This window comes from Mesocricetus auratus, unplaced genomic scaffold, assembly GCF_017639785.1.
Source record: "Mesocricetus auratus isolate SY011 unplaced genomic scaffold, BCM_Maur_2.0 Super-Scaffold_4256, whole genome shotgun sequence".
Taxonomy (NCBI): domain Eukaryota; kingdom Metazoa; phylum Chordata; class Mammalia; order Rodentia; family Cricetidae; genus Mesocricetus; species Mesocricetus auratus.
The window spans coordinates 47267089-47339177 of record NW_024429182.1 but is presented as its reverse complement, the minus strand read 5'-3'; the positions used below and the strand labels follow the sequence as shown (position 1 = coordinate 47339177).

General features: G+C 40.3%; 3 protein-coding genes, 1 long non-coding RNA gene and 1 pseudogene across 4 annotated transcripts; 1 reads left to right on the top strand and 4 right to left on the bottom strand.

The window, feature by feature from the left end:
- Positions 1 to 3774: 3774 nt before the first annotated feature.
- LOC101840075 (olfactory receptor 5AN1-like) lies at positions 3775 to 4866 on the top strand. Its single transcript, XM_005088368.3, has one exon. It carries the CDS (start codon positions 3782 to 3784, stop codon positions 4730 to 4732), a length of 951 nt encoding a protein of 316 aa, XP_005088425.2. The 5' UTR covers positions 3775 to 3781; the 3' UTR covers positions 4733 to 4866.
- Positions 4867 to 15725: 10859 nt separating this feature from the next.
- LOC101832060 lies at positions 15726 to 18280 on the bottom strand (annotated as a pseudogene).
- Positions 18281 to 29636: 11356 nt separating this feature from the next.
- LOC121140812 lies at positions 29637 to 32240 on the bottom strand. Its single transcript, XR_005877737.1, has 2 exons — positions 31847 to 32240; positions 29637 to 31387 (listed from the first exon to the last, which is right to left on the bottom strand). It is a non-coding gene; the product is annotated as an uncharacterized LOC121140812 (long non-coding RNA).
- Positions 32241 to 36023: 3783 nt separating this feature from the next.
- Positions 36024 to 53796, bottom strand: LOC101843254 (olfactory receptor 5A2). Its single transcript, XM_040747038.1, is given in 4 exon segments — positions 36024 to 37797; positions 37800 to 38753; positions 40535 to 40676; positions 53555 to 53796. Coding segments are annotated over 3 exon segments (1038 nt in total). The 5' UTR covers positions 40542 to 40676; positions 53555 to 53796; the 3' UTR covers positions 36024 to 37720.
- Positions 53797 to 57451: 3655 nt separating this feature from the next.
- On the bottom strand, positions 57452 to 58399 carry LOC101832317 (olfactory receptor 5AN1). The gene has a single exon (XM_005063805.3). It carries the CDS (start codon positions 58397 to 58399, stop codon positions 57452 to 57454), a length of 948 nt encoding a protein of 315 aa, XP_005063862.2.
- Between the last annotated feature and the right edge of the window lie 13690 nt (positions 58400 to 72089).

The window sequence follows — 72089 nt, the reverse complement described above, 5'->3', positions numbered from 1 at the left end:
ATCACTGTGGCCTTTGGAGACAAAATGCCTCCAAGGTCAGTAAAGTTACAATGTGGTGTCATAATAGATCACAGGGGAAGGTAAGATTTGATGCACATGGCAAACTGGGTCTGTAATTATTAGAAAAATCTCCATGACAACCATGATGCCAGAGAGCAAGTATCTGTAGTGTGCTCTATAATTGGCTTTTCCCCTCCACTCTGGCTCAACAACAGCATATTTAAGAGGATTCCCCAGTGTTGCTCTCTTACTAGTTACTAGTAGACCATCAGGTTAAAGGCCAAAAACATTCATTAGGAATATACTAGTGCCTCTCCTGGAAAAGTATTTGGAATATTGGCAGTGTCAACATTTGGCAAGAATTCTGTCTTCCTGTAGTCTTTGTGAAGGTCAGAGGGTAAGACTTGCAGTTAGAATCTGCTATCTTGAGATCCATCATTTTTCCAGGAGGACTCCACAGTCTAATGAGATTCATGGGATTAGACTTTCCTGTTTTCCTAGCCACTCTCTTCACTTCCTCATCCTGTATATTTTTCATTAGTTTCTTTTTGTACTTAGTCAAATTATAAGCTGTTCAGAGAAAAGAATATATCCCATGTTTAAAATATCAGGTATGTGTCTGGGTTGAGAGGTGGCTGTTTAATTATAAAGTATTTTCCTTAAAATCTGCAACTTTCCATTTTCTACCTATAACAATGGAGATAATGAGGGTGGTTAGGGCCAAATGAGATTATTTATAAAGATTAGCTTATTTTAAAAGCCAGAAACTGAGATCTAAATAAAAAAATAAGAATTGACTGAGTCTCAGATTCCCTAAGAACAAAGCATTCTTGTTCATGTATCTCAACTTTCCACCTTCCCTGGGACTCTTTTTGATGCCTTTTTGTTGATTGGGGTAATATCTTTGAGCTAATAGGAATCATATTCTATTTAGATGCATAGCTTTGGCTCATAACTTCTAGTTGTATGAGACAAACCAAGTATTATGACATGACAGAACACTCATGCACAATTTCACCAGACTTGTTCACAATCTTCAAAAACTCTGGGGTTCAGGAGATGCTAGCCTTAGCAGTGCAGACACAGGTAGTTTTGGTCTAAATGTCCATTTTACCATCTTTACTCACACTTTTCTCACTAGGCAACATGTATTTAACTTACTATTCCCAGAACATTTCATTAAACCAGCCATGTTCTTATCAGTTTCTATCCAGGAGAATCTCTAACAGCTTTTCCACTTTAAACTGTCTTGGGAGATGCTGAACACATACAGAACACTAACAAAAAGAGTGAGTATGATTGTTTTTCCTCAGTTACTGCACTTAAAAATTCATCTGGAAAAAATATTAAGAGAAAGAATAATGGTCCATAATTTTTCAGTCTTTACTGGAATAGTGGTTGTATAGAATATACCTAAGTGTGCCTACCTATATCACCAGAATGCAGTGAAATATTTTCAAACATTTCGATCACTTTTATAGAATTTACCAATTAAATAGATGTTTCAGAGTGTTATCCATGAGAGTTTATAATTTCAAAATGTTTTTATTAAACTTAACACAACTTGGATGAACTGAAAAACACCATTGTTTATTCTAAGGCTAAACAGAAATATAGTCAACCTTATAAAACCATTTTGGAAAATAAGCAACAGTTAAAATTTTGAATTTCAAATGCAAAGTTGAGTAGGACCAGTTGATAACACATTCAATCTATGCTTTTGGGTAGATACAAATGTCAGTGAACACAACACTAAGGAGAAAATCTCCTCCAGTCCTTCATGGACAGCACTGTCTTCTAGACCACACTTTGTGGAGGAAAACAAATGCAGCAATAAGAATCTGCAATCTGACTGAGTGGGAATTCCAAAAATAATATGAGTAGATATTCTAATAACTATTTCTCAAAACCATTATTGAAATCTGTCTCAGACAATTTTTGTAGGAACTATGTCCAAAGGTCCTTGATATATCATCTTTGTTCAGTCCTTGCATTTTACAGAAGGGGATGGCAGGAAGAACAATTGCTAACGGAGCTCTGTGTGTAGGCCGCTTATGTCATTCAGTATCAAGAACAGTGCTAGAGAATGGCCACTTTCATCATCTCCATTGATATATGAGACTACTGAGTCAGAACTGTGTTAACATGATAAAGGGATACGCAGCCAGTAGGTGAATGTCAGGTCCTCTCAACCTGTGTTATTATGTGTATATTCATAGGAATACTTATTTTTTTTCGAGACAGGGTTTCTCTGTGGCTTTCTACACCAATTTAAGTTACTAACTTTGTCATTTGAAAATTCTTATCAATCAATTTGTTTCAGAAATATCTATTTGGGTTTTTTTGGCACATATATGTCATTGTGAGAATAATGAGCCATAGATGTTAACAGTATTGTTGTACTCCTGTAAGTGTTGATTCATTTTCATGCTCATCTTTCCAAAATCTTTCATAGGTGTTATCACTGGCTGGCTCTCTCTCCTCAAGGACAACATTTTTTTATGGAATACAGATAATAAGTGCTATTCCTTATGAAACAGACCTCTAACTTTTCAGTTGTCAGTACAAAAATATTTCTAGAGTATTTCAGAAAGAAAATACCTGCTTTGAGGCTTTTCTGTGTCAAGGGTCAAGGACCTTCAATTTATATCTGTCCCTGGATCCCATGTCCTCAAATTCAAGCAAAGGCCGAAGAATACAGTTTTTCAGTTGATATCAATGTCCCTGGGTGGTTTGCTCTACAGGGATGCTTGTACTGAATCTACAGCTGCTTGGAGTCATTGTTTCTCACTGTCTACAGGGCTGAAGACATCTCAGCGATTTGGAGAACTGGCACGACTCTCCCAAGGTGTAGCTCTCAAGTCATGATTGTCTGCAATCAGAGATCATAGCAATCAGAATCTGATGAACAGTCTCTGAGCACCTGAGTGCAGGCTGAGCCTGTGCATGAATCACTGTAGCATCTCATTGACTTTCTAGTTAAGGACTTCTGGTGTCCTCTTTTTACAGTAAGTGCTCAAGGTCAATATGTTGAAGCCACTGGGAATGTTGAATATAGAACAATGGAATCAGGACTGAATTGACAAATCAATAACATCTTCCTGACTGTCCTGTTTTCTAGAGGAAGCATATAAATGAGACAGCACCACACACCTCCTTCTGCAGTCCTTCATAGGACACTTCCATAAGAAGACCAATTTTATACTTTACTGGGAATGTAAGCTTTTGTGCCACCAAAATCCATCAAAGTTGCATATCATGACATTATGATCCAGGCCAGTTTGGAGGTACTGTGTTAAACAAATTTGTGGAAATTATTATAAATAGGACAAATAATCTTAACATAAATAGAACTTTAAACTAATGTCAGGAAAGTAAACCTTAAAATTTACTTTGGAATTCTTCATATTACACCTTCATAGGAATACTGATTTCATAACTTCACTAGGAACATAGTTTATTGCTTCACAAAAATGTGTCAGAATTACAAATCATGACAGTATGATCCTAGTCTCTCTCTCTCTCTCTCTCTCTCTCTCTCTCTCTCTCTCTCTGTGTGTGTGTGTGAACTCACCCATGTGTATACATGGGTTTGAGTATATACTTATTTGTTTATGTGTGTACATGTTCGGTTTATGTGATTACATCATTGCTTAGGCATTATTTTAAGAAGTTGTGATTCAAGTTTAAAATTTCTCTACAACAATGCTGCAATGTCTTTTGACTCTGCAATTCATTGTTGTATTTTCTTTATTATTTTAGGGACAGGAGCAACAAGGTAATGATTGTGGGAAGAAATATTACCGAGATCACCCAGTTCATCCTCCTGGGTTTCTCAGATTTCCCCCAAGTCATAGCACTGCTCTTTGTAATGTTCCTCACACTTTACATTACAACGCTGACCTGGAACCTGTCCCTTCTTGTTTTAATACGGATGGATTCCCACCTCCACACACCCATGTATTTCTTCCTCAGCAATCTGTCCTTTGTAGACCTCTGTTATATCTCCTCTACAGTCCCAAAGATGCTTTCCAACTTCTTCCAGGAAAAGCAAACTATCAGCTTTGTGGGCTGCATAGTTCAATACTTTGTCTTTTCCACTATGGGGCTGAGTGAATCTTGCATCATGACAGCCATGGCCTACGACAGGTATGCTGCCATTTGTAACCCACTGCTCTATTCATCAATCATGTCACCCACCCTCTGTGTTTGCATGGTGATGGGAAGCTACACAGCAGGACTCATAAGTTCATTATCTCAGATATGTGTCTTGCTGCAGCTCCACTTCTGTGGATCTAATGTCATCAGACATTTCTTCTGTGACATGCCCCAGCTGTTAAATCTATCCTGCACTGACACTTTCTTTGCCCAGGTTCTGCTTGTCATATTAACAATGTTTTTTGGGCTTACAAATGCTTTATCCATCGTGATATCCTATGGCTTTATCGTCTTGTCCATCATGAAGATCACTTCAGCTAAGGGCAGGTCTAAGGCATTTAACACCTGTGCTTCTCACCTGACAGCTGTTTCCCTCTTTTATATTTCTGGTATCTTTGTCTATTTGCGTTCCAGCTCTGGTGGCTCCTCCAGCTTTGACAGATTTGCATCTGTCTTCTACACTGTGGTGATTCCCATGTTGAATCCTTTGATATATAGTCTGAGAAACAAGGAAATCAAAGATTCTATGAAGAGGCTGCAGAAAAAGACCATCTGCAGCCAAGGTCTCAGATAAGATTTCAACACAATTACATGTCAGTTACTATTATCTGCAGTCATGTGCACATGACTGTAACACTACAAAGTCCATGGCACTTGGATAGAGATGTCTTTGAAACAGACATCATGCCAATTAAAACCAACAATTGATTTGATTCCATGGAACACATAATTTTTAGGACCAGTAGGGTCATAATTTCCTTGTTACAAATGGCCATATCATAATGAATTATTCTTTCTATAGGTATTTGGGAAATATGAAGTTGAGAAACATGTACAAGACTGAAAACTATTAAATTAAAAGGCTATCTCTCTTGACAAGAATTCTGATTTAGTCCCTGACCCTAGATTCTATCAGCCTTGTCTTATAAATATCATGATGTAGTGTAATAAAGACCAGGCCATGATCATTGATTATTCTGTGATACTGATCAGGTGAGAATGATCATGCTAAAATTTTTAGGATGACTCAGAAATAGCTTGATTTTGTTAAAGGAAATCACTAATAGCCACTTACTAAATTTTAGATCAAACTCAAAAGTCAGAGTTTGAATCATGAAGAAACCTGGTAAGAAAGGCAGGGTTTCATTAGTGCCTTTGTGTCACAATTTCTTGGTATTCTAATGCTTTGATTTCTGTTACTTTGAAAAGTCATGGCCTATAGTGGTATATTATGGTTCAATAGTAAGATATGAGATCTCAATTACTCTTTTATATTACATCCAGAAATTTGTCCTGGGTCAATACAGTCAATTAGATCATATATATATTCAGGAATCTGCTCAACTTTGGTGTCTAAGAAGACTTGTGTGAATTTACTCTAATATAGTCACGGAACATTCAACATTGCTAAGACTAAGAACCCATGACACCCTGGCATGTTCTTTCTTATTGTCTATGTATGTTCAGCTTTTTGTGTCCTATCATGATGTGTTTTTAAGAGAGTGATGTAATGTTTGTAGAATAATAACTAAAAACTTAACCCAGTATTTCCCAGTGTTGAAGGAGAACTGTTTTCTCCAGGTGACCTTCACCATCATCAAGCAGAATTGCCTTACACAATACCTTGGTTCACGGTCACAGGAACTAAATATTTGTCATATTACAGTGGTAAACATGTTCATGGAAGTGAAAACAAGAGCCAAGAGTAGTGATTTACACCTATATTCCCAGCATTAATAAGACAAGGGGAACAAGAACACTGACCACAGAATGAACTGCGAAGGTTCTTAGAGGCTCGCAGAGACTGAAGTGACAATCAGGAAGCCTGTATGGGCCTGAGCTAGGTCCTCTGCATATGCTATGGTCATATAGGTTGGTGTTCTTGCGGGATTCCTAACAGCAGGAGTGATGCTTGTCTGACTTTTTGCCTGATTTTGGGACCGTTTCCTCCTATGGGTTCCGTCATCGGACTTGACGAAAGAGTGTGTGCTCAGATTTATGGGAATTTTTCACGCCATGTTTGGTTAATATCTCTTGGAGGCCTGCTCTCTTCTGAAGATAAATAGAGGAAGAATGGATATGGGGGAGAAGGGAGGCTGGGGGGGCATGGGATGAGTGAAGGGAGGGAAAACTGTGGTCAGGAGGTAATGCATGAGAGAAGAATAAATGGAAAGAAATAAGGAAGGAGGATTTCCAAAGGCTTAGGCCAACCTGGGCTACATGGTTCTATCCCAGTCCGGGCTAAAGAGTCAGAATATTACCAAAAACTTTACTAGTCTGGCTTCTAATGTTTTTGCTCAGGGTTCAAAATTAGGAACTACAAATAGGTGAAGGAATTAAAATCTGAGAAAAAAAGGAGTTGACTCACACTCATTGCTCCTCTGATTGTTCCTTTATTTTTATTCTTTTACCTCAAAAATTTTCAGCTTGTATATCTGTACAACCAGCTATCTCCCAGCGCTAGAGGCATCTAGGACTGAAATCCTTTTGTACCATAAAACACAGATAAGAATCTTCACAAAGGGGGAGTTAAGAGTGAGAGAGGCTAGTGAATGTTCCCTGAACTCCTTAAGGATAAAGAAGGTTAGTTAAGAAATGGAATCATCAGGGAATCCTAAAGGGGGGGGGCTAGGGTGCTATACTACAATTTTAAGTGATTAGATGATAAGCTTATATTCAGTAAAAATAGGCAAAGATTGTCTTTTTTACTGAGGAATATTTGTCTCCTAGCATGCATAGGGAGTGTTGGATAACCAGACAGCCTGGTCAACAACAGGGGAAAAGTAAACAATTAGCTTCTTATTTGTCATGCTTTTGCTATAATTTCCTGATAAGAGAGGCTTTTAGCATCAGTTACTTAGGGCTATCAGTCCAGGAAGGAATCTAATTTTAATTTGCACAAGAAATAGGACCTGGCTCCCTTCAGGCTCTGTGATAGCATGGGTCTCCAGGAAAGTTTACTTTTCCTTAAGGATGAACAAAATGGCTGATTACCTATGACTTTATCTTCTTGAGGGGGAAACACAATCAGTAAATCTCTGATCTAAAATCTTGAGTTAATAAAACAAGAAGTTTGAGAATCTTTTAGTGAAGGGTTAGTTTAGGCTATCTCCTCTCTATCTGCCAGTGTGGTAAAACCAGGGCATGCTTATTTTTTTCTATCCATCTAGGCAACTATGAATGAACAACTTTGGGCATGTAGTAATTCTATGTCCTTGGATATCTGGGAATGTCTTAGATGGAATGCTTTTGCCTTGGGCCCTAAACACTGACAAAATGTCTGTCAATAAGGATAATTGCAGGAAGCCAGAACTCTGCAATTACAATGGAACAAGGACCTGATAGGTCTCACACACAGCTAAAGAATGCAATCAGTAAACTAGGACCTCTTAACGGAGAACAGGCATTTACACATAGCTAGGGAGTGTAATCAGTAAATTCCAAATGTGTGGGAGAAATTGTTCCCAGTAAGTGATCAGATAGTGCTAAACTGTGGGAAGTAGATCCCAGGTTTGTTACAGGAAGCTACAGGAAGAATTTATAGCAAGAAACAGCCAATTCATTTGCAAGTTTATAAAATCAAGCACAGCTTTTGTATTGGTTTATCCATCAGAAGAATCCTTAATTCATCTGAATTATCTCTTGATATGATGGCTGTATAATTACTGTGTGATCTTACAGCTTGTAGCAGAATATCTCAGGAAAAGGTGAACAATCTAACAAACAAGAAACTGAAACAAAACCTGCAAGCAAACTTCTGTCTTGAAGCAAAGCATCACAAGAACAAGACCCTTACCTGAGATTGTGATTACCAGTCTCTTTTCCTCCAGTTTCATGCAACACCTCACATGGTTGGTTCTTTTTTCTTTCTTTCTTTCTGGAGTACATAGGGTGTGCATGGTTGATTGGAACTCCTCAGGAAGGAAGTTGCTTGTTAGTCCAATCTGCTGGAGAAGGAATCATTGTTGATGCTGCTGCTCAGGAGTTGCTCATGCTTTGGTAAGTCATTCTAATAAAGTCAGTGGTTCAGAAAGCGGGACTTGGATGAAATCATTTATTTGGTCTGTTGGTCTTTTTTTAAAATGAAATAAACATTTTATTATTTGTCTTCTTCTTTTGGAAATTGCTGTGCCCAATTAAGAAATCATGTAAAAGGCAATCTATACCTTAATTGTTCTTTTTTTCTTGAAATAATATTTCTAAATTTAAATTAGAAGAAAGCTTGCTTCACATGTCAATCCTAGCTTCCTCTCCCTCCCTTTCTCCCCTGACCCCCACCAATCCCCAAAATCCCACCCCATTCATGCTCTGTCCCCAAAGAGGGTGAGGCCCTCCTTGGGGGATCTCCAAAGTCTGTCATATCATCTGGGGCAGGGCCTAGGCCCTCCCCAATGTGACCAGGGTGAGAGAGCATCTCTCCATGTGGAATGGGCTCCCAAAGTCCATTTGTACACCAGAGATAAATACTGATTTACTACCCCAGGCCCCATAGACTACCTAAGCCTCCTCACTGACACCCACATTCAGGAGGTCTGGATCAGTCCCATGCTGGCCTCTCAGCCATCAGTCTTGGGTCCAAGAGCTCCCCCTTGTTCAGGTCAGCTGTTTCTGTGGGTTTTACCAGCCTGGCCTTGACACCTTTGCTCATCACTCCTCCCTCTCTGCAAGTGGGTCCCAGGAGCTCAGTACAGTGTTTAGCTGTGGGTGTCTGCCTCTGCTTCCATCAGTCAATAGATGAAGGGTCTAGGATGGCATGTAAGGTAGTCATCAATCTCATTATAAGGGGAGGGCATTTAAGGTAGTCTCCCCACTATTTCTTAGATTGCCAGTTGGTGTCATCCTTATAGGTCTCTGGACATCTCACTAGTGCCAGATCTCTCCTCAAACCTATAATGGCTCCTTCTATTATGACTCTCACTCTGCTGTCCTCTATTCTTCTCCAGACTCAACTTTCCTGCTCCCCCATGTCCTCCTCTCCCCTCCTCTTCTCCCCCTCTCTTTCTCCCAGCTCTCTCTCCCCTGCCCTCCTCCCCATGTTCTCAACCCCCTCAGGAGATTCTGTTCCATTCTCCTTCTCTGGAGTACCATGCACATCTCTCCTAGGTAACTCCCTGTTTCCCAGACTCTATGGTAGTTAGATTGTAGGCTTGCGATCCCTTGATTAATTTCTAAAATCCATACATGAGTGAGTACATACCATGTTTGTCTTTTTCTGACTGGTTACATCACTCAGGATGGTTTCTTCTAGTGTCATCCATTTACCTGCAAATTTCAAGATTCCATTTTTTTTCTGATCAGTAGTACTCCATTGTGTAAATGCACATTTTCTCTATCCACTCTTCAGTTGAGGGGCATCTAGGTTGCTTTCAGGTTCTGGCTATTACAAATACTACTGATATGAACATAGTTGAACAGATGTCCCTATAGTATGAATGTGCATCTTTTGGGTATATGCCTGAGAGTAGAATTGCTGAATCTTGTGGTAGACTGTTCCCATTTTCCTGAGGAATCTCCATACTGATTTCCAAAGTGGCTCTACAAGTTGGCATTCCCACCAGCAGTGTAGGAGTGTTCCCCTTTCTCTACATCCTCTCCAGCATAAACTGTCCTTGGTGTTTTTGATTTTAGTCATTCTAACAGGAGTGAGATGGTATCTCAGAGTTGTTTTGATTTGCATTTCCCTGATGGCTAAGGATGTTGAGCACTTTATTAAGTGTCTCTCAACCATTTTTGACTCCTCTATTGAGAATTCTCTATTTAGTTCTGTAGCCTACTTTTTAATTGGATTACTTGGTGTTTTGGAGACTAGCTTTCTGAGTTCTTTTTAATTTTGGAGATCATCCCTCTGTCAGATGTGGGGTTGGTGAATATCTTTTCCCATTCTGTGGGCTGCCTTTTTGTCTTGTTGACTGTGTCATTTGGCTTTCAGAAGCTTTTCAGTTTCAGGAGGTCCCATTTATTAATTGTCCATCTCAGTGTCTGTGCTACTGGAGTAATGCTCATGAAGTGATCTCCTATACCAATTTGTTCAAGGGTACCTCCCACTAACTCTTCTAAGAGGTTCAGTGTGGCTGGATTTATGTTGATGTCTTTGATCCATTTGGACTTAAGTTTTGTGCATGGCAATAGACATGGATCTATCTGCAGTCTTCTACATGCCAGAATCCAGTTATGCCAGCACCATTTGTTGAAGATGCTTTCTTTTTCCCCATTGTATAGTTTCAACTTGTTTGTCAAAGATCAGGTGTTCATAGGTGTATGGGTTAATGTCAGGGTCTTCAATTTGATTCCAGTGATCTACCTGTCTATTTTTGTGCCAATACCAAGCTGTTTTAATTACTATAGCTCTATAGAGGAGTTTGAAGTCAGGGATAGTGATGCCTCCTGAAGTTCCTTTATTGTACAGAGTTGTTTTTGCTATCCTGGGTCATTTGTTTTTCCATATAAAGTTGAGAATTGTCCTCTAAAGGTCTTTGAAGAATTGTGCTGGGATTTTGATAGGGATTGCATTGAATCTGTGGATTGCTTCTATCTGATATATTTGTTTGTATATTCTCAAGAGACTTCTTGAAATATTTAGGGAGCTTAAAGGACCAGGGGAGGATACAGGTAATTACACAAATTGAGTAGTCATTTCTGGCCAGTACTCTCACATCAGACCTAAGTTTGTGGTTCGTTGTCTCTGGCGTAAAACAAGATCACGATGTGTAAACAACAAAAGCGCTCATTTAACATCCTGCTTACATTTGGACAAAATGGTCAGTAACTGTCATTGCATTTTCTTGTTATCTTCAGAGACTCTTTAGATATTCTCTTTTTTAATTAAAAAATTGTATTTACTTAGAAGCATTCAAAATGTCAAAAATAGCTACAATTTACTTTGCAATTACAGAGTGGTATTCAGTTAACACAATAATTATCTTCATATAAGCTGTATCAGAGACAACTGAAGATAAAAAACAAAACCAAACAAAACAAAACCCAAAAAAACTACCGTCCCCATATATAACTAATTTGTACTGTGCACCAATAAGAGCCGGCTTTAAATTTTCATGCCAGTTTACATTGCCAGACTGTACCAGGCAAGGTTGGTGGCTACTGAAAATGCCACCAGGACAGGGCTATCTAAAGACACTTTCCGCAGTGTGTTAACTACACAAAAAAAGACACTGTACATTTTAAAAACAAATCTTTTCTTTTTTTCTTTTGTATTTAAATTAGAAACAAACTTGTTTCACATGTCAGTCCCAGCTCCCTCTCCCTCCCCTCCTCGCCCATCCCCCTCCCTAGCCTTCCCAGCTCCCCACCCAAACCCTACTCTATTCTCCATGGAGGGTGAGACTCTCCATGGGGGATCTCCAGAGTCTGTCATTTCGTTCAGGGCAGGGACTAGGCCCTCCCCCAAGTGTCCAGGTTGAGAGAGCATCCATCATTGTGGGATGGGCACACAAAGTCCATTTGTGTGCCAGGGATAAATACTGATCTACTACCCAAAGCCCCATAGATTGCCTAGGTCACCTTAATGACACCCACATTCAGGGGGTTTGGATCAGTCCAATGCTGGCCTCTCAGCCACCAGTCTTGGGTCTAAGAGCTCCCCCTTGTTCAGGTCAGCTGTTTCTCTGGGTTTCACCAGCCCAGTCTTGACCCCTTTGCTCATCACTCCTCCCTCTCTGTCACTGGGTTCCAGGAGTTCAATTCAGTGTTTAGCTGTGGGTGTCTGCCTCTGCTTCTGTCTGTCACTGGATAGAGGTTCTAGGATGGTTTATAAAATAGTCATCAAAATCATTATCTGGGAGGGGAATTTAAGGTAGTCTCTTCACTATTTCTTAGTTTGCCAGTTAGTGTCATCCTTGTACATCTCTGGAAATCTCACTAGTGCCAGATCTCCCCTCAAACATAAAATGACTCCCTCTATTATGGTATCTCTCATACTGCTCTCCTCTATTCTTCCCCTGACTCAACCTTCCTGCTCCCCCATGTCCTCCTAGACCCTCCTCTTTTCCCCTTCTCTTTTTCCTGGCTTCCTCTCCCCTCCCCTCCCCCATACTCCCATTCTACTCAGGATATCTTGCTGCTTTCCACCTTCTCTGGGGCACCATGCCTATCTCTCTTAGGGTCCTTCCTGTTTCCCAGACTCTCTGGTTGTGGGATTGTAGGCTGACACGTCCCTGATCCATGTCTAAAGAGTACATACCATGTTTCTCTTTTTGTGACTGGGTTACCTCACTCAAGATGGTTTCTTCTAGTGCCATCCATTTGCCAGAAAATTTAAAGATTCCATTGTTTTTTTTTCTGCTGAAAAAACTCCATTGTGTAAATGTACCACATTTTCTCTATCCACTCTTCTGCTGAGGGGCATCTAGGTTGCTTTCAGGTTGTGGCTGTTACAAATAGTGCTGCCATAAACATAGTGGAACAGATGTACTTGTTGTATGAATGCACATCTTTTGGGTATATGCCTAAGAGTGGAAATGCTGGGTCTTGTGGTAGACTGATTCACATTTCCCTGAGTATAAACTGTCATTGGTGTTTTTGATTTTAGCCATTCTGACAGGAATAAGATAATAATTCAGAGTTGTTTTGATTTGCATTTCCGTGATTGCTAGGGATGTTGAGCCCTTTCTTAAAGTGTCTCTCAGCCATTTTTAGACTCTACTATTGAGAATTCTCTATTTAGTTCTGTACTCCACTTTTTAACTAGATCCTTTGGTGCTTTGGAGACTTGCTTCTTGAGTTCTTTGCAAACTTTGGAGACCGTCCCTCTGTCAGACGTAGTGTTGGTGGATATCTTTTCCCATTCTGTGGGCTTCCTTTTTGTCTTCTTGACTGTGTCTTTTGCCTTACAGAAGCTTCTCAGTTCCAGGAGGTCCCATTTATTAATCGTCAATCTCAATGTCTGTGGTACTGGTGTTATGTTTAGGAAGCAGTCTCTTGTACTAGTCATTCAAGGGTACCACCCACTTTCTCTTCTAAGAGGTTCAGTGTGGCTGGATTTATGTTGAGGTCTTTGATCCATTTGGACTTAAGTTTTGTGCTTGGCGACAGACATGGATCTATCTGCATTCTTCTACATGCCAGCATCCAGTTATGCCAGCACCATTTGTTGAAGATGCTTTATTTTTTCCATTATATAGTTTTAGCTTCTTTGTCAAAGATCAGGTGTTCAAAGGTATGTGGGTTAATATCAGGGTCTTCAATTCAATTCCATTGGTCTACCTGCCTATTTTTGTGCTAATACCAAGCTGTTTTCAGGAGTATAGCTCTATAGAAGAGCTTTAAGTCAGGGATAGTTATGCCTCCTGAAGTTACTTTATTGTACAGGGTTGTTTTTACTATCCTGGTCTTTTTTTCCATATAAAGTAGAGAATTGTCCTTTTAATGTCTGTGAAAAATTGTGCTGGCATTTTGATAGGGATTGCATTGAATCTTTAGATTGCTTTTGGTAAGATTTCCATTCTTACTATGTTGATCCTGACTATCCAAGAGCATGGGACATCTTTCCATTTTGTACTATCTTCTTTAATTTCTTTCTTTAAATACTCAAAGTTCTTGTCATACAAGTCTTTCACCTGTTTGGTTACCATTACCCCCAAAACATTTTATGTCGTTTGTGGCTATTGTAAAGGCTGATGTTTCTCTGATTTCTTTCTTGGCCCCTTTATTGTCTCTATATAGTAAAGGTACTGATTTTTTCAAATTACATTTGTATCCTGCCACCTTGCTGAAGGTTTTTATTAATTGTAGGAGTTCCCTGGTAGAATTCTTTGGGTCACTTATGTAAACTATCACATTGTCTGCAAACAGTGAAAGACTGACTTCTTCCTTTCCAATTTGTATCCCCTTGAACTCCTTTTGTTGTTATTGCTCTCGCAAGAACTTCAAGTACAATATTGAACACATATGGAGATTGTGAACAGTCTTGTTTTGTTCCTGATTTTAGAGCAATGGACTTGAGTTTCTCTCCATTTAATTTGATGTTGGCTGTTGGCTTGGTGTATATTGCTTTTATTATGTTTAGGTATGTTCCTGTTATCACTGATGTCTCCAAGACCTTTATCAAGAAAGGATGTTGGGTTTTGTCAAAGGCTTTTTTCAGCATCTAGTGAGATGATAATATGGTCTTTCTCTTTCAGTTTGTTTATATGTGGATTAAATTGATGGGTTTTTATATGTTGAAGCATCCTTGCATCCTTGGGATGAAGCCTACTTGTTCATGGTGTAAGATTTTTCTGGTGTGTTCTTAGATTTGGTTTGCCAGTATTTTATTGAGTATTTTTGCATCAATGTTCATGAGCGAGTTTGGTCTCTAGTTCCATATCTTGGTTATGTCGTTTTGTGATTTGGATACTAAGGTAATTGTAGCCTCACAAAAAGAGTTTGGCAGTGATCCTTCTGCTTCTATTGTGGGGAACAATTTGAAGAGTATTGGTATTAGCTCTTCCTTAAATTTCTGGTAGAATTCTGCACTGAAATCATCTGGCCCTGGACTTTTATTATTGGAAGACATTTTATGGCTGTTTCAATTTCTTTAGGGGTTATAGATCTACTTAAATTGTTTATCTGTTCTTGATTTAATTTGGTAAGTAATATTTATGCAGAAATTAATCAATTTCCTTTAAAATTTCCAATTTTGTGGAGTACAGGTTTTTAAAGTATGATATGATGATTCTTTGGATTTCCCCATTGTCTGTTGTTATGTCTGCCTTTTCATTTCTGATTCTGTTAATTATCATGTTCTCTCTGTGTCTTTTTATTGAAAGTTAAAATTCATTAAGCTATATGCTAAGTACTCAGGTTCAAATTATTTTCAAAATATATACAGTCACAAAAAGAGAAACATGGCATGTACTCTCTCATATATGGAATTTAGACATAGATCTGGGGAGTGCCAGCCTACAATCCCATGGCCAGAGAGTCTGGGAAAAAGAACCTTCATTCAGTGGCTGATGGAAGCAGAGGCAGACTCCCACGGCTAAGCACTGAGCTGAACTCAAGAAAGCCAGTGACAGAGAGGGAGGACTGATGACCAAAGGGATTAAGACTGGGCTGCTTTAACCCCCAGAAACAGCTGACCTGACAAGGGTTAGCTCTTGAATCCTAGGCTGATGCCTGGGAATCCAGCATGGGACTGATCAAGAGCCCCTGAATGTGAGGGTCAGTGAGGAGGCCTAGGTAATCTATTGAGCCTTGGGTATTAGATCAGTACTTATCCCTGGCATACAAATGGACTCTCTCACCCAGGACTCTTGGGGCTGGGTCTAGGCCCTGCCCTGGATGAAATGATAGACTATGGACACCCCCATGGAGGGCCTCACCTTCCCTGGGGAAATGAGGGGATATTGGGGGGTTGGTGGGAGGGCACGGGAGGAGGGAAGGGAAAGGGAGAGGGACCTGGAATTGACATGTGAAGCAACCTTGTTTGTAATTTAAATTTAAAATAAAAAGCACTTGTTATTCAACAGTGCTCATAACCCTAATACATTTTTCATAAATTGAAATATTAACCAAATCCATTGTTTTCTACAAAATAAGTTAATTTTAAGCAAAATAACCTCAGTGACAAATACATTTCATTCTTTATTTAGATGTTGAAGCTCTTGCACTAAGTTTTTACAAGCTTGTGAACACTGACAAATTATTTCTCCACAGAACTATAATCATACATTCCTGGACAGTATAAATATATGGCTGAACTAGCATTAATACACTTCACCATTTTATCGATTACATAATAAAACAAATGATCAAGTATCCAATTATTAAGTTATATAGCTGAAAAGGCATATAAAATATGCGTGATCAGTTTGTCAGCAGATCCCACATCTTTTTTCTTCTTTTTTTTTTTTTGGCAGGCTGGTAAGAGAAGGGGAAAACCCTAATTAAAGCAGGTTAGAAAACAACTTCTGATAGGTACAGAAAAAAACCAAGAATTTCAGAAATTTTGATTAAAAATTGGTTAGCTACAATAATGTATCTCTACCTTTTAAAAATATTTACTAAATTAAAGAGCATATTCTACATGTTCTGCACAAGACATAGGCAACATTATACTAAAAATATTTAATAGCCTCCTCCCACTCTTTTATCAGGCCCTCCCTGTTAAGTTGCACCTTTGAGTGAAAACATTAAATTAACTATAAAGCTTTTAGTCTGGAGACATTATTGAAGATATGTGCTTCTGTAGTAAAGTCGAATTTCAAATGGAGGTTTCCCATAACAGCACAAAATACCATAGAGACATTAAATATTCCACACAAGACTTGCTAAAAAACAAAACAAAACAAAACAAAAAAAATGACAAAAAAAAAAGCCAAAAACCTGATGGCTAAGCAAACCTGATGTATACTGGCATGAGTGTGGGACATGTAAGCATAGAGTGAATGGGAGATAATGACAAAAGCCCTGCAGTGTTTGAAATGACTGAAGGATTAAACCATGGAAGGTCTAGATAGATCTTAGTTCTCGGAATTTTGGTTCTGTACGATGCTAAAAATATATAGGTATTGTGCTGGGTATTTTGGCACCTAATCATTCTAAATTCCTTATACACTAATACTCTGGCACAGGAGTACATTTGAGGACATAACTCAATACCATAGTTTAGGAATGGTCAATTGGTAAAAATAAAAGCACATTTTAAATGCTGTCCAGCAAAGATCTTTTGCTAAGTGTCCAAATGGGTTGATCATAACTCAAATATAAGGTTACAATTCTGTCAAGCTTCTGGCCTGGTAAAACAGATTTTTACATATTACTGTAGCAGCTTCAGTTGACTTATTCAGTAACTCGACATGTTGGCTAGCTAATTATGTATGAAAAATCAGGTCCCATCTGAGTTCCACTCCCAAGGCGATAGCATCAGGCACCCCAGTTTTATTGAATACAACAGTTGTTTCTATGACCACTGAAATCCTTCAAGTGCAGCCACATCTTAGGACAGTGCTTCTCCAGATACAAAAGTTGCTTGCTGTAAAAAGCTCCACACTGCTTTTGTCTTATGAATTGTATGGCATCTTCATATTTCATTTCACTTTCAGTTAATGCTAGAGCAATAAACACTGGAGCTCTGCCAAGGTCTGCAACACAATGGACAGCAATACAGCAGGTACTTCATGAAACTTAATCTTTACAAGACTTAACCAGTCATCTACAATCTGCTTGGATGGTGGTGCACCATCATCAAAAGGCCAGTCAAGAACACCAACACTTTCTTTCTCCAAAAGAGTAGTGTTGCAAGTTGCTTCAAATACTCTTAGTGTTGTGGTAACTCCATACTTCTTAAGTTCCTCTATGAGTTTGTTTAAGCTCATATTTGGATTGTGTGTAATAAGGAATCTCATGTTCTTGTATGTGGCTTCCACAGGAGCAGGGTGGTTCATTGGAGCCATGTCAAGTTAGTTTTTAAAAAACACCCAATAGGCTTATGATAGAATTTAAAAATTGAATACAGAAATGATGCAAAAAAATCAAAAACAAAAAAACAACCCGAAGTCTACTTCAATATTCAGTATGCTCAACTTGAAATTCTCAGTGCTTTGAGTATGAAATTTGGATAAATAGGCAATGAAATGAACCTTCTAACAAGAAGCAATGATTCTTCAATCCAGTAATACTGAGGCAATATAAAGTAAGTACACTGAGGTTTACCTCATCCAGGTCTGAGCTCTTGTAAAATGCTCTTGCAGATTTCAATTCAACACGTCTACGTCCAGGTTATTCACTATTATGGGGGCTTCTTGGTGGAGTAGTAATGAATTTCTGCAGTTCACTTGTCTGCATAGAGGTTGTCCTGTGCCTGGCAGTAATCTCCACAGCCCTTCAGAAACTCCATAAACATGTGACCAAGAACATCACAAAACTGAGGAATATGGCTCCTCAATTAGATTGTGGCCTAATCATACAGCCTGTTCCGAGGTGGCGCAGGCGATGGTGGCAGGGTACTTGGTGGGGGTGGGGGAGAAGGGGTGGGGCTGTCTCGGGGCAGCAGTAGCAATGTAGGCAGTGGGGACAACCATGCAGTGAGCTGCCCAAGGAGCATCGCCAAGTCGGCCACAGCCCAGAGCCAATGCGCGTGCCCAGGCCATCTCTTTGTCTTTGTTTATCTATCTTGTTGCTTTTCTCAAAGAACCAACTCTTTGTTTCATTGATACTTTGTATTGTTTTCTTTGTTTTGACTTTATTGATTTCAACTCTCAATGTGATTATTTCCTGGTGTCTACTCTCCTGGGTAAGTTTGCTTCTTTTTGTTCTAGAGCTTTCAGGTGTTCCGTTAATTTTCTAGTGTGGCTATTTTCCAGTTTCTTTATGTGGGCACTTAGTGCTTTGAACTTTCCTCTAAGAACTGCTTTCAGAGTGTCCCATAGGTTTGGGCGTGTAGTGCCTTCATTTTCATTGAATTCTAGGAAGTCTGATTTCTTTCTTATTGCCTAGGAGTGATGCAATTGAGCATTGTTCAATTTCCATGAGTTTGTGAGGTTTCTGCAATTTGTGTTGTTGTTGAATTCTAATTTTAAGCCATGATGGTCCAATAAGATACAGGGGGTTATTCCATTATTTTGTATCTGTTGATGTTTGCTTTACTGCTAAGTATGTGGTCGATTTTAGAGAAGGTTCCAGGTGGGGCTGAGAAGAAGGTATATTCTTTTTTTTTTTTGGATGGTATGTTATGTAGATGTCTGTTAAACCCAATTGAGTCATAACTTCTGTTAGTTCCTTTGTTTCTTTGTTAAGTTTCTGTCTGATGGTCCCGTCTAGTGTGAGAGTGGGGTGTTGAAGTCTCCCATTATAAGTGTGTGGGGTTTAATGTGTAATTTGAGTTCTAATAAACTTTTTTTTTAAGAGTGGGTAAGTGGGTGCCTTTGTATTTGGGGCATAGATGTTAAGAATTGAGACTTCATCCTGATGGAATTTTCCTATGATGAATACGAAAAGACCTTCTTCATCTCTTGATTAATTTTGTTTGAAGTCTATTTTGTTAGATATTAGGATAGCTACACCTGCTTGCTTCTCATGTCCATTTGATTGGAAAATCTTTTCCCAATCATTAACTTTGAGATAACATCTCTCTTTGAAATTGAGGTGTGTTTCTTGCATGCAACAGAAGGATGGATTCTGTCTTCGGATCCATTCTGCTAGCCTGTGTCTTTTTATAGGTGAATTAAGGCCATTGATATTCAGGGATATTAATGACCATTGATTGTTGATTCTTGTTTGTTTTGGATTTGTTTTTAATGGTGGTATTGTGTGTGAGTATTTCCCCTATTCTTGGCTTCTGGTAAAGTAAGATGATCTATTGCCCATGTTATTGTCAGTATAGTTAACTTCCTTGGGTTGGAGTTTTCCTTCTAGGACTTTCTGTAGGGCTGAATTTGTGGATACATATTGTGTAAATCTGTAAATCTGGATTTGTCGTGGAATATCTTGTTTTCCTCATCTATAGTGATTGAGAGTTTTGGGAATTGTAGTCTGGGCTGGAATCTGTGGTCTCTTAGTGTTTGTAGTGTATCTAGGACCTTCTGGCTTTCAGAGTTTCCATGGAAAAGTCAGGTGTAATTCTGATAGGTTTGCCTTTATATGTTACTTGGCCTTTTTCCTTTGCTGCTCTTAATATTCTTTATTCTGTGTGTTTGGTGTTTTGATTATTATGTGGCGAGGGGACTTCTTTTTTGTTCCAGTCTATTTGGTGTTCTGTAAGCTTCTTGTACTTTCATAGGCATCTCTTTCTTCAGGTTGGGAAAGTTTTCTTCTATGATTTTGTTGAATATGTTTTCTGCACCATTAAACTGGGCTTCTTCACCTTCTTCTGTACCTATTATTCTTAGATTTGATCTTTTCACAGTGTCCCATATTTCCTGGATATTTTGTGTTAAGGATTTGTTGGATTTAAGTCTTTTTTTGTCGATGAATTTATTTCCTCTATTTTATCTTCAGCGCCTGAGATTCTGTCTTCCATCTCTTGTATTCTGTTTGTTATCCTTGCATCTGTAGTTCCTCATTTTTTTTATTCAGCTTTTCTATTTCCAGAATTACCTCAGTTTTTGTTTTTTCATTGTCTCCATTTCAGTTTTCAGGTCTTGAACTGTTTGAATTGTTTCCTTCATCTGTTTGATTGTTTGTTCTTGGCTTTTCTTGCTTTCTTGCACTTTTTGGTTTGTTTTTTTCTTCCATTTCTTTAAGCAATTTCCTCATATCCACTTTGAGGGCCTCTATCATTTTCATGATGTTGTTTTTAAGGTCATTCTCTTCTGTTTTATCTGCTCTGGGATGGTCAGGTCTTGGTGGTGTCATATAAGTTTATCTGTTGTTGGATATGTTCTTATACTGTCTTCTTCCCATTTCTTCTTCCAGTGGGTATAGAGGGAGTATCTCCCTCTCCTGGTGAGTATGGATTCAAGGCTCTATCCTCTCCACCCTCTCTCCCTCCCTCCCCCCTCTCTCTCTTTACCCCTGTCTCTCTCTCCCTCCGTCCTTCCTTCCTTCCCCCCCCCCTGTCTTGGTGGAGGGGTGATACCAGAATGGCCACCAATGAGGGTGACTGCTATCTTCTACCTCGAGATTCCTCTATGGGGTTCGGTGGCCCATCATCATCTTCATCTTCCTCCTCTTCCTCCTCTTCTTCATCTTCTTCGTCCTCCTCACATCTTCCTCTTCCTTCTTTTTCTTGCTCTTTTCTACCTTGACCACCCCCTTTTCGCTGCATCAAGTTGTCCTTTAGCTCAGTAAGCAGCAGTATCCTTTTCGTACTTCTTCAGCTTGGCAGCCTTCCTTCCGTAGGGCTGCTTGTCCTCCGTAGTATTGATGCTCCACATCTTTCCCAGTTTCTTTGTAACATCACCAATGGACACGCCTGGGTGTTCTTTAATTTTTGGGTGGTTTATCACCTTGTACAAAACTTAAGTCCAACTGGATCAAAGATCTCAACATAAATCCAGCCACACTGAAACTTTTAGAAGAGAAAGTGGGAGATACTCTTCAACGAGTTGGTACAGGAGACCACTTCCTAAACATAACACCAGTGGTACAGGCACTGAGATCGACAATTAACAAATGGGACCTTCTGAAACTAAAAAGCTTCAGTAAGGCAAAGGACACAGTCAAAAAGACAAAAAGGCAGCCCACAGAATGGGAAAAGATATTCACTAACCCTATATCTGACAGAGGGCTAATCTCCAAAATTTACAAAAAACTCAAGAAACAAGTCTCCAAAACACCAAAGGATCCAATTAAAAGGTGGGGTACAGATCTAAATAGAGAATTCTCAGTAGAGGAGGCTAAAATGGCCAAGAGACACTTAAGAAAGTGCTCAACATCCTTAGCCATCAGGGAAATGCAAATCAAAACAACTCTGAGATACCATCTTACTCCTGTCAGAATGGCTAAAATCAAAAACACCGAAGACAATTTATGCTGGAGAGGATGTGGAGAGAGAGGAACACTCCTCCACTGCTGGTGGGAGTTCCGACTCATACAGCCTCTTTGGAAATCAGTATGGAGATTCCTCAGGAAAATGGGAATCAATCTACCACTAGACCCAGCAATTCCACTCTTAGGCATATATCCAAATGAGGCAAGTTCATACAACAAGGGCATCTGCTCCACTATGTTCATAGCAGCATTATTTGTAATAGCCAGAACCTGGAAGCAACCTAGATGCCCCTCAACTGAAGAGTGGATACAGAAAATGTGGTACATTTACACAATGGAGTATTACTCAGCAGAAAAAAAAACAATGGAATCTTGAAATTCACAGGGAAATGGATAGCACTGGAAGAAACCATCCTGAGTGAGGTAACCCAGTCGCAAAAAGACAAACATGGTATGTACTCACTCATATATGGATTTTAGACATGGATCAGGATAGTGCCAGTCTGCACTTCCACTGATAGAGAGTCTGGGAAACAGGAAAGAACCTAAAAGATATGCATATATGCATAGTACCCAAGAGAAGAGGATTGAGACAAGACCCTCTGAATGGATGGGGAACACGGCGAGGGGTGGGGGGAGTGGGACCTGGGAAGAAGAGAGGGGATGAAGAGGAAGAGAGTTGGTCATGGGGGAACAGGAAGTTGAGGGGGTGGGGGTTGAATAGGGGGAAGAGGGAATCATAGGATCGAATACAGATCAGGCACCAGAGTGACCTCGAGTGATCTAAAGGGATAACACCAATTGGCAAGCTAAGCAATAGTGGAGAGACCACCTCGAATGCCCATTCCTGATAATGAACTTGATGTCTATAACCATCCGGGAGCCTTCATCCTGTGACTGATGGAAGCAGAGGCAAACACACAATTAATCACTGAACTGAACCCAAGGAACCCAGTGACAGAGAGAGAGGAGTGATGAGCAAATTGGCAAAGAATGGGCTGGCAAAACCAGCAGAGACAGCTGATCTGAACAGGGAAGAGCTCTTGGACCCCAGACCGACAGTGGGGAGGCCAGCATGGGACTGATCTGGACCCCCAAATGTGAGTGTCATCGAGAATGCCTGGGTAACCTATGGGGCCCTGAGCAGTGGATCAGTGTCTATCCCTGGTATACAAACAGTCTTCGTGTGCCTTTAGCACAAAGAGGGATGTTCTCTCAGCCTGGACTCTTAGGGGAGTGCCTGGACCCTACCCAGAGTAAAATGACAGACTCTAGATATCCCCTATGTGGAAGTATTTGGCAATAGGATGGGAGGGTGGGGGGAAGGGGAGTGTGGGAGGAGGGGAGGGAGAGGGAACTGGGATTGATGTGTAAAACAAGCTATTTAAAATTAAAATAAAAATGATAAAAAAATACGTAAGATCGAGAGAGAAAAAAAAAACGACAAAGTGGTAAATAAGTAGAGAAGCCAGCTGTGTTGGCACACGCCGGTAAGAATTGCTCCAGAGGAAGAGACAGGCAGATTTCCAAAGAGAAACCCATCTCAGAGAAAAATAAATAAAAGTAAAGAAATAAAATAATAATAATAGACAATTAAATAAGCCAAGTAAAGATGGAAAATACACAGAGAGTCTGGATACTGTACGCTATTGGGTTTTTCAGTTTTTTGATTGCTCAGGAAGGAACAACTGCTAAAGTACACTTGATTATAAATGCTGCGGAATTAATTCAACTTATATCTTTTGAAAATGTCTTGACTTCAAAATTTAAGTATAAGGATATGTTACTTCGAAAAGGAGTTTTTGTTTATGTTTCTATAGAAAATGAAAAGCTGAGGATTCCTTCCAGGCTTCTATGGTTTGATGAACCAAGACCCCCGGAAGCAGTGGACCAGGTGTTCCAACAACTGAAACAGCTAAGATGATGCAGTCTTACAGACCCTGAAAATAAGGACTAATACAGGTTTCTGAGTTTTGTCATGATCCCCATGGTATGAACAGCGCCCCCTTCCAGCAGGAAGCAGTTTGGAATGAACGACGTCTTAATTCCCATCTTGTTTATAAATCTTTGTTTTCATTTAAGTGGGGTTGTTTATAATTGGTTAATGATCACAACCAATCTCTTTTTAATGGTAAAAAGGGGAATTATGTTATGGGTATGGTTTTTCATTTATTGATACAAATTCAAGATCAACTTTGTGATGTGTATATTTCTCCTCTTGATTAAGTATTATGCTTATACTGATCTTTTAAAATGTAATGCATAATTAAATATAGACTATAGATAGTTACTTATAACAGTAAGAACTTATAGTTAGGTTAGTTAGGTTTTCTAGGTATACAGAAATATATTTGAGATAGATAAACAGTCTTCAAACCTCTCAAAGACCTTCAGAAAATGGCATTTAAAATGGTTTAGGGTTTTTCTTGACAATGAGAAATGTCTGCTCCTGGCAGCACCAATTACATCTGAGAGGAAGATGGGCATCGAAGAAACTTGTTATGGAGTTTGCTTTCAACATGGCAAGATTAGCCATTTGGGCAAGAAACTGCTCTTGCCTAGACTGTTTGACTGTTGCTGTATACACTGGACATGCAGGACCCACAGGAAAGTGACTGCTGAACTCAGTCGTACAGGGTTCCTGCTTCATGGAAGAGTCTATGAGACTTTCTGCAGGGCAAAGAAAAATGACTGACAGACTGCCAATGCAGATGGACAGTTTGAAATTTCCTACTTTGCTGAGAAATCTTCTGGACACATTGTGGCCTATGGGCTGAAGATGGATGCCCCAACGTTACAGAGGAACTTTGGGTGACTGTCCAGGCAGTAAGATGTCTTTGTCAATCCTAGTGTTTATATATTATCCTTCTGTGGTCTTTGATGGAATTGAAGACAGATAGTTATAATTATAGTTTTCCTTAGTTATGATAAAAGATAAGCTACATATAGAACTTTGGACTCACAAGGATGGGATGGATATTTTCTTTAAATCTTGCCAGAATATTGTAACTATGTTCTTACTTGATAACTGTTTTGTTACATAAAATTTGTCTATGTTAAAGTTAAGACCTTTCTTTTTGTTTAAACAGAAAAGAGGAGATGTTGGGGAAGTCCTGTGTATTTGTCAATAAATCACTGCTGGCCAATAGGAATCTAGATAGGTGGGACTAGGAGTCCAGGAGAACTCTGGGAAGAAGAAACACAGAGAGTCAAGATGTAACGCCATGGGGTAGGAAGCCCGGAACTATTCTCCGGTAAGAGAAATACTTAGATTAACAATTATGGGGCAATTACTTAAGTCAGAGCTAGCCAGTAAGAAACAAGCAAGGCCAACAGCTTCATAATTAATATAGCCTCCTGTGTGTTTATTTGGGACTGATGCGGTTCTAGAACCAGGCTGGCGGGAAGGCTTCTTTCTCACAAGGAAAAGGTTTCCTTTTACAGCTTAGCTTGCCAGTTGGTGTCATCCCTTTAGATCACTAGAGGTCTTACTGGTGCCTGATCTGTCTTCTAACCTATGATTCTCTCTTCCCCCTATTCTACCCCCCCTCAACCTTCCTGTTCCCACATGACCTAGTCTCTCTTCCTCTTCTCCCCCTCTCTTCTTCCCAGCTCCCACTCCCCCCACCCCTGGCTGTGTTCCCAATCTGTTCAGAAGATCTTGCCTCATTCCTCTTCTCTGTGGTACCATGCATGTCTCTCTTAGGTTCTTTCCTGTTTCCCAGACTCTCTGTCAGTGGAAGTGCAGACTGTCACTATCCTGATCCATGTCTAAAATCTATATATGAGTGAGTACATACCATGTTTGTCTTTTTGTGACTGGTTACCTCAATCAGGATGGTTTCTTCTAGTGCCATCCATTTACCTGTGAATTTCAAGATTCCATTGTTTTTTTTTTCTGCTGAGTAATACTCCATTGTGTAAATGTACCACATTTTCTCTATCTACTCTTCAGTTGAGGGGCATTTAGGTTGCTTCCAGGTTCTGGCTATTACAAATGAGATTATAATATTACCTAATTTCTCCCTTCCATTTCCTCCCTCCGAAGTTTCCCACGTTCCCTTCCTTATTTATTATTTGGGAGTTTCACACATGTTTACAATAAATTTTGATCATACCAACCACTGGCTCCCCCTCTAACTCCTCCCAGACCTTACACCAGGGATCTGCCTTTCTTCATTTTCTTTTTGCATTCTCCACTGGGTCCTTTCAGTGCTATTGATAGGTCTATAGTTGTAGGGCCATCTACTAGACTGTGGACAACTTCTCAGGAGACCCTTTCTTGAAGGAATTTGAATCTTGTTATCCCAGCTGCCTTCAGCTTCCAAAGCTCTTCAGCTAGTGGTGGGCTCCTTTGATCCTCCCCATCTGTTCTGGAATTTGACTAGTTTGGTCTGTGTAGGTAACCATAACTGCTACAACTTTACAAATGCAATGGCCCTTACATGTCCAGAAATAACTGCTGTACAACAGTCCTTCCCATCTGCTGGCTTTGTACAGTCTTTCTGCCCCTCCCCCTCTTGTTGTTGATGATGAGGAGGAGGAGGAAGAGGATGATGATGATGATGATGAGTGTGTGTGTTTATATGTGTGTGTTATAATATTTAGGGATCAACACTCCACAGTTACTTTTTCTCTGCACTCTAACCAGCTATGTGAGTCTCTTTGACTGCTGTTATGAGCATTCTTCCCACTAGCCTGGTCCCAGAGACGCATCAAACCCAAATAACACACAGGAGGCTATATTAATTATGAATCTGTTGGCCGTTTGCTATGATTTCTTATTGGTTAGCTCTGACTTAATTATTAACCCATAACTGCTAATCTAGGTATTCCCATGTGTTCCCTTATCAGAGAAAGGGTTTGTACCTCTTCTCTCGAGTCCTACATAGTGACTGACTGTGCCTCTGTTTTCCAGAATTCTCCACCTTTCCCAGTCCTACCTATCTTGATTCCCTATTGGCCAACAGTGCTTTATTCACCAACCAATAAGACAAACATATACACAGAAGGAGTTCCCCATCAGACTGCTGTTCACTGAACAAAAAGGAATCTTTGATGAGGGACGAGTGGGACACTAATCTATAGGTGAATAGATATGTGTTTAGAAGGCAGTGTGATACCATGTTCATTTAACAAAACAATGGAAGTAGATTCTTCTCTAAAGGCTACAATTTCTCCACCTATTGGTTCTTGGCCAGTTTAATGGTTCCAAGTTTGAGTTCCACCCTGTGGTGTGGGCCTTAAATCTAACCAGAAATTGGTTAACCCAGTTACATTCATGCCACAACTGCGCCGGAAAACATATCTTTCTGTAATTATTGTAACTAACACAGTTTTCATCTGTATAAAACTGTTGATAACTTTTATCCCTCAGTAGCTTGTATAGCACCTTTTGGCACTGTGAAAACTAGCCAGCAGGAAAAAGCTTCCAGGTCAGTACTAGTATTTCTATATATTCCGTGACCCAAATGTATGTGCCTTTAACAATAGTATTTTACTGTCTAATTCTAATTGGTAACCAAGAGCAGTGCCCTGTTTTATTTGGGAGAGGGTTAACACTCTCTAACAGCAACATCTCATATCTGGCACCAAGGATTTTCTTTCATAACCTGTGGCATCAGGGCGAGGTTACTTCCAATTAAACTCACACACACACACACACACACACACACACACACACACACACACACATGTGCGCATGGAAACTTCTAAACTTGTAGGTTTCTGTGACTTTCCTAAGCATCTTAAGTATTTGTTATCCTTTCCCATCCCTTCCTTTGCCTCATCCTCCCAACCCTCACCCATTTAAATCTTTCACCTTCCATTTCCCCTTTTCTCTTCCATGGCACCTGTATTCTGCTATCTCCTGTCTTAAAACTTTTCTTTATAGTCTCATCCCATTGGCCTATTTCTACTTCCCTGTTTTCTAAAGGTACTTCAAGTTAATCATATATATCTAAAGGTTCAAAGCAAGCATCTGTGTGAGTGTGTGAGTGTGTGTGTAACTTTTTTCTTTATGTGTCTGGATTGCATCAGTCAGTATGATTTTTTTCAAGTTATATCCATTTATTTGTCAAGTTACATGATTTTATTTTCTTTACAGCTGAGTAAAATCCCATCACATCTATGCACTGTATTTATATTACCCATTGATCAGCTGATGGATACCTAGGCTGTTCACTTTCAAAGCCCAATACATTCAAATATTTAACAGTTTCCCAGAACCTATGAGCCATTAAGCACTGTGCCTGGCACCTTGGCACCACAAAGTTGAGAAGAAAGAAATAATTCCCTGGAGTATATCAGTGAGGCCAGAATGAACAGTCTGTCAAATTTAGGAAATCTGGAGATTGCGTCCCACATCTAACTTGACAAATGACCATCTTTCTAGGAACCTTTTGTTCTGATCTGTAAAAGCACAGGGACATCATGGCAGTGCATTTAAAGTCTATATGATAGCAATAAACTCATGGTGTGTATGCTTCAATTAGATTTTATTATTTTGGTCACACTCTTGTTTACTATAAACAATACATATCATGGTGGTGTCATCAGCCTACAATCAAATAAAAATTAAATCTAATTTCTACCAAAAGATGTTATAGAAATGTGCAAGCATATGACAGGAGCTGAGAGAAGGCACTTGAACACCTATACTTGAAGAAAGACTGTCAGGCTTCTCATTATTCAGCCATGTAGGTTATCACCATTTTAGTTGACTTACAAAGTAATAGGCTGCCATATGGGTTTTCCATATACCCCCTTTTGGGGTTAGTTCTCCTTTATTTCCTCTTTGTCTCACCTATCCCATCCATCTGTGCCTTCTTAATCATTCCACACCCCTAGTATTCTTCTGTTTCCGTATCACCTGTGTTCTGCTGTGCTCTATCTCTTGAGGTATTCAACACAAGATCCTTTTCTGGGGCCCTATTTTATACAAGTATTCCATTAAAGCCCACAGATCTAAAGATTTGAAGCTGGGATCTTCAAAGAGAATGTGAGACATTTGTCTTTCTGGACCTCAGTTACCTCATTTAGTATAATTTTTTGATGGGATTGCACTGAACATGTAGATTTTTGGATGTCCATTTTTATGATGTTGCTTCTGACAAATCCATGAACATAGGAATTCTTTGCACCTTTTAGCATCTTCCTTCTTCATTATTTTAAAGTTTTCATTATAGAGGCTCTTATTTCCTCCAAAGGGTCTTGTTTTTTGAGGTTACTTTAAGTGGGGGTTGTTCCCCCATTTCTTTCTCAGTGTATTTTTAATTGATATATAGGATGGTTACTGAATTTTGTAGATTAATTTTGTATCCTGGTGTTTTGCTGAAAGTATTTATCATGTATGAGTTATTTGGTGGTGTCTTTAGGATTATGTCATGTACAAATAGGAATACTTTGACTTTTCTCTTTAATTTCCTTCTCTTGTCTTATTGCTCTTGCTAGGACTTTAGGCAATACACTGAATAAGAAGGTAGAGAATGAACACCTGTGTCTTGTTACTGACTTTAGTGAGAATGTTTTGGGTTTCTCCATTTAGGATGATGTTCAATCTTGGATTTTTACTTGAGTCCTGAGGTTCAAACTTAGGCGCTCATGCTTACATGGCAGACACTTTGCTAATTAAAATTTATCCTCAGATCTTCAAATAATTTTAAAAGTGTAAATATATACCTTTTGCAATTTGCAAAGCCAACTGTACTACTAATTACAACAAAATGGCAAGACAAGTATATAAATGAAAATTACACAATTTTCTAGGAAGGTAATTTGTAACAAAAGCCTTTATATCTCTGGCATTTTATTTTGCATTGATATTCTATCAAAAATGTCAAAAGGATACAGTAAAATTTAAATGTAACCCATTTTAGTACTCTGTGTACTTAATAGAACACAGAATATGCTGAAATTTTTTTCAAGTGTGAAAAAGTCCCATTTATTAGTGGTTAGAAGATTCTTTTCTTTTTCTTTTGTGTCTTATTTGCTCTCATGTCACTTACAGAGGACCACTGTATTAGGATGATATAAAAATGAGTGCTGTTCTAATTTCATTTTTGTTGGTTTGATAAGACATAAGAAGCAATGAAGGGGCAAAGGGGGACTTATTTGGTTTACAACCCCAAGTTACAGTTTAATCACTGAAGTGAAGTCTAGGAAGGAACAGTTCCATTGCCACATCACATCCACATTTCAGAGTGGAGAGAGAACAAAGGGATCCTTGCCTGTTATTTCCTGCTTTCTATATTCGTGTACAGCTGAAGGCCCCGCCCATGAAATGGTACCACCTATATTCAGGGTCCTTTTACCTGTCCCAAATAAGGCAATAAAGACAATCCCCCAAATGGATCAACCTGATCTAGGCAATCCTTCATTAAGACTTTCTTCCCATATGATTCTAGGCTGTGGCAAGTTGACATTTAAAATTATCCTTCATAATCCACACCTTGTCACCTTGACACACAAACATTACCCCAAGCATAATTATTTAATCTCTTGTCTCCAAAGTCTCATGTTACTCTTATAATACAAAACAAAGTCACACTCTAGAAAGCTCCAAAAGTCTTAAGCAATTTCAATACTTCAAAGGTGCAAAACATTAAAAATCCCAAAGTCTCTTAACCACAAGCTCCTATAAAATAGATTTAAAAAGTTACCACTTAAACATTCTTGTTCCAAAAAGGAAGAACTGCAGCACAGTAAGTGAACAATCATGCTTAAGTCAAACCAAAGCCCAACAGTATAAATACCAAGTCTAGTTGTTTAGTGTCTGATTATCTGTGGCTTGTGATCTTTGGGGCTCCAGAGGGCTTTGGTGACCCCATCCCCCAGTTCTGCCCTTTCCACCACACAGTTTCTATCTTAGCCTGGTTCAGTTCCACACCCACGGCTACCCTTGGGAGATAACCAATAATTCTGGCCTCTCAGCATCCTGGGGTCTCTACTGCAACTGAGTCCTTGCTTTCACACAGTGCCAGACCTCAGCTTCTCTCCATGATCACTTTATTCCTTTAACACTAGTACCATGTGGACATCTCCTATATTATTGCCAAGTTTTTCTGTAAAATTCTGGTGTAGCCAGCCTGGCCCATTTGGACCACAGTTGGTTGAGTTTCTGTATGCTAGTCCTAATGAAATACTTTCCTGTTGTCACAATGAAACACAACTTTCCATTCAACAGTAAATGTTTCTTATTAATTACAACAGATTCTTTAGTCCCAGCCTAATCAGCACATGCATATTTAGTCAAAATATCTCATGAATGGTCCCTGACCCAGTTTCTAGTAAAGTCCTCGTCACCCTGAAACTTCATGAGCTAGGCCTCCACTGCCCACATTGCTTTCAGTATTACTGTCTTCCAAGCTTTCATTAAAATGTCTCAGTGGGTGTTTCCAGTAACATCCAATAGCTTTTCCAGACCAAAGCTGCAGAGTCTCTCAGATTTCTCTGCCCAAACAACAGAGTCAGTTTTATCACAGGAACAACTCCATTTCCTCAGCGCCAATTTGTGTTTGAGTTTCATTTCTGTTCCTGGGATAAAAGATGGCAGCAAAAATCAACAGCAAGGGAGGAAAGGGTTTATTAGGCTTACAATTCCTAGTTACATCCTTGAGGGGAGCTCAACATAGGAGCAGAAGCAGCTAGTCACATCACATCCATATTCATGAGACAGAGAGACCCAATGCACGCTTATTTAATTGCCTGCTTCCTGCTCGCTTCATTCATACACAAAGTGCTGTTGATGAAATGTTGCTATCAACATTCATGCACCATTATGGCACTCAAGACAGTCTTCCACAGGAGACTAGCTGGATCTAAGCAATTCTTCCTTCGGGTCCTCTTGCTATGTGGTGCTAGGCTGTAACAAACAGACATTTAAAACTAGACAACACGGTCTTCAGACTCTTTTCTGGTGCTTAAGGTGAGTGGGGGCCCTGCTCTGAGCCCCAACTCCCTACATCTCCCCCTGCTCTGTCTCCCTGGGCGTTTTCTGCACCTAGAGAGGACCTGCCCCTCCAGGAAGGACCACCCTGAGTTTGCCCACACCTCAGTCTTCAGTTTCATCCCCTCCTTTCCCAGTGCTTAAGGTGAGTGGGAACCCTGCTCTGAGCCCCAACTCCCTACATCCCCCTGCTCCATTTCCCTGGGCGTTTTCTGCGCCTAGAGAGGACCTGCACCTCCCGGAAGGATCACCCTGAATCTGCCCACACCTCAGTCTTCAGTATCTTCCACTTCTTTCCTGGTGCTTAAGAGAGTACCTGCCCCTCCCAGAAGGATCACCCTGAGTCTGCCCACACCTGTGTCTTCTGGTGCTTACCTGATGTTTAAGTCTTTAGTCCACTCTGGTCTCTGACCAGTGCTTGAGAGTGTCCCAGACCCACCTGCACCCATTGAAGTACTGGACCTGCTTGAACGCACTGGAAATGATCAGTAGACCCCAACCCACCAGGAGAGGAAGAGACCCCATGGGCTCCCATTGAAAAAAGGATGGGAAGAAAGCAATATAAAAACACAGCCAACAACAGAGGAACCAGTATGACACCACCAGAGTCTAGAAACTCTACACCAGCAAGACCTGAACATATTAACACAGATGAAACAGGAAAAATGATCTTCAAAGCAAACTCCTGAAAATAAAAGAGACCCTCAAAGAGGATATGAGAAAATCCCTAAAAGAAATGGAAGAAAACACAAATCAAAAAATGCAAGAAATCAACAAATCTCTTAAAGAAAGCAAGGAAAGCCAAGAAAAAAAACAATCAAACAGATGAAGGAAACAATTCAAACAGTTCAAGACCTGAAAACCAAAATGGAGACAATAAGAAAAACACAAACTGAGGTAATGCTGGAAAGTGAAAGGCTGAAAAAACAATCAGGAACTACAGATGAAAGCATAACTAACAGAATACAAGAGATGGAAGACAGAATCTCAGGTGCTGAAGATAAAATAGAGGAAATAGATTCATCGACAAAAGCTGGGATGAAGCCTACTTGATCATGGTGTATGATTTTTCTGATGTGTTCTTGGATTTGATTCGCCAGTATTTTACTGTGTATTTTTGCATCAATGTTGATGAGGCAGATTGGTCTGTAATTTCCTATCTTGGTTTTGTTTTTGTGTGGTTTGGCTACTAATGTAATTGTAGCCTCTTATAAAGACTTTGTCAGTGATCCTTCTGATTCTATTGTGTGGAACAATTTGAAGTGTATTGGTATTAGCTCTTCCTTGAATTTTTGGTAGAATTCCACACTGAAACCATCTGGCCCTGGACTTTTCTTAGTTAGAAGACTTTTTATGGCTGCTTCTATTTCCTTAGGGGATATAGTTCTGTTTAAATTGTTTATCTCTTCTTGATTTAATTATGGTAAATGATATCTATCCAGAAAATCATCCATTTCCTTTAGATTTTTCCAATTTAGTGGATGCAAAAAAATTTGGTTCAACAAATAAAAATCCATCAATGTAACCCACCACATAAATAATCTGAAAAAGAAAAACCACATGGTCATCTTACTAGATGCTGAAAAAGTCTTTGACAAAATCCGACACCCCTTCATGATAAAGGTCTTGGAGAGATCAGTGATAACAGGAACATATCTAAGCATAATAAAAGCTATATTCAGCAAACCAACAGCCAGAATAAAACTAAATGGAGAGAAACTACAGGCAATTCCTTTAAAATCAGGAACAAGACAAGGATGTCCACTCTCTCCATATCTCTTCATTATTGTACTTGAAGTTCTAGCTAGAGCAGTAAGACAACAAAAGGAGATCAAGGGGATATGAATTGGAAAGGAGGAAGTCAAACTTTCACTATTTGTAGATGATATGATAGTCTACATAAGTGACCCAAAGAATTTTACCAGGAAACTCCTACAGCTGATAAACACCTTCAGAAAAGTGGCAGGATACAAAATTAGCTCAAAATAATCAGTAGCCCTACTATATATATAGACAATAAAGAGGATGAGAAAGAAATCAGAGAAACATCACCCTTTACAATAGCCACAAACACCACAAAATATCTTGGGGTAACTCTAACCAAACAGGTGAAAGACCTGTATAACAAGAACATTGAGTCTTTAAAGAAAGAAATTTAAAAAGATACCAGAAAATGGAAAGGTCTCCCATGCTCTTGGACAAGTAGGACCAATGTAGTAAAAATGGCAATTTTACTAAAAGCAATCTACAGATTCAATGAAATCCCTATCAAAATCCCAGTACAATTTTTCACCAACCTCGAAAGGACAATCCTCAACTTTATATGGAAAAATAAAAGACCCAAGATAGCCAAGGCAACCCTTTACAATAAAGGAACTTCCGGAGGCATCACCATTCCTGACGTTAAGCTCTATTATAGCGCTATAGTCCTGAAAACAGCTTGGTGTTGGTACAAAAGCAGACACGTAGACCAATGGAATCGAATTGAAGACCCTAATATCAACCCACACTCCTTTGAATACCTGATCTTTGACAAAGAAGCTAAAACTATACAATGGAAAAAAGAAAACATCTTCAACAAACGGTGCTGGAGTAACTGGATGCTGGCATGTAAAAGACAACAGATAGATCCATATATATCACCATGCACAAAACTTAAGTACAAATGGATCAAAGACCTCAACTTCAATCCAGTCACACTGAATCTCTTAGAGGAGAAAGTGAGAAGTACACTTGAACGAATTGGTACAGGAGACTGCTTCCTGAACATAACATCAGTAGCACAGACACTGAGATCGACAATTAATCAATAGGACCTCCTGAAACTGAGGAGCTTCTGCAGGGCAAAGGACACAGTCAACAAGACAAAACGACAGTCCAAAGAATGGGAAAAGATACTCACTAACCCCACATCTGACAGAGGGCTAATCTCCAAATTTTACAAAGAACTCAAGAAGCAAGTCTCCAAAACACCAAAGGATCCAATTAAAAAGTGGGCTTCAGAACTAAATTGAGAATTCTAAAATGGCTGAGAGACACTTGAGAAAGTACTCAACATACTTAGCCATCAGGGAAATGCAAATCAAAACAACTCTGAGATACCATCTCACTCCCATCAGAATGGCTAAAATTGAAAACATTAATGACAGTTTATGCTGGAGAGGATGTGGAGAAAGGGGAACACTCCTCCACTGTTGGTGGGAATGTCAACTTATGTAGCCACTTTGGAGATCAGTATAGAGATTCCTCAGAAAAATGGGAATCAGTCTACCACAAGATCCAGCAATTCCACTCTTAGGCATACTCCTAAAAGGTGTCCCCTCAGACAATAAGGACATGTACTCAACTATGCTCATAGCAGCATCATTTGTAATAGCCAGAACCTGGAAAGAACCTAGATGCCCCTCAATTAAAGAGTGCATAGAGAAAATGTGGTACATTTTCACAATGGAGTGCTACTCAGCAGAAAAAAAAGGAATCTTGAAATTTACAGGCAAATGGATGGCAATAGAAGAAACCATCCTGAGTGAGGTAACCCAGTCATAAAAAGACAAACATGGTATGTACTCACTCGTGTATGTATTTTAGACATGGAACAGGGCATAGCCCGCCCACAATCCCACCACCAGAGAGTCTGTGGTGCAGGGAGGACCCTAAGAGAGATATGCATGGTAATCTGGAGAATGGTTAGGAGATGTGATCTCCTAATTGGTTTGGGGGGAGAAAGGGAGCATAGAAGGAGATGGGCGAAAGAGAAGCAGAAAAGAGGAGGGGAGAGGAAGACATGGGAGAGCAGGAATGTTGAGCCAGGGTAAGAATAGAGGAGAAAAGGATGGGAGATACCAGAAAAGAGGGAGCCTGTATAATTTGGAGGAGAGATCTGGCACAAGTGAGATCTTCACAGATCTACAAGAATGATACCAAATGGTATTAAGGCTATCTTTAATGCCCTCCCATGATAATGAGAATGATGACTACCTTATATGCCATCCTAGAACTCTCATTCAGTGGCTGATGGAGGCAGAGGCAGAGGCAGACACCCACAGCTATGAACTGAATTGAACTCCTGGAACCTAGTTGCAAAGAAGAGTAATGACCAAAGGAATCAAGATCAGGCGGGCCAAACCCACAGAGGCAGCTGACCTAAACAAGGGGGAGCACATGGACCCCAGACTCATGACTGAGGGGCCAGCATGGGACTGATCCAGACACCCTCCCACTGAACCTGAGTGACAGAGAGGAGGCCTTGGCAATCTGTGGGGCCTTGGAAAGTGGAGCAGTATTTATTCCTGGCATACAGATGGACTCTGGGGAACCCATACCACATGGAGGGATGCTCTCTCAGCCTGGACACATGGGGAAGAACATGGGCCCTTCCTGGGATGATGTGGCAGACTCTGAAAATCCCTCATGGAGGCCCTTGCCCTCCCTGGGGAGCGGAGGGGGAATGGAGTATGGGTGAGTGTTTGGGAGGATTTGGGAGTCGGGGAGAAGGGAAGAGAGAGGGAACTGAAAGTGACATGCATAAAAAGTTAAATAAAAAAACTAGACATCACACAAACACACACACATGCTTTAATTCATAATTAAAGATAGTAAAATAATGAAACTCAAAAAAGGAACCCTAACCATACAAGTACCTATACACTGTTCTTTGGCAAACCATTAATATTTTGAATGAACATAAGTATGAAGGCTTTAGATAAAATAATGTATTTCTTTTTTTTTTGTTTTTTTGTTTTTTGTTTTTACGAGACAGGGTTTCTCTGTATTGTTTCGGAGGCTATCAGTCCAGCCTGGCCTCGAACGCACAAAGATCCGCCTGCCTCTGCCTCCCGAGTGCTGGGATTAAAGGCGTGCGCCACCACCGCCCGGCTAATGTATTTCTTTTAAAAATATAACCTGATAGTTTCTTTAAAAATTTCTACAAGTATATAATGTGTTTGGATCATATTCACCTTCCATTATTCTCTCTTGTCCCCCTTATTTTCCTTCTGGAAATATTATTCTTCACAACACTTCCTGCTCTTCTTTTCATGGTTTTTTGGTCTCATTTTAAAATAGCCCACTGAGTTTAACTGCAATTTATTGCATTTGCATGGATGTGAAGCTGTTTACTGGATCTTGGACAGTTTAACAGAGGGAAATAAAGAAATGAAGAAATGTGGCCCCACTCTATCTCAGGAACCATTAGCTTCCAATGATTCTTAAGTTAGGAGTATATAGGACATTGGAGGACTCTATCTCCTGTAGATCTTGTACAGGTAACCAAAGTTGCTGTGAATTCAGGAGTTCAATAGCCATGTCATTTTTAGAAGATAGAATTTCATAGCACTCACCCCCAAGCTCATGCTTTTGCATTCCTTTTTCTCCTTGTCCATGTTATTCCCAGAACCTTGGGGGACAGAGCAGGTCATATAAATGCACCATTTAAAGTTGAACACTCAAAAGTCACTTATTCTCAGCACCTTGACCAGTCATGAATCTCTGTTTAATCAGCTTCCACTAACAAAAGACTTCTCTGACAAAGACTAAGAGCTGCATTATTTAAGGATATAAGCATAAATACTTGGAAGGCAGTTTCCATACTTTTTGTTTGCTTTTAAACTGAGACTCACTGTGTAGCCTGGCTGGTTTGTAATCTACTTTGTAGACCAGGCTGGTCTTGAACTCACAGAGATCAGCCTGCTTCTGTGTCAAGTGCTGGGATTTAAGGCATAAGATATCATGCCCAGAACTACATATCCATTTGTTAGTAGTGAATTATCAGGAAACTCTCACAAAGTGGTGTGACCTCCTTAGCCACAGTCTTTAGGTCATGTTTATAGTACCAGGTGCATATATTCCCTCCAATAGAACAGGTTTCAGATCCAACCAGGAAATTATAGACTTCCTCTAGAATATTCGTGCCACTCTTGGTCCAGAGAGCATATATTATCAATCAGTTGGCTATTGTAATAGGCAAGGTCCTTGGCTAGGTGATATTGTTGATGACTTCCCTCCTAACAGCCTATATAACACCCTGTGGTGCTATTGATGGTAGCCAGCAAGGAGGAGGCTTCCATCTGAGCTCCAGCTCAATTTCTCATGTCTCATATCTAAAGTACAGACAAGTGGTATTTTGATGTTATAGAATATTATTTTGTCATGGTGAGGTTTTCTACTAAGGAGAACATTTGGAACCTCAATGTATTCGTGCTGTTTATCTTAGAAATCATTCAGATCATCTTGAAGATCAAGTAGTCAAAGCTACATAAATTTCTGAAACATTGATCTGTTCAGATCTTCATGTAAACAAACACTACCCAGTGTCAGAAAAATGAATGCCCATGAGAAAGTATGTAGTCCCTTTCCACAGCTTTCCTCATGGCATTTTTAATGTCCTTATTTCTGAGGCTATAGATAATGGGGTTCACCAGAGGAATCACCACAGCATAGAATACAGACACTACCTTGTCTTGGCTGAGGGAATATCTGGGACTGGGTCTCATGTACATGAAGAGACCAGAGCCATAGAAGAGGGTCACAGCAGTCAGGTGAGATGCGCTGCTGCTGAAGGCCTTGATCCTACCTTTAGCTGAGCTGATCCTTAGGACAGCAGCAACAATGTATCCATAAGAGATGAGGATCACTAGGACAGACATTACCCCCACAACAACACCAAAAATGAAGGCCAGTACCTGGCTGGTGAAGATGTCAGAGCAGGCCAAAGCCAGGACTGGAGGAAGGTCACAGAAGAAATGGTTGATTATGTTGGGCCCACAGAAATCATGCTGGTAGATAGAACATGTTTCAATCAGAGAACTAAGGAAGCCACCCATATAGGCGCCAAACACCAACTTCAAACACAGAGTATGGGACATGAGAGCCATGTAGAGCAGTGGGTTGCACACTGCAGCATACCGGTCATAGGCCATGGCTGCCAGGAGGAAGCATTCAGTCAGCCCCAGTCCACAGAAGACAAAGTATTGTGTGGCGCAGCCAACAAAGGAAATGGTGTTCTGATCTGTGATGATGTCAGAGAGCATCTTGGGGGCAGTAGAGGACGAATAACAGATGTCTAGGAAGGAGAGGTTGCTGAGGAAGAAGTACATGGGTGTGTGGAGGTGAGTGTCCATCCTGATGAGGGTGATGAGGCTCAGGTTCCAGGCTAGGGTCAGGAGGTAAATTCCCAGAAAGAGCATGAAAAGGAAAATCTTCATTTGAGGTTGATCTGAAAACCCCAGGAGGATGAATCTGGTCACAACTGTGTTGTTTCTTCCTCCAGCCATAGGCAAGCTTCCTGCTTAAAAGAAAGGATAATCCTGAGTTTAGGGAGGTTGTGTTTGTAACTTTAAGAAGAACAACTTGGGGCTGGAGATCTAACTCAGTTGATAGACTGCTTGTATGGCATGCACAAAGGCATGACTTTGATTCCCAGTACCACATAAACTGGGAATGCTGACTGAAAACGATTAGAAATTCATCATGACTCTTGACTATATAGTTACTTCAAAGCCAACACATGGCACTCTGTCTAAAATAAAAACAAAACAAAACATGGTACTGTCGATTTGACTTCACCAGGAAGATATCAGCACAATTTTGAGGACCTGGGTGTGGCTCCCTAACAGCTATGAAAAAAGCCTAGCTATACATGTCTGTAATCCTGGCACTGGGCCTTGGGTTGGTATGGCAGAGACAGGAGGATGCCTGGAGCTCTCTGATCAACCAGGGTAGCAGCAAAATCAGTGAACTCAAAAGACGCTTGTTTAGAAAATCAGGTGACGAGTCATTAAGGAATATGCTTTGTTTAGAAAATCAGGTGACGAGTCATTAAGGAATATGCTTTGTTTAGAAAATCAGGTGACGAGTCATTAAGGAATATGCTTTGTTTAGAAAATCAGGTGACGAGTCATTAAGGAATGTGCTTTCTGTTCACCTCTGGCCTTCGCATGCATGTTCCCTTTACACACTTTCACACGCATGAACATGTATCACACACACATACACACACACACAGAGGTTGGGGTCTGGAAGATCACAAACTATTAACAATTCCAGACAGACATCTGGACAAACAAGTTGTCACCTTAAGATAATTCATTGGCATTATTTAAAATCTGTATGGTATATGTCTTGTTAACTAAAAGAGATATAGTCTAATGGAGTAAAAACAGACTAGAAGTGAGAAACAGGATTTTGTCCCCAGCAACTTTCCAGCAGTGGAAAGCCCTTCTCCTCCCCAGAGCTTCACTTTACCAAAGCAAAAATTGACAAGTTCGAATCAGCTGTGTTTCAGGTCCTTTTGGAATTAAGTTTTCTGTGGCTACTTTAGACTTCCTGACTTAAAAATATAAGCCAAAGCAAGGTAAAATAAAGTTGATTGTTTTGATGCTTTATATATATTTAACATAAGACTCTAGAACAAGGAAATGAATATGAAAGACTATAATTTTTGAAGTGTGTCTATGTGTATGGGAGGGGCAGGGAATCAAATCATAGTTTAACAATTTATTTTTCCACATAACAAAACCAAGACAAAAATATATATACGTACATCTGAAGATTAGAAAATAGTTAAAAGTTTTCCTATAAGTCACTACACAAAATTAATAGAAAGATGAAAATTTGGATTTTACCAATTTAACCATCATAGATACAGGATAGAAGGGCTATAATTTCTGTGAGTTGGGAGAGAAAATTCCAGAAGTGACTGATACTGGCTTAGCTGTGGGTCAAGAAGTGCCAGGCACCAGGATTTCCCAGAGAAAAGTAAATGGAAGAAAGAGGGTTTTGTTAGGACAGTGATCAGCAAATTTCAGCTTAGATATCTTCAGCCAGATCAGATTATTATTCTAAACACATGAGGTAAGCCTGTGCACACTTGACAGTTAAGAAAGACAGGTTGATAGTTGTGTCAGGACAAAAGTGAACACAGATGTGGTCTAAAAAGGCTAAAGAGCCTTTGCCACGATTCATCTGTGAAGTTCGAGTTGTTGATATTTTCTCACTTCTATGGTATCTGACTGTCCATGCTTGCCTCTGTGCAAGCATGCCTCTAAACTGTTTCTTGTCACTCACGTTGCATCTGCTTCTGATCTGGAGTAGTCTAAGATGTTGAATCTCCCCTCAAGTCACGGGCATCTGGCAAATATTTATGGAATGGACGAATGTGTTCCATTGTTATCCTCAGTTCAACCCAGTGGCCGGTCAGTTATTATGCCTGGAATGTTATAATAAAATACATGTATGTATATATTGGTTTTTTGAGACAGGGTTTCTCTGTGGCTTTGGAGGCTGTCCTAGAACAAGCTCTTGTAGACCAGACTGGTCTAGAACTGGGATTAAAGGCATGTACCACCCCCGTCCCATAATATATATTTTTAGTCATAAACAATAATGTTAACATACAATAACAATCATAATATAATTGTGAATACCTATTTAATAGTTGCTAAGTACCAGGCATGGTTGTAAGGACTCAATATGTACAAAGCCTGACCTATGCAGCCTTAGGACTTGGCAGTGTTTCTCTGCCCTTTTACAGATTAGAGCTGGGATAAGCTGAAATGTTGTATTTTTCTGGAGATGAAGTGGAAAGGAATGAGTTAGACTTACTGAATTTTTTTAGGCAGAAGTATCTTGAGATCTGTGCCACAAGAGAAGGTGTTAGTGGCTTTCCATCCATGACCTCTTCTGTAATCTGTTTATTTTGCATTTCCCACTGCGGTGTGCTTCATTTCTGGTTTCATCATTTTTTAAAAAGCTCATTGACTTTATGTAAACAAAAATGCATACTTATGGAATGCCTGCTCCTTTGTTACTAAAGTTTCCAAATGACTTGTGGGAGTTTGCTACTTTAATGGGTAGAGATAGCCCCTCTCCACCTCCCAGAGGGTGCCCACTGCAACCACTCCCGGGTCCAAAGTGTGAAGCTGAACAGTCATTAGAACTAACATCTTCTGAGTACTAATTGTCCTCTGGAGTGATGGCGATGGGACTGGCTGCCCTTTACCAAGGTCCCCCACCTTATTCTCCTGTGAGAATTCCCTTCTTTGGGTCCAAGAAACTTCCTCTTATGTTAAAGGACAGGCTTTCACTTTAAGAAGTCTTCCCCACACATAAAGAGACTAAGACTCGAGCATAGTTGTTAGGAACAAAAGTTTCCATTGGGATATTTTAGATTAAAGTTTAACTGTGGCCTCTTTCTTACCAACATAAAACAAATGTGAAATAGTTTACTCGATTAAACATCAGCTTCTCTATTTGTAAAAGTGATACACACACACACACACAAACAACTTCTGCCCCAAAGGAGGGTGTTGAGGTCATTATATAAAATGTGAATAAGAATGTCTTTTTCACACGGTGCTTGATAAATAGAAATCACTCCAGGGATGTAAAGTAATAACATGAATAACTCTGTGTCTTGAGTCATGATCAAGTAGTGTATTTCCTTTCTGCCTGGCTTTAAAAAATCACTTTTTTGTGTGTATGAGTGCTTGCCTGTATGTGTGTTTATGCATTATGTAAATACCTGTGGAGATCAGAAGAAGGCATTGGATCCCTCAGGAGAAATGGAGTTATAGATGGTTGGGAGCTTCTTTTTTTATTTTTTATTATTTATTTTGAAGTTTAAATTTAGATTAGAAACAAGATTGCTTCACAAGTCAGTTCCAGGTCCCTCTCCATTTCCCTCCCCTCCTCCCGTGTCCTTCCCCCAAACCCCCCAATATCCCCTCATTTCCCCAGGGAGGGTAAGGCCCTCAATGGGGGTGTCCACAGTCTGTCATTTCATCCAGGGCAGGGCCCAGACCATCCCCCAAGAGTTCAGGGTGAGAGTGCATCTCACATTGTTGGATGGGAGTCCAAAGTCCATGTGTATACTCGGGATGAATACTGATCTACTGCCCAAGGCTCAATAGATTACCTAGGCCTCCTCAATGACACCCCCAGTCAGGGGGTCTTGATCAGTCCCATGCTGCATTCCTAGGCATTAGCCTGGAATTCAAGAGTTAACCCTTGTCAGGTCAGCTGTTTCTGGGGGTTAAAGCAGCCCAGTCTTAATCCCTTTGGTCATCAGTCCTCCCTCTCTGTTACTGGCTTTCTTGAGTTCAGCTCAGTGCTTAGCCATGGGAGTCTGCCTCTTCTTCCATCAGCCACAAAATGAAGGTTCTGTTTCCCAGACTCTCTGGCCGAGGGATTGTAGGCTGGCACTCCCCAGATCTATGTCTAAAATCCATATATGAGAGAATACATGCCATGTTTCTCTTTTTGTGACTGCATTACCTCACTCAGGATGGTTTCTTCTAGTGTCATCCATTTGCCTGCAAATCTCAGGATTCCACTTTTTCCTGCTGAATAGTACTCCATTGTGTAAATGTACCACATTTTCTCTATCCACTCTTCAGGTGAGGGGCATCTAGGTTGCTTCCAAGTTCTGGCTATTAAAAATAATGCTGCTATGAACATAGTGGAACAGACATCCTTGTTGTATGAATGGACATCTTTTGGATATATGCCTAAGAGTGGAGTTGCTGGATCTTGTGGTAGGTTTATTCCCATTTCTCTGAGGAATCTCCATACTGATTTCCAAAGTGGCTGAACCAGTTGGCACTCCCACCAGCAATGGAGGAGTGTCCCCCTTTCACCACATCCTCTCCAGCATAAATTGTCATTGGTGTTTTTGATTTTAGCCATTTTGACAGGAGTGAGATGGTATCTCAGAGTTGTTTTTATTTGCATTTCCCGGATGGCTAAGGATGTTGAGCACTTTCTCAAGTGCCTCTCAGCCATTTTTAGACTCCTCTATTGAGAATTCTCTATTTAGTTCTGTAGGCCACTTTTTAATTGGATCTTTTGGTGTTCTGGAGAATTACTTCTTGATTTCTTTGTAAATTTTGGAGATCAGCCCTCTGTCAGATGTGGGGTTAGTGAATATTTTTCCCATTCTGTGGGCGGCCTTTTTGTCTTGCTGACTATGTCCTTTGCCTTACAGGAGCTTCTCAGTTTCAGGAGGTCCCATTTATTAATTGTTAATCTCACTGTCTGTGCTACTGCTGTCATGTTCAGGAAGCTGTCTCCTTTACCAATTCATTCAAGGGTACCACCCACTTTCTCTTCTAAGAGGTTCAGTGTGGCTGGATTTATGTTGAGGTCTTTGATCCATTTGTACTTAAGTTGTGTGCTTGGCGATAGACATGGATCGATCTGCAGTCTTCTACATGCCAACCTCCAGTTATGCCAGCACCATTTGTTGAAGATGCTTTCTTTATTCCATTGTATATTTTTAGCTTCATGTTCATACATGTGTGGGTTAATATCAGGGTTTTCAATTCGATTCCATTGGTCTACCTGTCTATTTTTGTGCCAATACCAAGCTGTTTTCAGGACTGTAGCTCTATAATAGAGCTTGAAGTCAGGGATGGTGATGCCTCCCGACGTTGCCTTGTTGAACAGGGTTGTTTTGGCTATCCTGGGTCTTTTGTTTTTCCATACAAAATTGATTATTGTTCTTTCAAAGTCTGTGAAGAATTGTGCTGGGATTTTAATGGAGATTGCATTGAATCTGTAGATTGCTTTTGGCAGGATTGCTATTTTTACTACATTGATCCTACCTATCCAAGAGCATGGGAGATCTTTCCATTTTCTGAGGGCTTCTTTAATTTCTTTCTTTAAAGATTCAAAGTTCTTGCGATACAGGTGTTTCACTTGTTTGGTTAGCATTACCCCAAGGTATTTAATATTGTTTGTGGCAATTGTAAAGGGTGATGTTTCTCTGATTTCTTTTTCAGCCCTTTTATCATCTGTATATAGTAGGGCTACTGATTTTCTTGAGTTGATCTTGTAGCCTGCCACTTTGCTGAAGGTGTTGGTGTTAATCAGCTCTAAGAGTTCCCTGGTAGAATTCTTTGGGTAGTTTATTTAAACTATCATATCATCTGCAAAGAGTGAAAGTTTGACCTCTTCCTTCCCAATTTGTATCCCCTTGATCTTCTTTTGTTGTAGTGTGGCTCTGGCTAGAACTTCAAGTACAATGTTAAAAAAGGTATGGAGAGAGTGGACATCCTTGTCTTGCTCCTGATTTTAGAGGAATCGCGTTGAGTTTCTGTCCATTTAGTTTGATGTTGGCTGTTGGTTTGCTGTATATAGCTTTCATTATGTTTAAGTATGTTCCTGTTATCTCAGATCTGTCCAAGACCTTTATCATAAAGGGGTGTTGGATTTTGTCAAAGGCTTTTTCAGGATCTAGTGAGATGATCATGTGATTTTTGTTTTTCAGCTTGTCTATATGGTGGATTACATTGATGGATTTTCGTATGTTGAACCATCCCTGCATCCCTGGGATGAAACCTACTTGATCGTGGTGAATGAGTGTTTTGATGTGTTCTTGGATCTGATTTGTCAGTATTTTATTGAGTATTTTTGCATCAATGCTCATGAGGGATATTGGTCTGAAGTTCTCTTTCTTAGTTGTCTTAGTTGTGTCTTTGTGTGGTTTGGGGATCAAGGTTATTGAAGCCTCATAGAAAGATTTTGGCAAAGACCCTTCTGCTTCTATTGCATGGACTAATTTGAGAAGAATTGGTATAAGCTGTTCTTTGAATTTCTGGTAGACTCTGCACTAAGGCCATCTGGACCTGGGCTTTTTCTGGTTGGGAGACTTCTGATGAGTCTTTCTGTTTCCATAGGGGCTATAGGTCTATTTAAATTGCTTATCTATTCTTGATTTAATTTTGGCAAGTGATAGCTATCCAGGAAGTCGTCCATTTCCTTTAAATTTTCGAATTTTGTGAAGTACAGGTTTTCAAAGTATGACCTGATGATTCTCTGAATTTCCTCAGGGTCCGTTGTTATGTCTCCCTTTTCATTTCTGATTTTGTTAATTTGCATGTTCACTCTCTGCTGTTTGGTAAGTTTGGACAAAGGTTTGTCTATCTTGTTGATTTTCTCAAAGAACCAACTCTTTGTTGCATTGACTCTTTGTATTGTTTTCCTAGTTTGTACTTTATTGATTTCAGCCCTCAATTTGATTATTTCCTGGCATCTACTCCTCCTGGGTGAGTTTGCTTCTTTGTGTTCTAGAGCTTTCAGCTGTGCTGTTAATTCTCTAGTAAAACTATTCTCCAGTTTCTTCATGTGGGCACTTATTGCAATGAACTTCCCCCGTAGCACTGCCTTCAAAGTGTCCCATAAGTTTGGGTATGTTGTGTCTTCAGTCTCATTGAATTCTAGGAAGTCTTTAATTTCTTTTCTTATTCCTTCTTTGACCCAGGAGTGGTTCAGTTGTGCATTATTCAATTCCCCTGAGTTTGTAGGCTTTCTGCAATTTGTGTTGTTGCTGAATTCTAATTTTAAAGCATGGTGGTCTGACAATATGCATGGAGTTATTCCAGCTTTTTTGAAACTGCTGAGGTTGGATATGTTGCCAAGTATGTGGTTGATTTTTGAGAAGGTTCCATGTGGTGGTGAGATGTTTATGTGGATGAAACGTTCTATAGATGTCTGTTAATCCCAGTTGGGTCATTACTTCTATTAGATCCTTTGCTTCTTTGTTGAGTTTCTGTCTGGTATTCCTGTCTAGTGGTGAGAGTGTTGTGTTGAAATCTCCCACTATAAGTGTGTGGGGCTTTATATGTAATTTTAGTTTTAGTAATGTTTCTTTTACAAATGTGGATGCCTTTGTATTTGGGGCATAGATGTTCAGGATAGGCACTTCATCCTGGTGGTTTTCACCTGTGATGAGTATGTAATGCCCTCCTTCATCTCTTTTGATTGATTTCTTTTTAAAGTCTAATTTGTTAGATATTAGGATTGCTACCCCTGCTTGTTTCTTGGGTTCATTTGATTGGAAAATTTTTCCCAACCTTTAATTCTCAGGTAATGTCTGTCTTTGAAGATGAGGTATGTTTCTTGTATGCAGCAGAAGGATGTGTTCTGTCTTCGAATCCATTCTGCTAGCCTGTGTCTTTTTATGGGTGAGTTAAGGCCATTAATGTTGAGGGATATTAATGACCATTGATTGCTCATTCTTCTTCGATATGGAATGGTTGGTGGTAGTCGAATTATGTGTGGAATTTCACCCCTTTGTTGTTTTGGCTGCTGGTAGAGAGGGATCCTCTAATGCCTATGTTTTTCTGATTGTAGTTAACTTCCTTGGGTTGGAGTTTTCCTTCCAAAACTTTCTATAGGGCTGGGTTAGTTGATACATTTTGCTTTAGTCCAGTTTTGTCATGGAACATCTTGTTTTCTCCATCTATAGTGATTGAGAGCTTTGCCAGGTATAGTAGTCTGGGCTGGCATCCATGGTCTCTTAGTGTTTGTAGAATATCTATCCAGGACCTTCTGGCTTTCAGCGTTTCCATGGAGAAATTAGATGTAATTTTGATAGGTCTGCCTTTATATGTTACTTGGCCTTTTTCCTTAGCTGCTCTTAATATTCTTTATTATGTATATTTGGGGTCTTGATTATTATGTGGCAAGGGGACTTTTTTGTGATCTACTCTATTTGGTGTTCTGTAAGCTTCTTGTACCTTCATTGGCATGTCTTTCTTAAGGTTGGGAAAGTTTTCTTCTATGATTTTGTTGAATATGTTTTCTGCCCCTTTGAGGTGGTTTTCTTCTTCTATACCTATTATTCTTAGGTTTGGTCTTTTCATGGTGTCCCATATTTCCTGGATGTTTTGTGTTAGGGTTTGTTGGACTTAAGATTTTCTTTGGTTGATGAATCCATTTCTCCTAGTGTATCTTCATCACCTGAGATTCTTCCATCTCTTGTATTCTGTTGGTAATGCTTGTAACGGTAGTACTTAACCGTTTGCCCAGCTTTTCTATTTCTTGCCTTTCTTCAGATTGTGTTTTTTTGTTGTCTCTATTTCAGTTTTCAAGCTTTGCCCTGTTTGCATTGTTTCTTGCAATTTTCAGTTTATCTTTTCGTCAATTTGTTGCCTTTTATGACTTTTTTGGTTTGGTATTGTTTCCATTTCTTGCATTTTTTCATTTGCTTTTTTTCCAGTTCTTGTATTTTTTGGTTTGTTTTGTCTTCCATTTCCTGCCTGTTTTGGTTTGTTTCTTCTTCCATTTCTTTCATTTTTTGCTTTGTATTTTCTTCCATTTCTTGCCTTTTTTTGCTTTGTTTCTTGTTCCATTTCCTGCCTTTTTTGCTTTGTTTCTTCTTCCATTTCTTGCATTTTTTGGTTTGTTTTTTCTTCCATTTCTTGCATGTTTTAGTTTGTTTTTTCATCCATTTCTTTGAGAGATTTTCCTATATCCTCTTTTAGGGCCTCTATCATTTTCATGAAAGTGGTTTTAAGGTCATTCTCTTCTGCTTCATTTGCATTGGAATGTTGGAGTCTTGCTGGTGTGGAGTCTCTAGAATCTGGTGGTGTCATAGTTGTTTTTCTGTTGCTGAGTGTGTTTTTGTATTGTCTCTTTCCCATCTCTTCTTCTAGTGGGTGCAGAAAGAGCCCCTTACTGGTCTGATGGTTAGGGGGCCAGAGTTCCCTTTTGGTGGGTGCTAGCATGTCCAATAATCTGGTAGTTCTTCTATTCCTTGTCCTCGTTCTGGTCCCGTGGGTGGAGAAGCCTCCCACAAGGTCCCCTGGTCCTTTTGCTGGTCTCGTTGGTGAGAGAGAAGACCTGGAGTCTGGGGTGTTTGGCTCCCACCAGGATTGGAAGCTCTGTGCAGTTCCCAGGTGGTCCCCAGGCACTGGAACACAGGCCCATATGCAGAGCCTGTTGTACCGGGTCCTTCCGGAACAGCTGGTCCCCTGGTCTCCCTGGCTCCTCTGGTTTCCTTGTCTTGTTGGTCATTCATGAGCTTCTACATGGCTGCTTTGCAAGTGCTCTGAATCACTGAACCATCGCTCTAGCATCAAATGACTTATAAATGTGGTTTACTTTCATTGGAATGAAAACAATTAATTTAATTTTTAATGTCTAGGTATTACTCCCAGTAATGTCACTGCCCACCAATGGCAAGTTAGTTAAGTCTATTGGGACTGAGCAAACTGAACTATCTTGAAAGGATCCCTGGAACTCTGAAAACCTCACATGGAATCCCCATTAAAATACAGGCCCAATTCTTCACAGTCCTTGAAAGAACAATAATCAACTTTATATGGAAAAACAAAAGACCCTGGATAGCCAAAACAACCCTGTACAATAAAGGAACTTCCATTGGCATCACCATCCCTGACTTCAAGCTCCATTATAGAGCTATAGTCCTAAAAACAGCTTGATATTGGCACAGAAATATATAGGTAAACCAATGGAATGAAATAGAAAACCCTGGTATTAACCCACACTCCTATGAATACTTGATTTTTGACAAAGAAGCAAAAATTATACACTGGAAAAAATAAGGCATCTTCAACAAATGGTACTGGCATAACTGGATGCTGGCATGTAAAAGACTGTAGATAGATCCATGTCTATCGCCATGCAGAAAACTTAAGTCCAAATAGATCAAAGACCTCAGCATAAATCCAGCCACACTGAACCTCTTAGAAGATAAAGTGAGAGGTACTCTTGAATGAATTGGTCAGGAGACCGCTTCCTGAATATAACACCAGTAGCACAGACACTAAGATCAACAATTAATAAATGGGACCTCCTGAAACTGAGAAGCTTCTGAAAGGCAAAGCACACAATCAACAAGACAAAAAGGCAGCCCACAGAATGGGAAAAGATATTCACTAACCCCGTATCTGACAGAGGGATGATCTCCAAAATTTATAAAGAACTCATGAAGCAATTCTCAAAAACATCAAAGGATCCATTTTAAAAGTGGGGTACAGAACTAAACAGAGAACTCTCAATAGAGGAGTCTAAAATGGCTGAGAGGCACTTAAGAAAATGCTCAGCATCCTTAGCCATTAGGGAAATGCAAATCAAAACAACTCTGAGATACCATCTCACTCCTGTCAGAATGGCTAAAATCAAAAACACCAAAGACAGTTTATGCTGGAGAGGTTATGAAGAAAGGGGAACACTCTTTCACTGCTGGTGGGAGTGCCAACTGGTTCAGCCACTTTGGAAATCAGTATGGAGATTCCTCAGGAAAATGAGAATCAGTCTACCACAAGACCCAGCAATTCCACTCTTAGGCATATACCAAAAAGATGCACATTCATACAACAAGGACATCTGTTCCACTATGTTCATATTTGTAATAGCCAGAAACTGGAAGCAACCTAGATGCCCCTCAGCTGAAGAGAGGAAAGAGAAAATGTGGTACATATACAATGAAGTACTATTCAGTGGAAAAAACAATGGAATTTTAAAATTTGCAGGCAAATGGATGGCACTAGAGGAAACTATCCTGAGTAAGGAAACCCAGTCACAAAAAGACAAACATGATATGTACTCACTCATATATTGATTTTAGACATGAAGCAGCGGAGTGTCAGGCTACAATCTCACAACCAGAAAGTCTGGGAAACAGAGAGGACTCTGGGATGCATGGTACCCCAGAGCAGAGGAATGGAACAGGATCTCCTGAGTGGACTGGGAGCATGGGAGGAGGAGACAGGGAGCAGGGATAAAGTGAGGGGGAGAAGAGAAGGAGAGAGTAGGACATGGGGGAGCAGGAAGTTTGAGTCAGGGAAAGAATAGAGGAGAAAAGGATGAGAGATACCATAACAGAGTGAGTCATTATAGGTTGAGGAGAGATCTGGTACTAATGTGATTTCCAGAGAACTACCAGGATGACACCAACTGACAATCTAAGCAATAGTGGAGAGGCAATCTTAAAAGCCCTTCCCCGACAATGAGATTGTCAACTACCTTGTATGCCATCCTAGAGTCTTCATCCAGTGACTGATGGAAGCAAAGGCAGATACACATAGCTAAACACTGAACTGAACTCCTGGAACCTGCGTGCAGAGAGGGAGGAGTAATGAGCAAAGGGGTCATGACCAGGCAGGTGAAACCCACAAAAACAGTTGACCTGAACAACAGGGAGCTCATGGTCCCCAGACTGATGGCTGAGAGGTCAGCATGAAACTGATCCAGAACTCCTGAACTTGGGTGTCAGTGAGGAGGCCTCTGTAATCTTTGGGGCCTCAGGTACTAGATCAGCATTTAGCCCTGGCATCTGAATGGATTTTGGGAGGCCATTCCATATGGAGGGATGTTTTCTCAGCCTGGACACATGGGGGAGGACTTAGGCCCTGCCCTGGATGATATTACAGACTTTAGAGATCCCCCATGAAGGGCCTCATCCTCTTTGGAGAGTTGAGTGGGGATTGGTTGGGGAATTGGGAGGATTGGTGGTGTGATTAGGAAGGGAGGGAGAAGGAGAGGGAGCTGGGATTGACCTGTGAAGCTTGTTTCTTATTTAAATAAGAAAATTCTAAAAAAATAAAGAAAAAGAAAATTTTAAAAAACTATAGTAAGAACATGGTACTTGTATAAAAACAAATGTAAAAGGAGTTTCAGAATATGGCCATGCTCTTCCAAGTACTTATTACTCGCTTAGAGGACCTTTGTTCTCTGGGCACTCATAGGAAGCGCCTTACAGTCACCTTCAAATCCATCTTCACGGGATGTCTTTTACTGACCACCTGGATCATTGCACTACATTTGACAGACAGGAAGGTACATACATGAGTGAAAATAAATTTCTTTTATAAACAAAACAAACAAGACCAGTACATAGGGTGACTAAACAGGATGGAGAATTCTGAATTAAATATACGCACACCAAGTGTTGGGAGCTGCAGTGTACCGCGCCTATAGATGGCATCGGTTTCCGCATCCCGCCAGCCCGACTGTGAGTGCTCTCAGTAAGTAAACAACTCCTTATTAGGAGTAAGGCCACGTACCCTTCTAGATCTGCTTGGTGACAACCCATCCTAGCATGTAGATGATTGGCTATCGCTGAGTATATTAAGCCCCAACTCCCTGGGGTCGGGGCCACTCCCTGTAAGCAAGTTTCCCGAATAAACTGTGAGAAGAAGATTCCTCGTTGCCGTGTCATTCTTGTTGGTCGAGGGTGGTCGTGACAACCAAGTATTACTTCTTTCCCCTAGGGATTGAACCTGAGGCCCCATACGTGCTAAGTAAGCAATTTACTATTGGGCAGTTTTCTCAGACCTACAGCCAATTTAATTTTTTACATTTTCCAGGAACATACTAAGGATCAATTACTTAAGCAATGCTAGGAAAACTACAGTTCTATGCACAGAAAAATTATTTAGAAATATATGTCTCATAATGCACAAAAATGAACTCAAAATGTATTAAAGATTCAAACTATGAAACCATCAGAAGATCCAAAGGAAAAACCTCAGGATGTTGGTCTAGGAGGTTGTAATCAATAAAATCTCAAAATCAAGGGGAAAAAATCCATACCAACCAAACTGAATCAGTGTAAATGAAAAGCTTTCATATAGGAATGAAAACAACAAACAGATTCAGAGACAACCTACACAATGGGGGAAGATATTTATAAGTAATATATTTGACAAATGGAGCTTATTTAAAATATGTAATTAACTTGAACAACTTAATAGCTAAATTCCTCCAACTAGAGTTTTTAAAATGGGGGAAAATGTGTACAGTTTGAAAAATATGAGAAGAATTTAATATCATCAGAGGTATGCAAGTTAAATCAAAATCAACTCATTCCAGTTATAATGAGAATTATGAAAAAGACAAAAGTCGGTTGTGAGAATGTAGAGATGCATTCTACATATAGTAGGTGGGAATTAGTGTTGTGGGTCATGAAAAAACAGTATAAACATCCCTCAACAAGGTGAACACTCATATGACTGAGCAACCCCAATATCTTGAGAATTTGTCTCCTACAGGACAACTTCAAGGGATATTTAAAATAAAAGTAGGTGACTACCAGCTGAGGGGGTCGGTTAAGACACAACAGTATAAATCTGGTTGCTGTCAAAGAAAAGTAATATTTAGGACACACAATAAATAATTCTAATGGTTAAGATAACTGAACTAATAGTCAACTTGTCCAAATTTATTCTTTGTTCAAGAAGAAGTTCCCAGGATGCTGAGGGGTGAATGATAGATGCGATCCCTCTTGTGTGACAGTAACACTAGGCCTACTGGACAGTCATTCATTACAATAAGGTTACAAGTTGGATATGCACTTATAAAGAGAATATAAAACTATGTACAACAGCTAATGTGTTTAAATTGCTCAAAGACACCAATTAAAGTGTGCAAAAATTTGTCAAAAAAATCAGAAAGCCTTCCCTGGCAACAGCGCATTAAAGCTCACCTGAACTATCAAGGTGTTTGCCTTGCTCAACAGCTCCCCGGAACAGACGGAGAACACAGCTCTGAAGGTGCGCCAAAGACTCGGCAGTTTCCTAGGGCAAGTCTCAGGCTAAAGCAGGATGCCAGCTAACTAGTTACTTTATACATATACATATACATACATACATACACACAAACACACACACAGAAACACACACACACATATATGTATATATATATACATTGAGAGAGAGAGAGAGAGAGAGAGAGAGAGAGAGAGAGAGAGAGAGAGAGAGAGAGAGAGAGAGAGAGAGGGCATTTACAGAAAAGTGCTATCTGACCCAAGGGTACTGCCTTGACACCCTGCTATTTCCCCTCACAAACTCAGACTGCCAACACCAAGCCCTGGGCTAGTTGTGCTCCAAGGTGTCAGAAGAAAAGGCTGAGGAGATAGGGGTGCTCTGCCTCCCACTGCTCCAAAACTGTCTGCTTCACATTCCCTGGGGGTTAGGGTTTCTGATTCCCGTGCAGGGTTCCTGATCACACAAGAATCCTGGTTCAAAGGTAGCCTTTTGGGGCAGGCTATGGGGCTGCTACAGTAGAGTCTACCCAGCTTCTACAAAGACTTGGTAAAAGGTAAAAGACAGGAAGTAAGTTTTAAAAAAAGTCAGTCACCTCCGTCTCCCTTTGAAACTACCAAGGGCTTAGACCACAAGCCTGAGGCTAGGTCCACAGCTGGGCAGTTCAATCCCCTTACAAGACATAGCCACTGCCATTCACTTCTTCATACCAGGGACCTTCAGTGCTCTTACCAGAAGGGAACCCCCAAGGTATTCTTAGGGATACCTAACGATTCGGAAATTAAAGTCAACTTACAGCTCATCAACCTGTCTGCCAACCATGCAGTCCCAGGGCCAGCAGCAGCACACAAGCAATGCCTTCCTCTCCACAGCTCTGACCCACCCCTCTGGCAGAAAAAAAAAAAAAAAACCCAAATGCTAAGGAGCTGCAAAGCGCCCGAGAGGCAGGGAGTAGGAGAGTTGGAGAAGCCAAGGGTTTACATGTTAGCCCTGAATGCACTCATCTGGCTGCCAAGCGCTTCTCGGTGCTTGCTAGAAGCCTGCCACTGTTCCCTACCACCCCCACACTCCACCCCCACACTCCACCCCCACACTCCACCCCCACACTCCACCCCCACACTCCACCCCCACACTCCACCCCCACACTCCACCCCCACACTCCACCCCCACACTCCACCCCCACACTCCACCCCCACACTCCACCCCCACACTCCACCCCCACACTCCACCCCCACACTGGGAAGCCAAAGCTCCCTGCTAATCAGATACAACCAGTTAACACCCTGAAAAATATAGGAGGCCCTTGTTTAAAAAATGAGTTCTGTACTAAATGCAACACACTTCTAAGTTGGCCGGGGGGGGAGGCGGACACGGGTTCTAAGTAGACCAGTACCAGCATGTTTTCAGTTTTGGTTATAGGTTTATAATTAGACACAAAATTCACCCTGAGCTATAGTTTTGCTTTTTGGTTTTGTTTTTCTTTCAAGCCAGAGACTTAAGCATTAGTTCTACTTACAGGAAGAGTAACAAGTAACGGCACCACGAACACGAGACTCCCAGAACCACTGCCCTGTATTGTATTAATTTCAAAACAGTTTCAAGTAAGAGCTTCTTAATTAGCTTTTTGTTAGCACACAAAATGATGAATTCCATTATGACATTTCCATACATGTGTATTATTATACTTTGCTCCTGTTCGCATCTCCTATTATACTTTGTGCCACTATTTTTGCATTTGAGAAAAATGTTTAATGTTTTTTTCTCTACCATTATGAAGGCAGGATTTTTAATATGTGATTTTTTAAACCAAAAATTCAATAATTTAAGGTGATGAATATGAAAGTTGCTCTGATTTGGATATTATTTAGGGTATACATACACCAAAACATCATGATGTACTTCATAAACATGTAATGTTCTTGTAGCAATCCAAAAAATTAAAAAATAAAGACAAAAGGAAAGTAGATCTTTGCAATATTCCAGAAAAGTTCTCTAATGAATTCCACATGTATGCATCCTTCTGAAGCTCCTAGAGTCCTTCAGAAATATATTTCTCATGAATTTTTATCCATCTTTAAAGAATTATGCTCATAAGAATATGCCTGGGTGGGTGGTCACATATCCTCTATTCATATTGTATTGTTTCCTTGGCATGGAGTGAAACTCTTCATTCTCTTACATGTTCTATACACCCCGTTGTCTCTACCCTGGTCATGTGTAAACTCTTGACTATCTCTTCACTTATGGCCTTAGTCAAATGGTTTCACCTGTGAGTTTTTGTTAGCCTTGCTCCCCTAGACAACACTAAGACTCTAACAAATTTCTACAAATAACATGTGTTCATGACAGTTGGTTTAAATAAATCTGTTCAGGTCTTGAGGAACTAGCAAAACAAGGCATTATTGTTACTAATACTACAGCATAGTCCTGTTTTTAATTAAAGAGCTAGGATCACAAATCCTATGTTCTCTCCTAAATAGCAATAATTGACTAGAGAGAAGCCAGTCTGCATTCCCGCCTATTCTTCTATAAATTGTGAAACTTCTTGAAGGATATAAGCATGTAGGTAGTAACTTTTTTTTCTTTCTCTTTCTTTTTTTTTTATTTTTAGGGAGAAGAAGTTTATTCAGCTCACAATTTCAGCACATCATTTCAGGAAAGTCAAAGCAGGAACCTGAAGTAGCTCTTCATAGTCAAGAGCAGAGAGAGAATGCATGTATGCATGCATGCATATTTCTCAGCACATTTTGTTCACTGCTAGGTAATCTAGGATCCAAATATAGGGAATGGTGCCACCCATGGTAGGCTGGGTCTTCCCTGTTGATTAAAATGAACAAAACAATCACCCGTACGTGCATACAGACACACCTATAGACCAGCCCTATCCAGATAGTACCTCATTGAAGCTCTTTCTAGTTGATTCTAGATTGCATTGATTTGACTGTTGTAAGTGCTTCTTTCAAAAACATCTGACAAATGTGCAAGGGTTTATTCCTAGATGCTATAGTCTGCTTCATTGACTTGTATGTCTGTCTTCATGCTAGTACTATTCTGTCCTTACAGTATATTTTGAAAGTGTAAGTCTTCCAGCATCTCCATTTTCTTTTTTCTTCCACATATTTGTCCTCATCAATGCCCCATTGTGTCCTGTAGCTAAGAAAGGATGCTAAGGATAATTCTCATCCTTCCCTCTTTCCCACCTTCTTGTCTGTTCTGTTATCAAACTGGGTCAATTCTGTCATGTTAATGACATTTTAAAATCATTCTTTTCTTTTTTTTCTATATTTTTTGTTTAAATTAGAATGAAGCTTGTTTTACATGCCAATCCCAGTTCACTCCCCTCCCGCCTTCTCCTGCCCCCCACTAACTCCCTATCACATCCCCATTTTGCTCCCCAGAGATGGTGAGGCCTTCCATGAGAATCTTCAAAGTCTGTCATATCATTTGGAGAAGGGCCTAGGCCCTCCTCCATGTGTCTAGGCTGAGAGAGTATCCCTCTATGTGGAATGAGCTCCCAAAGTCCATTTATGTGAAGGGATAAATACTACTACCAAAGGCCCCATGTATTGCTGAGACCTCCTCACTGACACCCACATTTAGGTGGTCTGGATCAGTCCTCTGCTGGTTTCCCAGTCATCAGTCTGGGGTCCATGTACTTCCCCTTGTTCTGGTCAGCTGTTTCTGTGGTTTTCACCAGCCTGGTCTTGACCCCTTTGCTCATCACTCCTCCATCTCTGCTACTGGATTCTAGTATAATCTCAAGTGACAAAGAAACTAGAAGAAAGTAAATATGGAACAAACTAATGCCATTGTCTTTTAATACAAACTTGTTTTTACCAGCCCAAATATAGAGAAGTAATTGTGCTCTCTACACAACAGGCCATCCAAGCTCCTCTAAGACGCTTATATTCAGGGTTCAGAGTGTCTTCTGGATACTTAGTAGTTTCTTGATTATAACTGTATTTTTTTTAATTTGGAGGCCTATACAGAATTTTCCATATTTACTATTAGTCTTTAGAATATTGAGTATTCAGTAACTTAGCACAGTGAACTCATACATGTATTGCCATAAGAAATATAACAAATATTTGAAATATAAGAAGCTATTTGATAGTAAGTTGCCATATTCTATGTTAACCAAATAGTCATGCTTTAATGAGGCAAAAGAAACCACAGTATCAGATATTGCTATTGGTTTTGGAATTTAAATATGAAATTTCATCTGTACTCTAGTTTCAATAATTAAATAACCACATTCATATTAAATAGCTCTGAACAAACCACGTCCTTCATAACTACTGAAGAGTTAGACCATGTCTTTTTCACTTATCCAGTAGCTGGTGGAGATAAGAATATGACCCAAGACTTGATAGATGATTAGCATTGATTTGTCTTAGAAATACTGTAATTATCAGAAGTAGTTCATTTCCAGTAGGCACAGCCAAGCAAATGTTACTTTTATTACTTCAAACATTATGTCCACTGTTCAGAAACAAAGAACAACCCACCAGGTTTTATTATGCTGCACTGGGCCATTTGAGAGACAAGGGTTCTGGACCCAGACAGGCTCAATCAGGCATCTTCTGTAGGGACAGGTCCCAGGGCTAAGTCTTCAACTGAAGCATCAAAAATGTAAATTTGAATGTTTAGGTATTTTGTCTGGCAGATCAGTAAGAAATCTCAGAATCTTTTGTTAGAAGCATCCTGTCTTCCTTTGTAACCTCTTTACAGCACCTCTGATTTCCTTGTTCCTCAGACTGTAAACCAAAGGGTTCAACATGGGAATCATCACAGTATAGAAAACAGATGCAAATCTGTCAAAGCTGGAGGAGCCACCAGAGCTGGAACTCAAATAGACAAAGATGCTGGAGGTGTAGAATAGTGAAACTGCTGTCAGGTGAGAAGCACAGGTGTTAAATGCTTTGGCCCTGCCCTTAGCTGAAGTGATCTTCATGATGGACAAGACGATAAAGCCATAGGATATCATGATGGCTAAGGCATTTGTAAGCCCAAAAAACATTGTTAATATAGCAAGCAGGATCTGTGCAAAGAAAGTGTCAGTGCAGGATAGATTTAACAGCTGGGGCATGTCACAGAAGAAATGTCTGATGACATTAGGTCCACAGAAGTGGAGCTGCAGCAAGACACATATCTGAGATAAAGAACCTAGGAGCCCTGCTGTGTAGCTTCCCATCACCATGCGAACACAGAGGGTGGGTGACATGATTGATGAATAGAGCAGTGGGTTACAAATGGCAGCATACCTGTCATAGGCCATAGCTGTCATGAGGCAAGATTCACTCAGCCCCATAGTGGAAAAGACAAAGTATTGAACTATGCAACCCACAAAGCTGATAGTTTGTTTTTCCTGGAAGAAGTTTGAGAGCATCTTGGGGACTGTTGAGGTGATGTAGCAGAGGTCTATAAAGGACAGATTACTGAGGAAGAAATACATGGGTGTGTGGAGGTGGGAATCCATCTGTATTAAAACAAGAAGGGACAGGTTCCAGGTCAGCGTTGTAATGTAAAGTGTGAGGAACATTACAAAGAGCAGTGCTATGACTTGGGGGAAATCTGAAAAACCCAGGAGGATGAACTGGGTGATATCAGTAATATTTCTTCCTTCAGTCATTGTTTCCATGGTCCTAGTATCAGAGAGAAGAAGAATGCATGGTCGGGTCAAATGAATTAGTAGCATTTTCTGTCTCTTGCTCCAGTGAGTTTGGAAGAGGAGAAATGCTCCATTGTCCTCCTGCAGAAAAAGTCCCAGCATGTCTTCTCCAGCTGTCAATGTATTTTCCAGATCTTAACTGATTCATGCAATATCATGAGGATATTTTAAAAGAAATTTAAAAGATTTACTGGAAATATTTACTAAAGCACCCGTGAAATGCTGACTTTATGAACTAGAAGGCAGATGCCATTGGTTGTAATAAAATGGTTTTCGTGGTTCACTGATATTTGTTGGTGTAACTGCTGCATTATACTAATTATGTGTGTGCAGAATTACTTCAAAATAAATCTGAAATAGTTTCATATCCCAGATTATGGTTTTAGTAATTTTTGTTACTTCTTTCCTTTAGGAATAGATACTATATTTGTAAAAAATTCTTAAATGATTTGCTAATATGATTAATAAAACATTTTGAAAGTAGTCTGGAGTATAATATAATTATAATTCTGATAGAATTATGAATATATTGTCCATATAATTATGAAATAAATCCTGTGGAAGCTCTCATCTGAAACACCCAATCTTGAAGTGGTAGTTCACTCTTGGCACTAAGGTAGGATTATCTCATTTGATAGGTGATTTGCTTCATGGGCAACAACATTGCAGGACTATGGTTACAGGTTCAGAATAAGAGGGTTATGTCTGATGCTTCCTTTCACCATGAATTTGTCTAAACTGCTTAAGAAAACTATAGTTGCCCTTTTCCTAACAAAGTGAGCACCAGTGCCCTTGAACCCTGAGTTGACTGGGAAGGTTATGAGTATCCCCCAAACACTCACCTAAAGGGGTAATAAGTTCAGGGTAACTCTGAATCCATCATTGGCAACAGATTTCATCATTTTTTAAAGTTACAATCTGGTAACATGGGCAGCCAAACTTCAGTGTATTTTGGGCAGCCCACCATTTCCAGAAGAGACTGGGAAAATGTGGGTTCTTATTTTTATTCCCAGTAGCAATTTTCTTCATATCTTTACAATTTGGCAAAGGGTGAATTCGGAATATACTCACTCTCTTTGATGGATACGATCCCTGGATTCACCATCTCTCTGGACATCTGAAGAAGGAAAGTTGTTTGATGTAAATCCTGAATGGATACTAACTAGGTACATGGGCCTAATCAAGATGTTTCCCAGTGCTGACCTGATGAAGATGTGATCAGTTTGAGGCATGTGAAGCACAAAACCAGATGATGCTGGGAATGTTACTCAATAACAAGGGATTCAAGTTAAAGAAGTCAGAAGACTGACATTCAGATACACACTATCTGCACCTATTGTGTGCTTTCCAATAATATGCTTTGCCATCCTGTTGGTCACAGGCTGCTAGGACAAAAGCTGTTTGAAGCCTTTCAAAGGAGCAAAAGAGACTACATGAGTACTGTGTCACATCATTAACACCAACTTTGTCTCTAGCTGCCCCCAAATTATTAATCAAACCATGTATTTCAACAGAGATCAGGTTATTATTTTGAAGGCTGAATTCTGAAGAAGAAGAAAAGTGAAATATAAGCATTCTGATGATGAAAAAATGGGGAAACATAGACAAGCATGTTTTGAACTCAGATAACTTTCTTGACACAAAATAATTGTGTTTCGATTCAGGTCTCTATGACTGACTTACACCACTGCCAGGATTTGCAGTCACTGTTTCATTTGTGGTTAGATGACCCCCTTATGATTATAACTCAAGTGATCAAACAGAAGGTAACGGATTTCACAGTTAGATATTTTAGAATTCAGTATCCATCTCACACCCCAGACTTATGTTTGAGATAATTCTATTCACTGAAGGTTGGAAATCTGAGTAAAGAGAGAGAAAATAACATTCAAAGTAAGGAAGTGGGGATTCAATGGGTGAGGTTAATTTCTAAGAATCTATCCCCACATAAATTCTACTGTAAAAACTTGACAGGTCTTGAGATAACACAGATTCCACCTTCTAAGTCTTGACTTTTAGTTCCAATGCCAATCCTGGAAGAAGACATTGTTCTTGTGAAAGGTTCAAACTGCCTATTTATCTTCTCATGTATTTTCCAGCTGAGCACGATTGCTCTCCTAAGTGGATATTTTTGGCCATGGATTTAGCTGTCCACTCATAGCAAGTGAGATAGAAATACTGGTATCCTGTTGAGAACTAGGATAGAAGGAGAAAAGCCAATTAGGGGAACACACTTGGTCTCTGGTGTAATGTTACCAGGGAAATTTCCCTGATGATTTCAGGCCCACTTCGCCGTGTGCATCAATTCCCCTTTTTCCTCTGGTCCTAATAATGATCTCATGGTTGTTACTCACTGACCTTAGAGCTATTTATGCTAGAAAAGACACAAGAACTCTTCTAGTCCCCCATTCTCTCAACTTCTAGGTTACAATAATAAGATCAGAGACATTAAAAAGGTGTCCCCATGGTGGCACATCTGGCTAGTCACGTAGCTTGAAACATTTGTTTGCAGTTGCATACACTACCTTGTTCACAGCATACTTTTAAAGGTAAACAAACATTTATTTTCTTCAATGCCTAACACAAATCAATCAGTTAACAATAATGCTATGTCCTATGCACATGAGAGACTGAGACGTTCACTAATTTTGCTTCATCGCATTAGTGACTCAATGTGGGCATGACTTAGAATGTTGCTATCACAGAACTCAAATAGATTCTGGCTTTGTCGCTTACAGCTCATGTGACTTTGTTAGACTTCCCAGGCCTCACTACTGTCATGCACTAAATGAAGCTGACAGTAGTTACTATTTCATAGAGAGCTCTCATAGAAAGACTAAAGCTTGATAAGTAGTGTGTTTCTGTGTAGCACAAAAGTTACACATTTTACTTTGCCTTGCAACTCTTTTTTATAATTATTCTTTTTAAAATTAGATTAGAAAAATCTTATTTTATATATCAACGCCAATTCCTTCTCCCTCCCAGTCTCCCATGTCCCCCACGACCCTGCATCTCATCCCCTTTCTGCTCCCCAGGGAGGGTGAGGCCTTCCAGTGGGGAATCATCAAAGTCTGTCACATCATTTGGGGCAGGGCCTAAGCCCTCCCCCATGTGTCTAGGCTGAGAGAGTATTCCTCCATGTGGAATGGGCTCCCAAAGTCCATTCATACACTAGGGATAAATACTGATCCACTACCAGATGCCCCATAGACTGTCCAGGCCTCCTAACTGACAACCACGGTCAGGGGGCCTGATTCGGTCCTATGCTGGTTTCACAGCTGTCAGTCTGGGGTCCATGAGCTCCCCTTTGTTCAGGTCAGCTCTTTCTGCAGGTTTCCCTAGCCTGGTCTTGACCTTTCACTCATCACTTCTCCCTCTCTACAACTGCATTCCAAGAGTTCGGCTCAGTGCTTAGCTGTGGGTGTCTGCTTCTGCTTCCAACAGCTACTAGATAAAGGCTCTAGGATGACATATAAAGGAGTCATCAATCTAAGTATAGCAGAAAGACATTTAAGGTAGCCTCTCCACTATTGCTTAGATTCTTAATTTGGGTTATCTTTGTAGGTCTCTGCCCATTTCCCTAGTGCCAGATTTCTCTTTAAACCTATAATGGCCCCCTCGCCTTGCAACTCTTTCCAATATATTAATATGCACTTCCAATTCTTCATGAAAGGAATTCTTTATTATAAATATCTACTTCTTCATTTAGGGGTGAGGCCACGTGGGAGTTCCTCTGTCCACATTGCATGCAGGTTCATTGCTTTGTCAAAATTCTGGTCTTGTATATGGAAGCATATTGTTACGAGTTCACAGGTGCCTTTTCCCTGTCATATCTAGGGGAAAGGATCTGTCAACATGAATCTCTTGTCTCTGCTTCTTAAAATCTTTCTGCCCTGTCTTCTTTGATCTTCTCCTAGCCTTAGGTTTAGGGTTTGCATTGCAGATGTGTTCACTGGGGTGCCACACCCCCACTGGCATATATATATGTATATATATATATGTATATATATATCAGCAATAAAAAAGATATTACAAATTTTGGAGGTTGGGTGACACTGGAGGAATTGGAATGGGGAGTGTAAAGGAGGGAGTAATGCAGATACAGTGCCCAGGTATGAAATTCTTAAAAGAACTATTAAAAATGTAAAACTCTAGGTCAACTCTCCGAACTTTTTTTCTTTACTAGGAGAAGATTTTGAGTGTGGCAGAGACTGCTCTTCATTACATGGATGAAGTATGTTAATAATCTAAGTTGCATCTCAGGTGAGTACTTCTGTGTCCCCCTGATAAGGATTAAGATGATTCAGTTATTTAAACTGAATAGATTCTCTTTTTTATAAAATTTATTGCATATTTTGACTGTATAGTGTACTATGAGACACATGTAGTAGCAAAATGGTTAGTCGAGTAAAGCAAATTAGGATAACCATCATCTCACAGTGTAACTGGTGTCTTCTTATAGCAAGAGCAGCTAAAAATATGTAACCAAATCCTGATTTTTAAACACAATTTAGCAAATGTCACAATACACTTAATTTTTATATTTAATAATTTCATTCATGCGTAATAAATCGCATATATGTGCACCTATATATGCACATACATATATATATGTGTGTATATATATGTATGTATATTCCACTGTGTGTAATTAGTGCTGTGTGTATGATCAGGGTATGGAGTCATTCACTGCAACATAGGCAGCCCATCAATCCCCAGTAGCTCCTCATCTAGGGCTATTGTCTCATGAGCCCCTCCTCTATCCATGATGGAACTTTTACTAGCTTGATCTTGTGTAGGTCTTCTGCAGTTAACCACTCACTGCTGTGAGTTCATGAGGACAATGGCTATGTCCTTTCCGAAAGACAGCATTTCATAGCACTCTTCCCCATAATCTAGCTCTTACATTCCTTTGCTTCCTCTTTTACAATGGGGTGAGATGATGTGAAGTCACACACCATGAGATGATTAGGTGAGAATGTGGCAGAACCAGCTTACTAAGCCTGAAAGTGCTATTGACACAGGAGACAAGGATCAGTGAGATGTCATATTTTCTTTTCTTTTCTTTCTTTCTTTTATTTTTTTCCAGACAGGGTTTCTCTGTCACTTTGGAGGCTGTCCTGGGACTAGTGAAAGTTTGATTTCTTCCTTTCCAATTTGTATCCCCTCGATCTCCTTTTCTGGTCTTATTGCTCTAGTTACAACTTCAAGTACAATATTGAAGAGATATGGAAAAAGAGGACAGCCTTCTCTTGTTCCTGATTTTAGAGGAATTGCATTGAGTTTCTCTCCATTTACTTTGATGTTGGCTGTTGGTTTACTGTAAATAGCTTTTATTATATTCAGGTATGTTCTTGTCATTCCTGATCTCTCCAGGGCCTTTATCATGAAGGGGTGTTGGATTTTGTCAAAGGCTTTTTCAGCATCCAGTGAGATGATCATGTGGTTTTTACTTTGCAGTTTGTTTATATGGTGATTTACATTGATAGATTTTCGTATGTTGAACCATCCCTGCATCACTGGGATGAAGTCTACTTGATCATGGTGGATGATTTTTCTGATGTGTTCTTGGATTCGATTTGCTAATATTTTTTTATTAATATTTTCTTTATTTTCCATTTTAAATTTAGATAAGAAACAAGGTTGCTTCACAAGTCAGTACGAGGTCCCTCTCCCTTTCCCTCCCCTCCTCCCGTGCCCTCCCTCCCATCCCCCCCCCCCGTTATCCCCTCATTCTCCCAGGGAGGGTGAGGCCCTCCATGGGGGTGTCCATAGTCTGTCATTTCATATATGGCAGGGCCTAGACCCTTCCCCAAGAGTTCAGGGTGAGAGTGCACCTCACATTGTTCTATGGGAGTCCAGAGACCGTGTGTATAGTTGGGATGGGTACTGATCTGCTGTCCAAGGCTCAATAGATTACCTAGGCCTCCTCACTGACACCCAGATTCAGGGTGTCTTGATCAGTCCCATGCTGGATTCCCAGGCTGATGCCTGGGATTCAAGAGTTAACCTTTGTCTGGTCAGCTGTTTCTGGGGGTTCAACCAGCCCAGTCTTAATCCCTTTGATCATCAGTCCTCCCTCTCTGATACTGGCTTTCTTGAGTTCAGCTCAGTACTTAACCAGCCAGTAAATGAAGTTTCTGTTTCCCAGACTCTCTGGCAATAGGATTGTAGGCTGGCACTCCCCAGATCTATGTCTAAAATCCATATATGAGAGAGTACATGCCATGTTTCTCTTTTTGTGACTGGGTTACCTCACTCAGGATGGTTTCTTCTAGTGTCATCCATTTGCCTGCGAATCTCATGATTCCATTATTTTTTTCTGCTGAATAGTACTCCATTGTGTAGATGTACCACATTTTCTCTATCCATTCTTCGGGTGAGGGACATCTAGGTTGCTTCCAAGTTCTGGCTATTACAAATAAAGCTGCTATGAACATAGTGGAACAGACATCTTTGTTATATGAATGGGCATCTTTTGGATATATGCCTAAGAGTGCAGTTGCTGGGTCTTGTGGTAGGTTTATTCCCATTTTTCTGAGGAATCTCCATACTGCTTTCCAAAGTGGCTGAACCAGTTGGCACTCCCACCAGCAATGGAGGAGTGTCCCCCTTTCACCACATCCTCTCCAGCATAAATTGTCATTGGTGTTTTTGATTTTAGCCATTCTGACAGGAGTGAGATGGTATCTCAGAGTTGCTTTGATTTGCATTTCCCGGATGGCTAAGGATGTTGAGCACTTTCTCAAGTGCCTCTCAGCCATTTTAGACTCCTCTATTGAAAACTCTCTATTTAGTTCTGCAGCCCACTTCTTAATTGGGTCCTTTGCTGTTTTGGAGACTTGCTTCTTGAGTTCTTTGTAAATTTTGGAGATCAACCCTCTGTCAGATGTGGGATTAGTGAATATTTTTTCCCATTCTGTGGGCTGCCTTTTTGTCTTGCTGACTGTGTCCTTTGCCTTACAGAAGCTTCTCAGTTTCAGTAGGTCCCATTTATTAATTGTTGATCTCACTGTCTGTGCTACTGGTGTTATGTTCAGGAAGCTGTCTCCTGTACCAATTCTTTCAAGGGTACCACCCACTTTCTCTTCTAAGAGGTTCAGTGTGGCTGGATTTATGTTGAGGTCTTTGATCCATTTGGACTTAAGTTTTGTGCATGGCGATAAACATGGATCGATCCGCATTTTTCTACATGCCAGTCTCCAATTATGCCAGCACCATTTGTTGAAGATGCTTTCTTTATTCCATTGTATATTTTTAGCTTCTTTGTCAAAGATCAGATGTTCGTACGTGTGTGGGTTAATACCCGGATTTTCAATTCGATTCCATTGGTCTGCCTGTCTATTTTTGTGCCAATACCAAACTGTTTTCAGGACTATAGCTCTATAATAGAGTTTGAGGTCAGGGATAGTGATGCCTCCGGACGTTGCCTTGTTGAACAGGGTTGTTTTGGCTATCCTGGGTCTTTTGTTTTTCCATACAAAATTGATTATTGTTCTTTCAAGGTCTGTGAAGAATTGTGCTGGGATTTTAATGGGGATAGCATTGAATCTGTAGATTGCTTTTGGCAGGATTGCCATTTTTACTATATTGATCCTACCTATCCAAGAGCATGGGAGATCTTTCCATTTTCTGAGGGCTTCTTTAATTTCTTTCTTTAAAGATTCAAAGTTCTTACGATACAGGTCTTTCACTTGTTTGGTTAGCGTTACCCCAAGGTATTTTATATTGTTTGTGGCAATTGTAAAGGGTGATGTTTCTCTGATTTCTCTTTCAGCCCTTTTATCATCTGTATATAGTAGGGCTACTGACTTTCTTGAGTTGATCTTGTAACCTGCCACTTTGCTGAAGGTGTTAATCAGCTGTAAGAGTTCCCTGGTAGAGTTCTTTGGGTCATTGATGTAAACTATCATATCGTCTGCAAACAGTGAAAGTTTGACTTCTTCCTTCCCAATTTGTATCCCCTTGATCCCCCTTTGTTGTCGTATGGCTATAGCTAGAACTTCAAGTACCATGTTGAAAAGGTATGGAGAGAGTGGACAGCCTTGTTTTGTTCCTGATTTTAGAGGAATTGCGTTGAGTTTCTGTCCATTTAGTTTGATGTTGGCTGTTGGTTTACTGTATATGGCTTTTATTATGTTTAAGTATGTCCCTGTTATCCCAGATCTCTCCAAGACCTTTATCATGAAGGGGTGTTGGATTTTGTCAAAGGCTTTTTCAGCATCTAGTGAGATGATCATGTGATTTTTGTTTTTCAGCTTGTTTATATGGTGGATTACATTGATGGATTTTCGTATGTTGAACCATCCCTGCATCCCTGGGATGAAACCTACTTGATCATGGTGAATGATTGTTTTGATGTGTTCTTGGATCCGATTTGCCAGTATTTTATTGAGTATTTTTGCATCAATGTTCATGAGGGATATTGGTCTGAAGTTCTCTTTCTTGGTTGTATCTTTGTGTGGCTTGGGGATCAAGGTTATTGAAGCCTCATAGAAAGAGTTTGGCAAAGACCCTTCTGCTTCTATTGTGTGGAACACTTTGAGAAGAATTGGTATAAGCTGTTCTTTGAATTTGTGGTAGAATTCTGCACTGAGGCCATCTGGACCTGGACTTTTTTTGGTTGGGAGACTTTTGATGACAGCTTCTATTTCCATAGGGGTTATAGGTCTATTTAAATTGCTTATCTGTTCTTGATTTAGTTTTGGCAAATGATAGCTGTCCAGGAAGTCATCCATTTCCTTTAAATTTTCGAATTTTGTGGAGTACAGGTTTTCAAAGTATGACCTAATGATTCTCTGGATTTCCTCAGAGTCTGTTGTTATGTCCCCCTTTTCATTTCTGATTTTGTTAATTTGCGTGTTCACTCTCTGCTGTTTGGTAAGTTTGGACAAAGGTTTGTCTATCTTGTTGATTTTCTCAAAGAACCAACTCTTCGTTGCATTGATTCTTTGTATTGTTTTCCTGGTTTCTACTTTGTTGATTTCAGCCCTCAATTTGATTATTTCCTGGCGTCTACTCCTCCTGGGGGAGTTTGCTTCTTTGTGTTCTAGAGCTTTTAGCTGTGATGTTAATTCTCTGGTATAACTGTTTTCCTGTTTCTTCATGTGAGCACTTAGTGCTATGAACTTCCCCGTAGCACTGCTTTCAAAGTGTCCCATAGGTTTGGGTATGTTGTGTCTTCATTCTCATTGAATTCGAGGAAGTCTTTAATTTCTTTTTTTATTTCCTCTTTGACCCAGGGATGGTGCAGTTGAGCATTATTCAATTTCCATGAGTTTGTAGGTTTTCTGCAATTTGTGTTGTTGTTGAATTCTAATTTTAAGGCATGGTGGTCTGATAAGATGCATGGAGTTATTCCAATTTTTTTGTAGCTGCTGAGGTTTGATATGTTGCCAAGTATGTGGTCGATTTTTGAGAAGGTTCCATGTGGTGGTGAGAAGAAGGTATATTCTTTTTTATGTGGATGAAATGTTCTATAGATATCTGTTAATCCCAGTTGGGTCATTACTTCTATTAGACCCTTTGCTTCTTTGTTGAGTTCCTGTCTGGTATTCTTGTCTAGTGGTGAGAGTGGTGTGTTGAAATCTCCCACTATAACTGTGTGGGGCTTTAGATGAGATTTAAGTTCTAATAATGTTTCTTTAACGAATGTGGATGCCTTTGTATTGGGGGCATAGATGTTCAGGATAGACACTTCGTCTTGGTGGGTTTCACCTGTGATGAGTATGTAATGACCTCCTTCATCTCTTTTGATTGATTTTATTTTAAAGTCTAGTTTGTTAGATATTAGGATTGCTACCCCTGCTTGTTTCTTGGGTCCATTTGATTGAAAAATTTTTTCCCAACCTTTAACTCTCAAGTAATGTCTGTCTTTGAGGGTGAGGTGTGTTTCTTGTATGCAGCAGAAGGAAGGGTTCTGTCTTCGAATCCATTCTGCTAGTCTGTGTCTTTTTATGGGTGAGTTAAGGCCGTTAATATTGAGGGATATTAATGACCATTGATTGCTCATCCTTCTTCGATTTGCGATGGTTGTTGTTGTTGGAATTATGGGTGGAATTTCACCCCTTTGTTCTTTTGGCTGTTGGTAGAGAGGGATTCTCTAATGCTTATGTTTTTCTGGTTGTAGTTAGCTTCCTTGGGTTGGAGTTTTCCTTCCAAAATTTTCTGTAGGGCTGGGTTAGTGGACACATATTGGTTGAATCTAGTTTTGTCATGGAATATCTTGTTTTCTCCGTCTATAGTGATTGAGAGCTTTGCCGGGTATAGTAGTCTGGGCTGGCATCCATGGTCTCTTAGTGTAGGTAGAATATCTATCCAGGACCTTCTGGCTTTCAGAGTTTCCATGGAGAAATCAGGTGTAATTCTGATAGGTCTGCCTTTATATGTTACTTGACCTTTTTCCTTAGCTGCTCTTAATATTCTTTCTTTATTCTGTATGTTTGGGGTCTTGATTATTATGTGGCGAGGGATTTTTTTGTGGTCCACTCTATTTGGTGTTCTGTAGGCTTCTTGTACCTTCATTGGCATGTCTTTCTTAAGGTTGGGAAAGTTTTCTTCTATGATTTTGTTGAATATGCCTTCTGCCCCTTTGAGGTGGATTTCTTCTCCTTCTTCTATACCTATTATTCTTAGGTTTGGTCTTTTCATGGTGTCCCATAATTCCTGGATGTTTTGTGTTAAGGATTTGTTGGATTTAAGGTTTTCTTTGGTTGATAAATCCATTTCTCCTAATGTATCTTCAACACTTGAGATTCTCTCTTCCATCTCTTCTATTCTGTTGGTAATGCTTGTATTGGTAGTGCCTGACTGTTTGTCCAGCTTTTCTATTTTCTGCCTTTCTTCAGATTGTGTTTTTTTAGTGTCTCTATTTCAGTTTTCAACCCTTGCAGCGTTTGCATTGCTTCTTGCAATTTTCTGTTTATCTGTTCGTCCGTTTGTTGCCTTTTATGAATTTTTTGGTTTGTTCTTTCTTCCATTTCTTGCATTTTTTGGTTTGCTTTTTGTTCCATTTCTTGGATTTTGTGCTTTGTTTCTTCTTCCATTTCCTGCCTTTTTTGGTTTGTTTCTTCCTCCATTTTTTTCATTTTTTGCTTTGTTTTTTCTACCATTTCTTGCATTTTTTGCTTTGTTTCTTCTTCCATTTCCTGCCTTATTTGGTATGTTTCTTCTTCTAATTCTTGCATTTTTTGCTTTGCTTTTTCTTCCATTTCTTGCATTTTTTGCTTCATTTCTTCTTCCATTTCGTGCCGTTTTTGGTTTGTTTTTTCTTCCAATTCTTGCATTTTTTGGTTTGTTTTTTCTTCCATTTCTTGCATTTTTTGGTTTGTTTTTTCTTCCATTTCTTTGAGGGATTTTCCAATATCCTCTTTTAGGGCCTCTATCATTTTCATGAAAGTGCTTTTAAGATCGTTCTCTTCTGCTTCCTTCGCGTTGGAATATTGGGGTCTTGCTGGTGTGGAGTCTCTAGAATCTGGCGGTGTCATATTTGTTTTTCTGTTGCTGACTGTGTTTTTGTATTGTCTCTTTCCCATCTCTTCCTTTAGTGGGTGCAGAAAGAGCCCCTTCCTTGTCTGGGGACCAGAGTTCCCTTTTGGTGGGTGCTAGTAAGTCCAGTAATCTGGTGGTTCTTCTATGCCTTGTCCAAATGCTGGTCCGTGGGTAGAGAAGAAGAACAGGATCTGGGGCGCTTAGCCTCCTACCTGGTCCCCTGGACCCTATGCTGGGTCCTGTTGTACCTGATCCTGAACAGCTACTCCCCTGGTCTCCGTGGTTCCTGTAGTTTCCTGTTCTCTTTGGTGGGAGAGAAGATCTGGAGTCTGGGGTGCTTGGCTCCCGCCGGGATTTGGAGCTCTGTGCAGTTCCCAGGCGATCTGCAGGCTCTGGAACACAGGCCGGGAAGCTGGCCTGTTTACCTGATGCTCCCGCCGGGATTGGGAGCTCTGTGCAGTTCCCAGGCAATCTGCAGGCTCTGGAACACAGGCCGGGAAGCTGGCCTGTTTACCTGATGATGCCAGAGGGACAGCTACTTCCCCGTGCGCCCAGCCTCCTCTCCTTTCCTGGAATCGTTGGTGGGAGAGAAGATCTGGAGTCTGGGGTGCTTGGCTCACGCCGGGATTGGGAGCTCTGTGCAGTTCCCAGGCGATCTGCAGGCTCTGGAACACAGGCCTGGAAGCTGGTCTGTTTACCTGATGCTCCTGCCGGGATTGGGAGCTCTGTGCAGTTCCCAGGCGATCTGCAGGCTCTGGAACACAGGCCGGGAAGCTGGTCTGTTTACCTGATGCTCCCGCCGGGATTGGGAGCTCTGTGCAGTTCCCAGGCGATCTGCAGGCTCTGGAACACAGGCCGGGAAGCTGGCCTGTTTACCTGATGATGCCAGAGGGACAGCTACTTCCCAGTGCGCCCAGCCTCCTCTCCTTTCCTGGAATCGTTGGTGGGAGAGAAGATCTGGAGTCTGGGGTGCTTGGTTCCCGCCGGGATTGGGAGCTCTGTGCAGTTCCCAGGCGATCTGCAGGCTCTGGAACACAGGCCTGGAAGCTGGTCTGTTTACCTGATGCTCCTGCCGGGATTGGGAGCTCTGTGCAGTTCCCAGGCGATCTGCAGGCTCTGGAACACAGGCCGGGAAGCTGGCCTGTTTACCTGATGATGCCAGAGGGACAGCTACTTCCCAGTGCGCCCAGCCTCCTCTCCTTTCCTGGAATCGTTGGTGGGAGAGAAGATCTGGAGTCTGGGGTGCTTGGCTCCCGCCGGGATTGGGAGCTCTGTGCAGTTCCCAGGCGATCTGCAGGCTCTGGAACACAGGCCGGGAAGCTGGCCTGTTTACCTGATGCTCCTGCCGGGATTGGGAGCTCTGTGCAGTTCCCAGGCGATCTGCAGGCTCTGGAACACAGGCCGGGAAGCTGGCCTGTTTACCTGATGATGCCAGAGGGACCCGATTTGCTAATATTTTATTGAGTATTTTTGCATCAATGTTCATGAAAGAGATTGGTCTGTAGTTCTCTTTCTTAGTTGTGTCTTTGTGTGGCTTGGGTATCAAGGTAATTGTAGCTTTGTAAAGAGTTTGGCAATGAACTTCTTGCTTCTGTTGTGTGGAACACTTTGAGGAGTATTGGAATTAGCTCTTCTTTAAATTTCTGGTAAAATGCTGCACTGAAGCCATCTGGACCTGGGCTTTTTTTTTTTTTTTTGGTTGGGAGACTTTTGATGACTGCTTCTATTTCATTAGGGGTTATAGGTCTGTTTAGATTGCTTTTCTGCTCTTGATTTAATTTTGGTAAGTGATGGCTATCCAGAAAATTGTCCGTTTCCTTTAAATTTTTGAATTTTGTGGAGTACAGGTTTTCAAACTATAACCTGAAAATTCTCTGTATTTCCTCTGTGTCCATTGTTATGTCTCCCTTTTCATTCCTGATTGTGTTGATTTGCATGTTCTCTCTCTGCCTTTTAGTTAGTTTGGACAAAGTTTGTCTATCTTGTTGATTTTCTCAAAGAACTAACTCTTTGTTACATTGACTGTTTGTATTGTTTTCTTTGTTTCGACTTCATTGCTTTCAGCCCTCAATTATATTATTTCCTGGTGCCTACTTCTCCTAGGTGAGTTTGCTTCTTTTTGTTCTAGAGCTTTCAGTGTGCTGTTAACTCTCTAGTGCTATGAACTTTC

Excerpts from the sequence above, each read along its gene's own strand:
- LOC101840075 (XM_005088368.3), top strand. The coding sequence starts at position 3,782 with ATGATTGTGGGAAGAAATATTACCGAGATCACCCAGTTCATCCTCCTG.
- LOC101832317 (XM_005063805.3), bottom strand. The coding sequence starts at position 58,399 with ATGGAAACAATGACTGAAGGAAGAAATATTACTGATATCACCCAGTTC.